Source organism: Rhinolophus sinicus, linkage group LG11 (genome assembly GCF_036562045.2).
Source record: "Rhinolophus sinicus isolate RSC01 linkage group LG11, ASM3656204v1, whole genome shotgun sequence".
Lineage (NCBI taxonomy): Eukaryota > Metazoa > Chordata > Mammalia > Chiroptera > Rhinolophidae > Rhinolophus > Rhinolophus sinicus.
The window spans coordinates 8,034,372-8,106,460 of NC_133760.1; the positions used below are offsets into that span (position 1 = coordinate 8,034,372).

The following is a 72,089-nucleotide window of genomic DNA, read 5'->3' on the forward strand; positions in this document are numbered from 1 at the left end:
GGGGCTCCTCTTCCTGGCACCAGTATACTGGGCTGGGGAGCCTGGCGTGGGGCTGGAGTCCCTTGCTCCTCCAGGGGGAACCTTCATGGTCAAGATATCCCTCTCGGTTCTCAACTGCCACATGGAGATTTGGGGCCTGTCCGGTCCACATTTCTGCCCCTCTTCCGTGTTTCCCCGAAAATAAGACCTAACCGGAAAATGAGCCCTAGCATGATTTTTAATAAGATATCCCCTGACAATAAGCCCTAATGCATATTTTGGAGCAAAACTTAATATAAGACCCAGTCTTATTTTGGGGGAAACACGGTACCAGGCTTGAGGTGGCTTCTTTATAGTCGTAGTTATAAAACTTCTGTTCAGCTGGACTTCAGATGGTTCCCCAGATTGATTGCTCTATAAGTTAGTTGCAATTTTAACGTGTTCATGGAAGGAGGAAGACATGACACTATCTTGGCTGTCTCTCTGGCCATGTTTCTTATAATAAAAACAGACTCCTCTGTTTGCTGTGCGTATGGGTTTCCTTATTGGCCTAATTTGTTACTTAATTGTTGTAGTTGTAAATTCATAATTCTTGTGACTTTATCTTTTTCCTTCTTCTGAATGGTTTTAGATAGCTGATTGGCTAAATCTCCTAATTCATTATATGTATTGTGGCCCAGCCTAAATCACACCATGCTATAAAAAGTGAAAAGTTCTTCATCTAGCCCATTTTAAAATGTTGAATTCATAGAGTCAATTTGGTGACTCCGAAGGCTAGCAGGTCCCATTCTCAAATATTGTTTAAAGGTCTTTTCAAACCTCTCAAAGGAATCAAGTACAGTTTCAACTGGCTGCTTTTTGCATTGCTGGATCCTAGCCCAATCGACAGTTTCAGGAAATATTTCAGGGATGGGATTATGTAAGCAGTTAGCAATTTCACAGCTTTTCTCTATCAACTTAACATGCTTTACAAAATCCTCTAAGGGGTTTTTCCACTCTGCCTTAGCTAACCATTCTGTTCCTTTGCTATCAGAGACCAGCACGTGCAATAATTGATATAAATTAATGGGTACAAAACCAGAATATCCTGATTCATAAGCCTTAATTGTTAAATCAAATTCTCTTGCAAATCCAACAGGATGTTAAAAGGGATCTGGGAAATCTTTGGTTAATTTTTTTAGTTCTGTTCTTGTCCAAGGGACGTAAGTATGTATGTGCTCCCTTTTTCCTATGACTGGCTTTTCTTTGAAAGGTGCTATTATAATTTCCTCCTCAATAGGCTCTTTAAGTTCTACAATTTTTTCAGATGGTTCCTGTAATTTGGAGGAAGTTGGAGGGAGAGGAGGAGGAAGAGGAGGGGGAAAGATTGGAAAAAGAGAGTTGTTAGGGGGAGGATAGAGTGGAGCAGGGGAGTGAGAAGGATAAGAGGTTTGGTGGTTGTTGGCTTTGGAAGCCTTTTTACCTTCCAAGACAGTCTCTAATATTTTCTTATTTATTTCCTGTATTGAGGCAAAATTTTCATTTTGATGGTTTGAGAGACCAACTAAAATATGCTTCCCATTCCTTCTGCCTAAGTTTATAGCCAGCTTTTTCTAGTTGAGTGTGCAGATATACTGACTTTGGTACCTCAAATGTTTCCCATTTGGGCTATTTGCTCCATTTACATAAATACTTGCAAGTAGAAGCTCTGTACATATTATACGTGAACGCTGCCAGAGTGTCAGTGGGAGCCTGCCCTTCTTGGGGTTTGTCAGCTTTCAAAGCTCAATTTTCCATATTTCTTTTTAGTTTCTTTATTAAGGTCTGTGCAGTCAGAGCAATTTCTAAGGATTTTTATGTAGTGGGTCAAGTGTGCTGCTCGTGAGCTTATTCCTTCAAGGTGTCATCCTTGAGCTTTCTCTGCTGTTATGTGGCTGGGTTTCTCCCTCCAGGGTCTACAAACTACCATGGGTGCTCAGAACACTTGGATGACCATGCCTTATGTGTTTCCCAGACAAGCCTTCCTTTAATTCAAATGGTCTTCAGGGGATTACCTATGGGGAAATTCACATCATGGAGAGACTCCCCGACACTTCAAATAGGTCCCCAGTTATTTATGATGACTGAATTCTCCCATTGTCATAGGCATTGTTCAGATGCACAATTTTAATTTTCAGACCCAATAATCAGGCAGCCTGCCCCTTCACTCCCCATTCCTCCCTGGCTTCCTTCCCAAGGAGACACTTTTGTTTTTTTTAATTGGGGAAGGGGAACAGGACTTTATTGGGGAACAGTGTGTACTTCCAGGACTTTTTTTTTCCAAGTCAAGTTGTTGTCCTTTCAATCTTAGTTGTGAGGGCGCAGCTCGGATCCAGGTCCAGTTGCCATTGCTAGTTGCAGGGGCGCAGCCCACATCCCTTGTGGGAGTCGAACCGGCAACCTTGTGGTTGAGAGGATGCGCTCCAACCAACTGAGCCACTGGGCCGGCCCCCAAGGAGACACTCTTAATTCTCATTCTAGGATTGCCTAACAACCCAAATAAAAGTCAAGACCTACAACCGAATCGGGAGGTCCAGATCCAGAGGGCTCACCCAGTATACCCAAAGAAAGACTTGGAATCAGAGGGACACATCGCAGCTGTGTTGGTACCCAGCGCCGAGTCCAGTCAAATATCAGGCGGTCCAGGTAGGCTCACAAAAGTTCCTGCCGACTACACCAAGTAAATGTCAATGAAAAGAAAGTGAATCCTTGAAACTATTGGAAAGATTTTTATTTGGGGGGCTTACTGAGAACTATTAGCCCAAGAGCAGAGCTTCAAGAAGTCTTGAAATAGTGCTCTCACTTTGGAAAAGTGGGGGATGCTTATACAAGCAGAGGAATAAGTAGGAAGTACTTCTGCTGCATTTGGACTTTCAGTGAGGGTACATGCAGTTCAAAAATTAGCAGTTTTACATCAAATGGAAGAAATGCATAGAAAAGATAAGGTCGAGTTGCATTGCCCCCCTGGAGTCAGGAAGTATTAATTATGGTCTGCAAACAATTAAGTTACTTCAAAACTCTTTGAGATGATTTTTATCAAGATGTAGAAAGAACAAGCACTGTTTCTATAATCATTGATCTTTAGTGTTGAAACCATAGCAGATAAATGTGACTACCCCTAGGACTTGTGTCTTAGTAAGAAAATGTCGGAATCTTTCTTGGTCTTTCTTGATTACTGTGTCAGACAAACTGAAGCACCCTTCGGTGTCTCAGCCTCAGGTCTGTTTAGTCAACTCATTACTGCACCATTTATAAATTAGATGAAATAAGACTCATTATGTTCAATCAAGTATGAAACTTAGAGGAAACTTGGGCTTTTTATTACCCCATGGAAATTTTTAACTAAAAAATACAACTATTTATGGTACTTATCAACACAAATTTTATTTTTATCATCAATTCCAAAGTGATACGCTATTAAAGTAAGAAAACTAAATAGACATATTTTGAAACAGGACATGGCAACAATTTCTAAATTCTTGGAATATATACAGGACCACTTTGTTAAAATAACACACCAGGGATAGAATATATTGTTAACAAAGAAGATAATAATCTTTCAATACCTATGAGGATGCAAGAAATCTCCATTTTTCACAAGATAAAAGTGATATTCTTATGACATGCTTATTTTCACCTTATCAAAACAGTCTTTGAATAAGTTTTATATTGCAGAATTATGTCTTTTCCCATGGCTGCATCCTCTTTATTGCCTCCTTAAAATATTTTTAAAGTTATGAAGTCTGGACTTTTAAGGCTCTGTTTGAGAATTTAATTAGGTGACTTTAAATTATAAAAAATAGGCAAGCAGAGATCAGTTTTATTGGTAGAAATGGAAAAAAGGTAGAATTTACCTCATTACAGTGAAAAAGGAGACTACTCACTTTTTCTTCTACTCACCTTATTCAACCTGAAAACACAGACAAGAATTAAGAATTCTATAGCCGGGTAATTGCTTTTCCCTCACAAATCACATTGGCTTGCTACTTCTCATTGTTTCTCCAATTTTTCAACAATAGATTTGTTTCTAAGTAGTCTCAGAATTTCTTTCCCTTTCACAAACTTGCACAAGTTTGTGCTGTTCTACCAGCTTATGGGGTTTCCCTCTATTGAAGACGTTCTGTTGCCTGCTTCCAGTTGATAACTTATTCAAATACCTCCTTATTCAGATGTGCCAAACATTTTGAGCCAACCTAAACCAACCAGGTCATGCAGCTCTTTGTTCATTCTGTCAATCATAGTAAACATAAAAAAAGTTTACTATATGGCTATCCTCCACAAGGGCACTATCAAGATACAGTAATAGCAATATCAGACCATAATCTACCACACAAACAGTTACACTAACTACACTTTTTTAAAATTAATAGACTTTTTTAAAAATAGCCATTTTAGGTTTACAAAAAAACTGAACAGAAAATAGAGTCCCACTCTGTGTTCTTTCAGGTGATTGTTCTGACCACCACCTCCCACGAGAGGTGTCACATTTAAGGCAAATGTTCCAGATGCAAGCTTCTCTTACTCTTACTGTTGACGTAAGGCAACCAGAAACCTTCTTTCTTGGGGCGGCCGGTTAGCTCAGTTGGTTAGAGCACGATGGTTCGATCCCTGCATGGGCCAGTGTGAGCTGCACCCTCCACCACTACATTGAAACAACTACTTGCCTTGGAGCTGATGAGTCCTGGAAAAATACACTTAAACTATATAATAAAAAAAAATAAAAAGAAGAAAGAAAGAAGGAAGGAAGGAAGGAAGGAAGGAAGGAAGGAAGGAAGGAAAGAAGGAAGGAAGGAGGAAGGAAAGAAAGAAGAAAGAATGAAAAAGAATCACACCTGGGGGAGAGAGAGAGAGAGAGAGAAAGGTTGGGGCCCTAGGGTGTTGAGGGTTCAATCTTTATTGGTGAATTTAAAACATAAGAGCAGGAATCTAAAGTGAGGCAAGAGAAAAAACAAGTGGCCCAAATTGTCAGTTAACACAATCGACCAAAGTCTCTGTGCAAAACAAAGTGAGGGTGTGCGTGGCTTTTTATCTAGTCTTGTGGCTGGTGTTGTGTTTATTCTAGACAGCCCTCTTTGAAGTGGATGCTTTAGGTCAGACACTCACATTACAAAAAGAAAAGCCAAATGCCAGGCCTTACAATGCACTGCCCCAGCCTCTGTTGCCAAGCTGCCTTACCAAAAGTTGATTTTCTTTGATATCTTTCTTCAATTTCTTCCATGTTTTCTCTGGGGGAAACATCTTTCTGCTCCAAGGAGAAACCAGAAAATTATGAAACAGGCAAGGGGATAATAGGATTTGAATAACTGCTAGAGAGTAGACAACAGGACAGGGATTCCTCAAAAGGAGTGGCCTAGACATCAAGACTCCCCTTCTCATTTCTGTGTCACCTTCCCCACCTCCACTCCACAGCCAGGGGCAGGGTCCTGACCTGGCATAGGCCCCAGGTAAGGATGCAGCTAAGTGACCTGCCCAGGGGGCAGACCAGGTGCACAGCAGGGAGCACAACTCTCCAGCTGGTGCCCGATGCCCAGTGAGGCTGTGGACCAAATGAAGGCCAATAAGGAGGACCCAGAGCCGTGCAAGGGGCTGCCCAGCCACGAACTCAGCCGCATTCCAAGTGGTGGGGCGCCCAACAGTGTCACTAGCCACTGAACAGTGACACCAACATGGCCATTGGAACAGAAACTTTTGGGCCTATTAGATTTAACCAAAGCTTAAAATAAATACCCATGAGTACACACTGGTATGAATAAACAGTTGGGGAAGAAGAGACAAATTTCCAATGGAAAAGAATTCCATATGACTTTCGTAGATGTGGTTCCCTCAGAGACAGCATAACTTTCCACTCCCTAAGTATTGGCTGCACATGATGACTCAGTTCCAAAAGGTACAGTATGGAAATGGGTGGGTCGGGGGAGGAGTAACTTCAAACTAGAGAATCCTGAAAGCACTACCGTAGCCAGGTGATCCACATCATAGTCATCAGTGGTAAATCATATTGATAGTATGTATCTTTGATACAATGAGATAGAATTGCACTTTACCTCTGTGGTTCCTCCCCAAACCAGTAACCCTAGTCTAATCATGAAAACCACACCACACAAATTCCAATAGAGGGGCATTCTACAAAACACCAGTACTACATAGAGCCATTAAGGTCATCAACATGTTGCAAAGACAGTAAAGAGTTTCCATCTTTCACCCAGTTTCCCCTAGTGTTGACATCTTACATAAATCTAATACAATTGTTGAAACCAGGAAACTAACATTGACGTGATACTAGTAACTAATCTACAGACCTTATTTTAATTTTGCCAATTGCCCCCTAATGTCCACTTTTTGCTCAGGATCCAATTCCAGAATCCCAAGTGCATTTGATCAATGTGACTCCTTTGTGCCCTTCCATCTGGTGGAATAGTGTTCTGTTTTCTTTCTTTCTTTAAACGTTGGAGTAACTTTTCTCTTTTTATTTTATACGTTAGGTGCAATTTAGATGAGGGTCTTCAGGAGGGGTGGGGGGGTAAGTGCATCCCTGGTGGTCCACCTGTCCCGGTGTCATGGAGGTCAAAGGAAAAGCCAGAGTTGGTTTCACTATGGATCTCAGAGCCAGGGCCAGGCTGAAGTTGGAGGGGAGGAGTGTGGTGAGGATTGGGGGGTTGGACGGGGGGGACATGGGCATTGGTGCCGTCCTTCCTCCGGAGGGGAGGCCTCCAACCTCCTCGCACCTGAAGGGGACCCCTGCCCAGGACCTGAGGAGAAAAGCCTCAGGATCTGGACGGAGAGGCCCGGCCCTTCCAAACATTTCCTCCGGCTCTCATGTTTCTAGGTGGGGGCAGTGAAAGCTAGGGGGAGACGCCCCGGAGCCAGCTGAAGTTCACGCAAACCCTCACCTCTGCCTGGACCGGGACACGCGCACGTGGGTCCCACGGGTCGCCCCTCCCCCAGTGGAGACTCTCATCTTCCCAACGCTGACCCGAGTCTAAGTCCACTTCACTACAGCTCACGCCCTCTTTCCAAAGAGCTCCTGGGCTTTCTGTCACAGTCCTTTGCTGCCTCTTACTTAATGAGACATCCATGAACGCGCCTTAAGCGGGGGGTGCTACCTGACAGAATGAAACACACGCACACATGGACAGACGTACACGCGCAGTCACACAGACGCTCTAGTGTGTTCAGCGCTGTCTACTACTCCTCTCTGCCCCAAAACGGATCCTCAAATGAGAATATTTGTTTTGAAGAGAAGACCGGAGACAGAGACTAGAGAGGGGGTAGGGCTTGAAGTGAACCTGCACGGGTTTAGAAGACTCCCGAGCACGGGCGTGACAACACTGCCACCTTGTGACTGAGTGCTGCCCTGCGACCCGATCGACTGGATACAGGGTTGTTGAGCGGGGGGGGGGGGGGGGGGGGGGGAAGCAAGTGAGCGATGAAAGGGAAGTGGCCGTGGTGAAAACGTCCCCCTCTTAGGAGCTGGGGGAGACATGACCGATCCCGAAAACACCGGGGGACAGTACGTTGAAAGGTGAATCGTCCAGACTTGCAAAAGACCGTGATCATCCGTGTAGGCGTGTCAGGCAAGCGCCGTTCCGACTCTTCGTGGTCGTTCACCAAGTACTTGCGAGGCGTTCTCCGTGTTTTCGGTGCTAGTGCACTAGATGAATAATTCGGGGTTTTTCTGTCGTCCACGTTTTAAATTCGGAATGGGAGAGGTTTTAACGTTTTGACCCCCATGGTTTGAATGTTGCGGAAATATCTCCCCCCTCCCTCCCTTCACAAGGATGATTGGAACATGGCTGTCTTCGGTGTCGGTTTCGGCCGGCACGGTCATTTCACGATCCTGCACTACCCTGCCAGACACGAGGACTGGGGACCATGCGTGTGTGTAGACGTTACCTGTCTGGCTTCAACCGGCAAAGGTGGAGCGTGGGGTAGGCCGTCCGGCGATGCGCGGCGAACATCCCGATCTGAGAGGCGTTCGCAGACAAAAGTTTCAAAGGCGGGGGGTCGCTTCCGCTGCCTGGGCATCTGCCTCCCGCTGCGCCCTAGGCATGAGACGCGGGTTCCGCGTCGCCTCGGGACGAGGCCGGACTCCCTGCCAGTCTGTCGGTCGGTCGGCCGCGCGCGTCCCGGCCGCTGCGGAGATCCCGATCCGTCCTACCTTCCAGCTGTGGCGCTGGGAGTCGGGCGCTAGCTGCCTCGGCGGCGGGGCGCTCTTCCTCTGGCCTCCGGGAGAGGTCGACCGAGAGGAGCGGGCCGAGGTGGGTGGGGCCTGTCCTGTTTTCTTATAGTCGGTATTTATCTATTTAGGACCCACTAATTATAGGACCAAACTAGTGACCAAAGTTGTTTGCATCTCCTCTGTGATCCAGTGTCCATGCTCTGACCCTCTGCCTTCATCTACTCTATGCACCAAGCCAGTATTTCTCCTGCCTGGAGGACTCAGCCATAGCAACCTGAGACTATGCCTCACCAGTAAAAACTGCAAGGTAGTTGTAAATTGGATTCCAGTGTCTGGATGCCTGAGAATTACGAAGTTGTTCTTTTCAGGTTAAGATGTTGTAATTAACAAAGTATTGACAGCCTTGTGAAAGGGAACAAACAGAGTTCTTCAGTTAATCAGTGAGGGGAGAAACAACTAGAAAGCTATGAGTATCAAGATGGATCAAACTGCAAACAAACTAAGTCTAATTACCGGTGGCTAAATAGCGAGCTCTGCACTGAGTCAAACTGCAAACTAGCTAAGTCTAACTGCATTATTGATTTCCTGAATTTCACCCTTACATTTATATGTATATAAATATATAAAATTTATAGAAAAATACAAACAGTATGTTGTAAACACAGTAATCATTGGGGAGGGGAAGAGGTATAATGAATATGTCAACTCTTACTGTATAATCTCTAGTTCTCAACAGATGGAACAGTTTTCAATAAAATGTATGTATGCTGTATGTATTGTTATTTTAAGCACTAGCTGAAGATTGAGAAAGATAGACCAAGAGAGAAAGAGTGACAGGAGAGAAGAGTCACAGAGACAGGATAGAGACAGAGCAAAGGACTTCAGCAACAGAAAATGCAGCTGGAGAGAGGTTGGGGGAAGGGCAGAGATCTTGTGTTTGGCATTGGCAGTGGCTGGCCTGCCTCTAGAGCTGGCCTGGAACAAAGCTCTCTAGTTCCTCTCTTGTCTGGGGACAGTCCATACTGGCAATAGGATTTCTCACTCCAGGAGGCTTTTCCCCTGACCACCGGAGCTGTGCAGAGCTGACTGGACAGCTTTCCCACTTCCTACCTACAACCTGGAGCTGGGACTCCACACTGTCCCTCCAGCCAGACTCCGAAAACAGAGGCAAACTATGTTCTTCCATCCTAAGCGCTGGTGAAACTGTCCCTGGCATGAAGACTTACTTGACTTGAGTGGAACGTAAGTCAATTAGACAAAGAGATGTAGGTCCCAGTCCTCCGTGGGAATGTGCCTTGCAAAGCCCTGCAGTGAGGCGTCCTGAGGCTGAGGAGTGATAGGTGCCTGAGGCATTTGAAATTCTTACAACACACACTAGCTCAGGCTGCAATCTACAGACTAGACTGGCGAGAGTCTTTCCCAACAATTTCTCAGCGTGAAGGCAGTGGGCAAGACTCCCTGGCCAAGAAGGGCAGATGAGGCCACTCAGAGACAGATGATTCTATCTGTGGGCACATCACCCTCCTACCAGGCTTCAAAGCCCTCAGACCCAAAATGCACGTCACACCCTTGTTTAGGAAACCAGCAAAGCAGTTCAAATAACGAAGCAGTCCAGGTCTGACTAGCTTAGCCCACAATTTACAAGCAAAAAGTCAAAGAACCATTTTTTAAAATCAGCACACAATTAACACGGTGCTTGTATTCAGAATTGCTTTCTGTTGAATTGTATCATGATGAGATAGGACACGCAGAGCTGTGGTCTCCAAAGCCATCAGGGCACCCTGCTCCCCACCCCACCCCGAATCCCAGGGCCAGGCTGACCCAGGATCCTCTCTGAGCTGCTGCAGGAATCATCAGCTCTAGTCACTCTGCGTCTCTCTTCAACTGGGAAGACAGAGAGAAGGACTTTGAGAGACTGGGGTTGAGGGAGACCTAGACACAGAGCAGGTGATGAGAATCTGGGACGAGGTGGAGAGAAGGAGGACAGAGCAGCAACCCTACTGGGAGGACCAGACATGGCAACTCCTTCCCCTGCTGTGTCCACACTCCCTCCTCCAGCCTGAGCACAGCAGGGGCTCCCCTCTGGGGCTTTCCTTCAGGACAGTGTTACTGAATCCAAGGTAACAAACAGGACAGTGTTACTGAATCCAAGGTAACAAACATCAGAGTTTGGAGTAAAGAAAGGTTTATTGGTCGAGAAGGCGCAAAGTGAGGAGATGGGAGACCTAGTGTGTCTCAAATCCGTCGCGCTTCCTGGCCTAGGTTAAGGGTTTTCAAGCAGTTAGGGGAACAGGTATGCAGACATGCTGGTGGGCAAGTTTTAACTGGAACTTGGCCATTTATTGTAAGGAGCGTCAACACCGGATCTTCCTGGACATCAGGCCCTTTACTTGTGAAAGAGTTCCAGTGTTCAGCTTCCGATTACATCCTGGTCCTTTGGTTCCAGGTGCAGCTGGAGGTAAAGTTCTCTCCTCTGCACAAGTTTCGGCTGCATGACATGCAGTTTTGGTTGGTTGCCTCTGAAAAGCAGCTCAGCATCTTGTGAAACAGAACAGGACCTTTTTGAGCTGGTTCTGTGGTTACAAGAGGAGAAGGTGAGCAGTCAGAGGACATGCCCAGAGCCTTTTGCATCAAAGTCGTCTGTTTTCTGCAGGAAACCAGCAGATTCCAGGAAGCGCCACTGGAAGCAGGCTCAGCAGATGCAGTTGTATCCACAGGGGCGACTGGACAAAGGGCCTGACGGCCTCTTCGACACAGCAGCTCTCCGGGGCTCGTAGATATGGTTCTGACAAGGGAAACTTTCTGAGATGTTCTAAATTAAATTACTGCAGGCAGGAGAGTGACAGGAAGAGACAAGAGCGGTTACCCAGTTAATAGATGTGGGCCAGCTACCAAAACCTGGCTCACATTCCCGAACGTATGTTGGGGCTTTGAATCCACCTGCAGATGTCTGTTAGCCACTCCTTACACACTGTATCTATCATAGCACTGCCCCCTCTTCACATTTTCCCTGCCCCCCTTATCTGTAGCCAGTGTAAATTCTTTCAAAACAACTTACATCTTCCTCCCCCAAAACATACCTAAAAGCTCCTAAAAGCACCTCTCAACCCCAGGACAGTGGACATGTTTGTACTTTCTCCTTTCTCCTGCTGGTGGTCGTTTAGACTTCATGTCCCCAGGACCTGGTCCTTTTCTGGCGCACATATGGCTCAATAAACCCTTTCTTTTAGGAAAGCTGTCAGCTGTAAATGGTTTCTGTTTACCAATTCCCGCACCTGGGAGCTGGCTGGCAGGCACAGCCAGGGCCCAGAGACCGAGGGGGATCCTGGGAGGTGGAGCAGTGTGGGTCCCAGGGAGCAACAGAGTCGGTTCCCAGTCTGGGGGATGGATGAGCCCATCCCACTAACGTAGGGCAGGGGCATGAGGACTAGTTTTACAAAAGGAACTAGGAGGTTGGATTCCAAGTGTGTTGCCTGTGTGCCCCCAGACACAGAACTCAGGCAGACGTTAGTCACACAGAACAGACCATCCAAAGCTTATTGAACAAAGAGATTCCATTGCAATGGCCATTCCCATAATTAAGCCTATTACAAAATAGCCACATGCTGTACCTTACACAAGTTAATGGTAAACCTGCCCCTACTCTTTCACCTCACAAAAGTTCCCATGCCGAGAAGTTTTCCATAAATAAGAAACACATACAAACCGTAGCCTGGCCTGGAAGGCATCTCTCTTTCACTAGCGATTAGAGACCCCCAGTCCATCTGTGGGGTGGTGTTTCCTTTCTTTTCTCACTTACTCTGCTAAATAAACTTACTTTTACTTTAAACTCTGTAGCAGCTCATGCCTGAATTCTTTTCTGCATGAAGCCAGGCACCCTCTTTTCCTGTACCACCACCACCCCGCGAATTGCCTTCTCCCCCCTCCTTATCCTCACCTGAAACTCCCTCTGAGTCCGAGCGCAGGTGGACGAGGATGGAAACCAGCCCTGTGGGAAAGCTGTGGGCTTGGCTATGGCGCCAACGTGTAGTCACGTTTCCTGCCCGGGCGTGCTCTGCGGCTAGTTTGGGTTCTGGCTAAAGCTCGGTGTTGGTGTGGGGCTGATTCTTTGGGGATCTCGTTCACCAGGGTCAGTGTTTCAGAGTTGGTCTTGGGCTCTCTGGGTCCCAGGAAGATGAAGGATGCAAGGTCGCTCATAGATGAGCCAACACTGGAGTCCAGGGAAGGAACTGAGCGTCCTGGTTGGTGGAAGGTGGTGCTGGGACTGAGGTGCTCCAGGGGCCATGAGGGCAGGGGGAGGGTCTGGGGTGGAGGAGGAGGTGTGGAGAGTGCTAGGGGCGGGTGGGGTACACTGAGCTGGGGCTAGAATTGGGGCTGGGGTCCTCCTTACCAAGACTCAGCTTCTGGTTTCCAAGCTTTGCAGCAGCCCTAAGGGGAACAGGTAGAAAAGTGTCAGAGAATTTGAAATGAGTGCTCTTTTATTGTCGCTTGAAGACCTTCAGTTGATTCTGGGGGAGTCTCTGGTTGACCTCGGTCAGAGCAGAGAATTCCCACACCCTAGTAAACCCTGTTATCTATGCTTACAACACGTGGTACCACTGCTGTTTCTGTCCACAAGCACATAACATGACAAGTGTGTCTAATTTGTGAGACACTAGACCAGTGAATGTTTGATAAATAAAAACTAATTTTTCATAGCTATTACTTTCCAACATTTTAAATTCCATCCCGATATGCCCTACCTCAGTGAGGAGTCTAAATTGCAACCAGGATAAATGCACTCTGAATGATTAGGTTAGAAAAGGGATTTATTGAAGGGATATAAGGGAGCCCAACTATCCATTAGAAGGATGGAGAGATGGCACACAGATTAGTAATATTCACTCTTTTTGAAACCAAGTTATTGATCAGAAAAAAAGAAGATACTTCTGTCGCCAAGGTATGTGCCTGACATGGGTCCTTACTACAGGTGCCACCACCAGCAGCACTGCGTTTTCTGGCCCTGGGGTGCCATCCTAAAGCCACCAGACGGTGCCTGCAGCAGAATAGCGAGGGCCCTCCTGTCCCAGCCGGCAGAATGGGTGCATCTGGTTGGCTGAGCTTGGGTCACCCGAGCTGCAAGGGGTCTGGGAGAGAGGATTCTGGTGTGGGGACAGTCAGGAGAGCAGTTTCCAGGCTTTCGACCTCACGTGGTAGCTGCTGGCTTGGGTAGCAGATGGCCATCAGCTGTGACTAGTTGGCCATCAGCTGTATCCAGTTAGCCATTGGCCACAGATATAACTGCCATGGCTGGGCTAGCTGCCCAAAATCGCAACTAGCAAGTGGGGTTGGTTGGTTGACAGAGAAGCGGAGGGCGGATTGCATCCAGCAAGTGCGGTTAGCAAGCAGACGGTGGAGTGCGGATTATGTGGATCCTACTTCCTGTGTCTCGCAGGCCGCCAGCGAGATGGGGGTGCAGGAGACCCCTCTTTGGGGTACTGGCGATGTTTGCTTGTGTGTCTCGACCAGTCGCCATCGAGAATATAGTGGTATGAGTCCCCTATCTATGGTTCCTTTTTGTCCTCACCATGTCCTGTGTTCTTGTGCGGGGAGCGGGAGCTGAGTCCCTACATGACATCTGGCATCTCAGTTACAACACTGGTGAGGTCTTTGGTCCCACATCTCATAAGCTCAGGTACCCAGAGACCTAGGAGTGTGTTCCGATGTTTCCTATGGGGTCTCGTGCTCCGCAGAACAGGAGGTCGGGACAGGTTCTCATGGAGCAGCTCCCAGAGCCCCGTGATTAAATTCCCAGGGCTCTGCTTCCTGCTGAAGATGGCAGCCTTGTCTGTGGGCAGCAGAGACAGCCTGTTGTTTCAGTGGCTCCGGGGAGAAGACAGGTTTTGTACTGGAGAAGGGAGAGCAGAGCTGGGATGTGTCAGTGAGAAAAACAGTGTGTGTGTTAGGTCTGTTCTCCATCCAGCACCCAGAGGGTCCTTCACATGTGTCACTGCCCTCTTCAAATATCCCCAGGTGTCTTCCCATCAATCCCAAATCCTCGTCATGGCTTACATGACCCCACGTGACTGAACCCCGGAAGCTTTTCATCACCGGCTGCTGCCATTCGTCACAGCCCGCTCCTCTCCACCTCGCTGTCCTCTTCACGTCTTGAGCACGTCAGTCCTGCTTCCTTCAGGGTTTCTCACTCACCTCCTCCTTTTTTCTACCCTGTCCTTCTTCCAGAGATTTCCTCACCTCTCTGCCCATTTGCTTCCAACCTCTGCTCTGATGTCACGTCCGCAGAGGCCTGTGCTGACCACTGTGTCTGCAACAGCCCCATTCCACAGCCATCCTCATCCCTCCTGTCACCCTGATATATGTTTGTCTGTTGTATTTGTGTCCGTGTCATACTGTGTATGTATTGGCTTGTTTTTGCTCTGCTTATGCCCAAGAGCTAATGTTCCATCATAACAGGGACTTTGTTTTGTTTACAGTTGTGTCTTCAGCAGCAGGGACAGTACCCAGCACAGAGGAGACCTGCAATAATTTTCTGCTGAAATAAATGGGAGCAAGTGAATGAATGTGACTGAACTTAATGCCATGGCTGCGGCCACTGGGGGCCTTGGGTCTGTCCTAAGCTAGTTCCTCACACAGAAATTTTATCATGAGGGTCCGAAAATCACTGAAACTTCCTTCAAGGGTCTCCCATGGCAGAGGAGAAACCAGGAGGAGCTGGAGGAGGAAGAGGCTTCCTTGGAGAGCGGTATACAAAAAATACTAGTAGAACATTAGTGAAAATATGTAGGGTTCTTTCCAGGGTTCCAGTGTGTGCAGCCCCCCTCAGGGCTGTTTTCTCTGGTGCCCGAAACCACAGCAACGCACATGAGGCAGCAAGACACGGGCTTTCCCAGGCCCAGCCCCTCCCGTGCCTGCCCTTCCAAATCGTGGCTTTATCTCTCTCCTCTTCTGGGCTCCTCCTCACTTCCCAGAGACAGTTTGCGTTTTGTTTCTTTCTGTGACACATTTTCTTCAAAACAACATTAAGTACATGATCTGTGAGTTGTGATTGCCAAGAGATGATTTGACAAGGAATAATTAAAAGCAAAGAAAGTCTTACAGCCTTAAGTTTCTGCAGTTAAGTAAGCATGAATGTTGTTGACATATGAAAACAAAAAAAGCACCAATTGAAAAAAGTGAAAGTCTTATGTAATTAAGTATATCAAATATGTAACAGGTAAAGTATTGTAATTGTACTGACAAGGTTGTATAGAAAATCTATCCAGAGATAATGTCTATTTTATAGATCTATGTCAAGAAAAATTAAACTAGAAGCGTGGATATTTCCATTAAGAAGGAAAGTAACACCTAAGCAACATATTGTTTGTCAGAAATATTGAGATTACAGAAGAACACCTTTTCCAGAAAATGCTAGCATTATTTTCTATAAAAGAGGAGACATTGTTCATTGTAATAATAATTTTTTATTGTTTTTTAATTTATCTGAAGTGCACAAATATTAAATGCACTGCCTGAAGAATTTATGTGTATGTAACTACCATTCAGATCAGGGGAGAGAAAATGTGCATCTCAGGAAGGCGCCTTCATTCCTAGTCAGACTCCATCCAGATTTAACAATATTCTGAGTGTCATATATTTGTTTTGCCTGTTTTGAACTTACTTACACAAATGGGACCATTTAGTATGTTCTCTTCAGTGTCTGCCTTCATCTTTGCAGTATGTCTGTTAGATTCAGTTGTTTTTGTGTAAAGCAGCAGATCGTGTTTATTGCTGTGTAATAGTCCACTATGTGAATATACCACTATTTATTAGTCCGTCTACTGCTAATGGATATTTGAGATGTTTGCAATTTGGGGCTGGAATGAATAAGGCTTCTCTGAACATTCTTGCACATGTCTTTTGATGAGCCCACGTGTGCATCTCCTCAGAGTGGATTTACCAGTTCTCAGGGCAGCCATAGGTTTACTTTCATAGGTAAAACATGTTTCCAAAGTGATTGTACTAATTTACACTCCCAGGGAGTCCCCGTTGCTACACTTCCTTGCTGACATGTGGTGCTGCCAGCTTTTAATTTTGTGCCATTCTGACAGGTGAATGGTTGTATCTGATTGCATTTCTCTGATGACTTCCGAAGTTGTGCATGGTTTCATCTGTCTATTAACTATTTGGATATCTTCTTATTTGAAGTGTCTATTCTTTTTCTCTTTTTAAAAATTGATTGTTGGTCTATTTTTTATTGGTTCTATACTCTGGATGTGGTATTTCTGTCTCTATCTCACTTTGCCTCCTCTCTCTAACCCACTTTGTGTCTTGCCTTTTCACATTCTTAATGTTGATTTGTTTTGATGAGCAGAAGTTCTTAATTTTCATAAAATACAAATTATCAATTGATTAGTTATTTCTCAGAGGTTAGTGCTTTCTGTGTCCTTTTAAAGGAATCTGTGTTTAATCCCAAATCTTATGGTTTCTTCTGGAAGATTTATTGTCTTACCGTTCATATTAGCTCTACAATCCATTTTAAATTCATTTCTGTATTTGGCGTGAGATAGTTCATTTTCTCAACATGGATTTTCAATAACTTGGCAGTACGTATTGATAGACTATTCTCTAATTGCAGTGGTGCTGTTTTTGAAAACTAGGTGACCATGTGTGTATGAGTCTTTCTGGGCTCTATCTTGTCCCATTGATTATTTGTCCTTAAACCAATATCACATTGTTTTATTACTATTGTCTTACACACAATCTTTATTCTCCTCAATAAAAATTATTTTGTTATTCTAGGTCCTTTGACAAGATCCAGCATGTACATTTGCAGCAAAAATAAAGAAAACCTGTTGGATGTTTGATACACACACACACACACACACACACAGTCCGACAATTAAGTTTGCGAAACTTGCCACCGTGCGCTTACATTGGCAGGACTGTACAAACAACTCACAAGTTTTCATAACGTTGGTATATCAGTGTCTCACAGCTGTGCTTGTGTCCATGTGTGGCAGTGTCTTGCTGAGTGCCATTCATTGTAGTTTTTGCGTGCCATCGCAAGAATGTCTGAACTTGAATTAGAGCAACGAACAAACACTAAATTCCTTGTTAAACATGGCAAGAGTGGAAATGAAGTCAGGGACATGTTAGTCCAAGTTTATGGGGATAATGCCATGAAGAAAACAGCAGTGTACAAAGGGATTAAACATTTTTCTGAGAGTAGAGAATGTATCACTGATGAAGAGAGGTCTGGGTCGCCAGTAACAAGCAGAACTAAAGAAAATAGAGCAAAAATTTGTCAAGTTGTGCATCAAAATCATCAGCTGACTGTGAGAAGCATAGCAGACCAAGTAACATCGATAGAGAAACAGTTAAGAAAATCTTAACTGAAAATCTTGGCATGAGAAAGGTGTGTGCAAAAATGGTCCCGAAGGAGCTCACCGATAAACAAAAGCAAAGGAGAGTCAAAGTTTGCCAAGACCTTTGGAGAGGCAAGACGATGTTCTGGGCCGTGTTATTACTGGTGATGAAACATGGGTGTACCAATATGGCCCTGAAACAAAGTATCAAAGTACACAATGGAAGTCAGCCAAGTCTTCATATCCAAAAAAGTTCCAAATAAAGAGTCAAAACGATGTTGCTAAACTTTTTTTATATCAGAGGGATTATTCTTTATGAATTTGTACCAACTGGACAAACAGTTAACCAAGTTTACTATTTGGAAGTGCTGAAAAGTCTGCATGAAAAAGTTAGACGAAATCGACCTGAACTTTTCGCCAACAATTCATGGCTCTTGCATCACGACAATGCACCAGCTCAAACGGCATTGTTTATGAAGGAGTGTTTAGCCCATAAACAAATAACTGTATTGAAACACCCTCCCTACTCACCTGACCTGGTCCACAATGACTTCTTTCTTTACCCGAAGATAAAGGAAATATTGAAAGGAAGACATTTTGATGACATTCAGGACATCAAGGGTAATACGATGCCGCTCCAATGGCCATTCCAGAAAAAGAGTTCCAAAACTGCTTTGAAGGGTGGACTAGGTGCTGGCATCAGTGCATAACTTCCCAAGGGGAGTACTTGGAAGGTGACCATAGTGATATTCAGCAATGATACATCTGATAAGGGGTTAATATCCAAAATTTGTAAAATACTCATTCAACTCAACACCAAAAACAACAAACAACCCAATTAAATAATGGGCAGAGGACATGCAGGGACATTTCACTAAAGAGGACATACAGATGGCATACAGACATGAAAAAATGTTCAACCTCACTAATCATTAGAAAAATGCAAATGAAAACCACAATGAGATACCACCTCACTCTGGTCAGAATGGCTATCATCAATAAATCAACAAGTGCTGGCGAGGATGTGGGGAAAAAAGGGAACCTTTGTGCACTGTTGGTGGGATTGCAGATTCGTGCAGTCACTGTGGAAATCAGTATGGAGGTATCTCAAGAAATTGAAAACGGTTCGTGTCTCTTTATTTTAGCAGCTCTTCGTGGCCACATACCAATTTTGGTTATAGTGATATGTAGCTTCATGAGAAAGCACCACAAATGTAGTGGCAAAACAACCTTTTTATTATTTTCATGGATTCTGTAGGTCAGGAGTTTGGACAGGGCACAGTGGAAATGGTCTGTCTCTGCACCATTAACTCTGGGCCTCAGCTGGGAAGACGTGAAGCCTGGGTGACTCCATGGCTGAGGCTAGAATCATCTGGAGGCTCACTGTGCAGACGTCTGGCACCTGGGATAAGACGACTCAACTGTTCGGTCCAGCTGGGCCTTAGACATGGCCGCTCCCTGTGCCTTGGCTGCTTAACAACTGGTGGGGGTCTGAGTGGGAGCATCTCAAGCGGCAGTACCCAGAGGGCATGTTCCACGGGAGAAAGATGGATAGGATGTGACCTTCTTTGACCTAACCTGGGAAGTCACACAGCACCACTTCTGCCACATTTTGGGGGAGAGTGAATCATTAAGGCTGATGCAGAACCAAAGGGAAGAGAATTAGACCCCCTCTGTTGATGGGGGAGTGGCAAGGTGACACTGCAGATGAGAACGTGAGATTGTAAATATGTTGTGTTCACCTTTGGAAACCGCAATCTGATAAACAAGTAAGAAGGCACTTCTCCCCTTGCCCGGCCCTACCTGGGAGCTCCCATGATGTGTCCACCATCTGCATCTTCACTCAGATTTGCCTCTGTGTGTTTCACAGACATTATTGAGCACCAAAGATTCCCATAGGCTTTGATGACCAATATTGCAGGTAGAATTTCCTTAATGGAGGGTGGAACCCTGCTTCTCATATATTTATTATTTATCATTCTCCCTGGAACTAGCAGTGGTTATCCTCTGAGGTAAGTGGGAAATTACAGATCACTCGGAGGGCCCTTGAGCAGTAGGTAGTGGCTCTATGCTCATCAGAGTAAATTGGCTGAACACCACTGTGCTTTCCAAGTTGTGTGAAGTATTCATATCTCACCACCATCTCCATGGTGCACAATTTACATTCAGGAAAAACACCGTCCCAGGCACTAATTGACAGAAGACTTGCTTCAATTTGCCCAAGGCTTGGTCCAGTAGGCAGGGCTCCTAACTGATTCTAAAACTACTTCCCAGACTATTAATCAGGTCTAAACATGGCACACGGAATGGTCACCAGTAAGAAGCACAGTCACTGCATATTCTACAGGTGAGGAGATCGAGGCTCATTGCCGCATTGCAATATGGTTTACTTCACAGAGCCCAGAAGTGTTTGCCTCTTTTCTGTCTTCTAAGGAAGCTGCATATTGAAAAATAAAGCAAGGCAAAAAGAGTGATCAAATCATGCTTTATTTTAAATATCCATATTTAAAAAAATGACTAGCACAAAAATCCCCTGCACTATTGGGGGCTATTTAAAGGCTTTACAATAGTATGACAATCATGCACTGCAGGGGAGTTGGATGTAATGGGGCAAGTTACAGCTGTAGGATGGACTCGCCCCATCTGTCGGGTCTGTGATGGTCGTAGTCACCCCTGAGGAGAAGGAACCTAGTGAGGCCTTTGGGGTCGTGAGGTCTGATCCAGGGGCACCTCACTGCTTGGATCACCTGGGACAGGTTCAGCTGAAGTTCAGAAAAAATACACCTTGGAAGAGCCCGAGAGATTGGAACCAAATGAGTCCCTGGAACCCAGAGCTCTCCCAGGACCTGCCGACTTCAGCCATAGCTCAGCTGTGGCTAGTTGGCCGTCAGCTGTAACCAGTGAGCCATTGGCCACTAATATAACTGCCGTGGTAGTTAGCACGGCAGATTGAAGCCCAGGAAGTCTGGCTGTGCCCAGAAGGACTGGTGGTGCCCTGAGAAACCCTGGCTGTGCCCAGAGAGCCTGGCTGTGTCCAGGATATTCGGATTGCAGTTAGCAAGGGGTTAGTTGGTTGGCAGAGAAGAGGACGGTGGATTGCGCATCGTGTGGCTCCTGCTTCCTGTGTCTCCAACCCAGTTGCCAGCGACTCTGTAGTGGTATGACTCCCCATCTTTGGCTCCGTGGGTGTTCCTTTCTGGCCTCACCATATCCTGCGTTCTTAAGTGGGGAGCGGGACCAGAGACCTTGCATGACACCCTGCTTACCAGCTCGACTACCACTGCAGAAAGTTCTAGAGGACAGTGCTAGTCTAGATGCCTTCAAATGAAAATGCAAAGAGTCTCTCAGTGACTGAGTCATTAAAATTAACGCAATAAAGATTCGGGTTTCCCAACTTTGTGTTTCTTCTCCTATAATGCAACCCACTGTGTATAGAAACATCACCTGGACCTTTTCTCGTCAACATGTGGGAATTGTCAACACCCAGAACAAGTTCCTGGGAAATCTCTGATTATGCCCTTTTGAAACAAAATGGAAAATCTTAAAACATAGTCAGCAAAATAAATAAATAAATAATAAAATAAAAAATAACTGAATCATACACTTTCTTTTCAACTTCCAGTATCATTTTTCCTAGATTCTAGATACAATTAACCTTAGCAAGACAGTGTTCAATATTCCTTAAGCCTCATTTTAGGTTCTTTGAACTACCTGAGTGTTTGTAAATGTGAGAATTCACTTTCCAGTAATTGGAAAACTAAAATTTGACATACCAACAAATTTACTCAATATTGATGTAACTATACAAACTTTTATATGCAATATGTGGACTCTAATACTACAGAATTTGGCCTTTGTAAACTATCTTACATATCAACAAAGTTACTCTTTGCTTATCTATCCTAACTTATGAAGCGCTGCACCAACAGACCCCCTCCCATAGCTTTTTACTATGTAACAGATGATTCCTACCCTTAAATGACAAGGTGAAAAAACCCAAAGTTCCCACCCAGGAAAAAACTTTAACCTCAAATTATCATATTCTAAAGTTTCAGCAGATGTAACACCAGAAATAGTTATGGGCAACTCTAAGTCTCTTACCTAAGTAGTACTATAGGAAGTTACAGTGTTGACCAAAAAAACACACAGGTTTCTCATTAAACTTTGTTTTAATGGGTCCCAAAATTCTGTGACAGATTTTTGGTCAAGTTGTTTCCATTAAAAGTACTGATTTTAAAAACTAATAACTTAAAAACTGCCACACACACATAAAATGATCCAGAAAACATTCTCCTTTCCTTCTGAAGGTTTTATGATGCATTGTAATCATTAACCAGTCTTTTACTATTAAATTTAAATGGCCAATTGAGACAAACAGTTCTGAGACCGTTCTTCCACCACTGATCAAGACAGGGGTGGCAGGTATTGGGGATAATATTCATTTAGCCTTCTGAGCTTTCTGGGCAGACACGGTGACCTTGCCATCTCCTGCTGCCTTCTTTTTTTTTATATTGGGGGAATATTGGGGATCGGTGTCTTTCCAGGAACCATCAGCTCCATGTCAAGTCGTTGTTTTCAATCTAGTTGTGGGGTGCAGCTCAGCTCCAAGTCAAGTCATTGTTTTTCAATCCAGTTGTGGAAGGTGCAGCTCAGCTCACTGGCCCATGTGGGAATGGAACTGGTGACCCTGGTGTTATGAACACTGTGCTCTAACCACTGAGCTGGTCGGCCGCCCACCAATGGCTCAGCTCCAAACTCAACCCATTGTTTCTCATTGGTCCATGTGGAAATTGAACCAGCGACCCTGGTGTTATAAGTACTGCACTCTAACCACTGAGCAACCGGCTGCCCCTCCAGCTGCCTTCTTGTCCACTGCTTTGATGACACTCACAGCAACTGTCTGTGTCATGTCACGAACAGCAAAACGGCCCAGAGGAGGGTAGTCAGAGAAGCTCTCAGTCCGCATGGGCTTGCCAGGAACCGTTCAATGATGGCAGCATCACCAACTTTCAAAAACTTGGGGCCATCTTCTAGCTTTTTCCCTGAATGACCTTCATTCTTCTCCTTCAGCTCGGCAAATTTGCAAGCAACGTGAGCTGTGTGACATCCAAGCACAGATGCGTATTCAGCACTGATTTGGCCTGGATGGTTCAGGATAACCACCTGAGCCGTGAAGCCAGCTGCTTCCATTGGTGGGTCATTTTTGCTGTCACCAGCCACACTGCCACGACGAACATCTTGGACAGACACATTCTTCTTTTTTTTTTTTTTTATTAGTTTCAGGTGTACAAAACAATGTAATGGACATTTATCATTTATATCCCTCACACAGTGATAACCCCCGCCCCTCATCTACTACCCCTCTGACATCGCATACAGTCATTACATTTCCACTGTCTCTATTCCTAATGCTGTACTCCACTTCTATGTATATATAAAATTGTAGTTGACATTCATTATTGTCCAGTTTCAGCTTCAGGTGTACAGCGCAGTGATCAGGCATCTACATCATTCCTGAGGTGGTCTCCCTAATGGGACAAGTGTCCATCGGATACCCTACAAAATCTTTACAACATTATTGATTACATTCCCCAAACTGACTTTCGTATCCCTGTGGCAATCTTGTAGTTATCCATTGTGGTTTCTAATCCCCTTACCTCCCACCTTATTCCCACCCACCCCCTCCCATCTAGCAACCCTCAGTTTTTCCTCTATGTCTCTGAGACTATTTCTGATTAGTTCATTCATTTATTCTTTTCTTTAGATTCCACATATAAGTGAGATCATATGGTATTTGTCTTTCTCTGACTTATTTCACTTAACATAATGTTCTCTATGTCCATCCATACTGTTGCAAATCGTAAGATTTCTTTCTTCTTTGTGGCTGCGTAATACTCCATTGTATAAATGTACCACAGTTTCTTAATCCAGTCATCTACTGATGGGCATTTTGGTTGTTTCCATGTCTTGGCTATTCTGTATAATGCTGCAATAAATATCGGGATGCATAAACATTTTGAATTAGAGTTTTGGATATCTCTGGATAGATACCTAGGAGTGGGATTGCTGGGTCATAAGGTAGTTCCATTTTCAGTTTTTTGAGATACCTCCCTACTGTTTTCCATAGTGGCTGCACCAATCTGCAATCCCACCAACAGTGCACAAGGGTTCCCTTTTCTCTACATCCTTGCCAGCACTTGTTGTTTGTTGATTTATTGATGACAGCCATTTTGACTGGTGGGAGGTGGTATTTCATTGTGGTTTTTATTTGCATTGCTCTAATGATTAGTGAAGTTGAGCATATTTACATATGTCTGTTTGCCATCTGTATGTCCTCTTTAGAAAAATGTCTCTGCATGTCCTCTGTCCAATTTTTAATAGGGTTGTTTGTTTTTTTTGGAGTTGAGTTGAGTGAGTTTTTTATAAATGTTGGCTATTAAGCCTTTATCAGATATATCACTGGCAAATATGTTCTCCCATTCAGTAGGATCCCTTTTTGTTTTATTGATGGTTTCCTTTGCTGTGAAAAAACTGTTTAGTTTCATGTAATCACACATGTTTATTTTTTTTCTTACTTCCCTTGCCCGAATGGATATATCAGTAAAAATCTTACTCTGGGTAATGTCTGTAAAGTTTCTTCCTGTATTTTCTTCTAGGAGTTTTATGGTTTCAGATCTTACATTTAAGTCCTTAATTCATTTTGAATTTATTCTTCTATATGCTATAAGGAGGTGGTCCAGCTTCTTTTTTTGCATGTGTCTGTCCAGGTTTCCCAGCACAATTTATTGAGTAGACTGTCTTTACCCCACCATAAATTCTTGCTTCCATTGTTGTAGATTAAATGACCATATAGGCATGGATTTATTTCTGGACTCTCTCTATTCTGTTCCATTGATGTATGTGTCTGTTTTTATGCCAGTACCATGCTGTTTTGATCACTGTAGCCTTGTAGTAGATTTGATGTCATATATCATTATACCTCCCACTTTGTTCTTATTTCTCAAGATTGCCGAGCTACCCAGGGTCTTTTATGGATCCATAAAAATTTTAGGATTATATGTTCTATTTCTGTGAAAAATGTCCTTGGTAGTTTCATAGGAATTGCATTGAATCTGTATATTGCCTTAGGCAGTATTGACATTTTAATTATATTAATTCTTCCTATCCATGAGCATGGTATGTGTTTCCATCTATTTGTATCTCCATTAATTTCTCTCTTCAGTGTCTTATAATTTTCTGAGTACAGATCTTTTCTTTCTTTGGTTAAATTTATTCCTAGGTGTTTCATAGTCTTTGAAACAATTATAAGTGGGATTGTGTTCTTAATTTCTCCTTCTGATATTTTATTATTGGTATATACAAATGCAACTTATTTCTAAATATTAATTTTGTATCCTGCTACTTTACTAAATTCATTTATCAGTTCTAATAGTTTTGGTGGAGTCTTTAGGGTACTCTATATATAGTATTATGTCATCTGCATATAATGACAATTTTACTTCCTCCTTACTAATTTGGATGCCTTTTATTTCTTGTCTGATTACTGTGGCTAGAACTTCCAGAACTAAGTTGAATAGAAGCGGAAAAAGTGGGCAACCTTGCCTTGTTCCTGATCTTAAGGGGAATGGTTTTAGCTTCTTTCCATTGAGTATGATGTTAGCTGTAGGTTTATCATATATGGACTTTATTATGTTGAGGTGTGGTCCCTCTAGTTCCACTTTCTTAGGAGTTTTTATCATAAATGGCTGCTGGATTTTGTCAAATGCTTTTTCTGCGTCTGTTGATATGATCATATGATTTTTATTTTTCATTTTGTTAATATGGTGTATCACATTAATTGACTTGCAGAGGTTGAACAACTTTTGCATACCAGGAATGAATCCCACTTGATCATGGTGTATGATCTTTTTAATGTATTGCTGAATTCTGTTCACTAATATTTTGTTGAGGATTTTTGCATCTATGTTCATTAGGGATATCGGCCTGTAGTTTTCTTTTTTTGTAGTGTCTTTGTCTGATTTGGGGATCAGGGTGATAGTGGATACATAAAAAGTGCTTGGGAGCCTTCTCTCCTTCTGGATTTTTTGGAATAGCTTGAGGAGAATAGGTGATCATTCTTTTTTGAATGTTTTGTAAAATTCACATGTAAAGCCATCTGGTCCAGGGCTTTTGTTTGTTGGGAGCTTGTGGATTACTGATTCAATTTCCCTGGTGGTAATCAGTCTATTCAGGTTTTCTGTTTCTTCTTGAGTTAGTCTTGAAAGGTTGCATGTTCCTAGAAAATTGTCCATTTCTTCCAGATTGTCTAATTTGTTGGCATATAGTTGCTCATAGTAATTTCTTAATTTGTTTTGTATTTCTGTGATGTTTGTTGTAATTTCTCCTCTTTCATTTCTGATTTTATAAATGTGGGTCCTCCCTCTCTTTTTCTTTTTTTTATGAGTCTGGAAAAAGGTTTGTCGGTTTTGTTTATCTTCTCCAAAAACCAACTCTTGGATTCATTGATCTTTTGTATTGTTTTTCTGGTCTTTATTTCATTTATTTCCACTCTGATCTTTATTATCTCCTTCCTTGTACTCCCTTTGGGCTTATTTTGCTGTTCTTTTTCCAGATCCCATAAGTGTGAAGAAAAACTGTTGATTAGTGATTTTTCTTGTTTCTTTAGGTAGGCCTTCATTGCTATTAATTTCCCTCTTAGAACTGCTTTCGCTGCATCCCTTAGATTTTGGGTCATCGTGTTTTCATTTTCATTTGTCTTGAGATAGCCTTTGATTTCCTCCTTGATCTCATGGTTGACCCATTCATTATTTAGTAACATGTTATTCAGCCTCCATGAATTGGTGTGTCTTCCAGTTTTTTTCCTGTAGTTAATTTCTAATTTCATAGCACTGTGGTCAGAGAAGACAATTGGAATGATTTCAATTTTCTTATTTATCAAGACTTGTTTTGAGGCCTAACATGAGGTCTATTGGAAAATGTTCCATGTGTGCTTGAGAAGAACGTGTATTCTGCAGCTTTGGAGTGAAATGCTCTGAAAATATCGATTAAATCCAACTGGTCCAATGTGTCATTTAAAGCCGTTGTTTCCACATTGATTTTCTGTCTGGAAGACCTGTCCCTTGTTGTCAGAGGTGTGTTGAAATCCCCTACTATGATAGTGTTACTGTTGATCTCTGTCTTTATGTCATTCAATATCTGTTTTATGTATTTAGATGCTCTTATGTTGGGTGCATAGATGTTTCCTAGGATTATGTCCTCTTGTCGGATCGATCCCTTTATTATTATATAGTGCCCTTCTTTGTCTTTTAATATATTCTTCATTTTAAAGTCCAGTTTGTCAGATATAAGTATTGCAACTCCAATTTTTTTCTCATTTCCATTTGCATGAAATATCTTACTCCAACCCTTCACTTTCAGCCTGTGTGTGTTTTTTGATCTGGTGTGAGTCTCTTGTATACAGCATATACAAGGGTCTTGCTTTCTTATCCACTCAGCCACCCTATGTCTTTTGATTGGAGCATTTAATCCATTTACATTTAAAGTGATTATTGATAGGTACATAGTTATTGCCATTTTTTTATTTGTAGTTAGTTGTTTTCATCTTTCTTCTGTTTACAGAAGCCCTTTTAATATTTCCTGCAATGCTGGCTTGGTGGTAATAAATTCCTTTAGCTTATTCTTTTCTGGGAAGCTCTTTATCTCTCCTTCAATTTTAAATGATAGCCTTGCTGGATAAAGCAATCTAGGTTGTAGGGCTTTGTTTTTCATCACTTTGAGTACCTCCTGCCACTCCCTCCTGGCCTGTAATGTTTCTGTAGAAAAGTCATTTGATAGTCTGATAGGAGTTCCCTTGTATGCAACCCGCTGTCTTTCTCTTCCTGCTTTTAGGATTCTCTCTTTGTCTTTAACCTTTGCCATTTTAACTATAATGTGTCTTGGTGTGGACCTGTTTGGGTTTATCCTGGTTGGAACTCTCTACACTTCCTGGGCTTATATGTCAGTTTCCTTTACCAGGTTAGGGAAGTTTTCGGACATTATTACTTCAAATATGTTCTCGATCCCATGCTCCCTCTCTTCACCATCTGGTATTCCTGTGATGTGCATGTTGTTGTACTTGATGTTATCCCAGATGTCTCTTAAACCATTTTCATTGTTTTTTATTCTTTTTTCTTTCTGTTGTTCTGTTTGGATGATCTCTGCTAACTTGTCTTCTAAGTCACTGATTCGATCCTCTGCTTCATCTAACCTGCTGGTAATTCCTTCAAGTGTGTTCTTTATTTCAGTTATTGTATTTTTTATTTCTAACTGGTTGTTCATTATGATTTCTCTATCCTTCTTTACAACGTCACTGAGCTCCTTAAACATTCTATCATCAGTGTTCTGAACTCTGTCTCTGGTAGGTTGGTTACCTCTTTTCATTTGGTTCCAATTCTGTAGGTTTCTTTTGTTCTTTTATTTGGGACATGTTTCCCTGTTTGCCCATTCTGGCTGACTCTCTGTGTTTGCTTCAATGTATTAGGTAGTTCCCCTAGGGTTCTTCGTTTTTGCTGGGTGATCTTATGTAATATGTGTCCTTTATATTTGACTTGCACCACTTCCCTATTCTCCTGTGCGTGTGCTCCAAAGGTGACTCTTGTGTTTTGTATATTGTCCTGTTAAAGTTGATCTTTAATTGCTTTTAGCTTGTCAGTAGGTGGGATTGACTCCTAGGCTGACTAGTTGTGAGACTTAGCTCTGCCCACAGTGGATGATCTGCTGTATGAGGGTTGACTGCTCAAATGAGTCTTGGACCCTATGGGCTCTTGTGCCCGTAGAGAATTCCCTCTGGGTGTGTCACTTGTAGGTCGAACCCACTAATACTCTGGTTTGGTCTGGAGTTGGACTCTGATTGTGTTCAATCTTGTGCCTCTTGAGCTGGGCCCCGGTGTAGGGCAATTTCAGAACAACGCAAATCACCAAGCACAACAAGAACAACAAAGAAAAAACCAAATACACTCACATTTAAAAACAACTGATAACCCACACTCAACTCAGGCAAAAATATCAAAAATAGAAAAACAAAACAAAACAAAAAAAGCAGTGCCGGGGCCGGCCTGGTGGTTCAGGCGGTTAGAGCTCCATGCTCCTAACTCCGAAGGCTGCTGGTTCGATTCCCACATGGGCCAGTGGGTTCTCAACCACAAGGTTGCCAGTTCAATTCCTCGAGTCCCACAAAGGATGGTGGGCAGTGCCCCCTGCAACTAAGATTGAACACGGCACCTTGAGCTGAGCTGCTGCTAAGCTCCCTGATGGCTCAGTTGGTTGGAGCACGGGCTCTCAACCACAAGGTTGCGGGTTTGACTCCCGCAAGAGATGGTGGGCTGTGCCCCCTGTAACTAGCAACGGCAACTGGACCTGGAGCTGAGCTGCACCCTCCACAACTAAGACTGAAAGGACAAGAACTTGAAGCTGAACGGCACCCTCCACAACTAAGATTGAAAGGACAACAACATCCTGGAAGTACACACTGTTCCCCAATAAAGTCCTGTTCCCCTTCCCCCTCCCCCCCCCCAAAAAAAAAAAAAGCAGCGCCAGTCTTGGCTTAAGCCCATCAAGTACTCTCTAGGTTGTCCTCTGCTTTACCAAAGAGTCCTCTGCATCTTGTGCAGGCAGACGCCCAGAGTGACCCTGGGTTTACAGTTCTAGATGAGTGGGGCTATGGGGCTGGATGGTAGTTTTTACAAAGTCAGTGCAGTTTATGCTCTTGCCTCCACATATGCGCACTGAGAGTAGCACAGCCAGCCCTGTGCCCAGGTCGCCTGACTCTTAGGGCACTTCTTCCGTGTGTATGTATGTATGCGTGTGTGTGTGTGTGTGTGTGTGTGTGTGTGTGTGTGTGTGGAGGGCGGGAGATTTCTGAGCTGCTGAAAGCCCAGAGCTGAGTCTGCTGCCTACTGCTGATCCCTGGGAGTGTCTCAGCAGTTTTAATTGCCCCGCCCTAGGCCCAGAAAAGGTGGGGACTGGGAATAGAGGAGTCTTCTCTCTCCCAGCCCAGCAGTGCCACACTCTTCCCAGTCTTTTCCCTGGTCAGAGCTGCAAGCTGGGTCTTCCCAGATCCTGAGTGCTAGTTCTCCTCTGTAATCTGACACTACTCCTCAGTTCAGGGGTCAGCTTGAGTCTCTGGAAGGGTGGGGATAGGATTGGGAGAGTGGGGGGAGGGGCCCAGGTATGGTGTTTACCTCCTTTGTCCACCTAGAGCCCAGCTGGAGGTCTCAGCTGAGGTTACTGTCTCAAGTGCTGGATATGCTGCTCTCTCGGCAGGAGCGGTCAGCTGTGGGATGCAGGGAAAGAGCCCACCTCCTGGCTCTTGTAGTCTCTGTTCTGTCCTGGGACCCCCTGCGTCTCTGCAGCCACGGATGCAGGCCGCATCTCCACTCCACTCCCTTCCGTCTTCCCCTGCTTACTCAGTTTTCCCACCTTCAAGTAATCCTCGTAGGAGTCTCTTAGGTGTTCTGTGTGATGAGCAGAGAGTCCTCTGATGAGTTATAGAAGTTCAATTTGTGGTAAGTTCCAGAGGAAAACTCAAGAAGACCACCTCACTGCCTCCATTCCTTTGATGTCACTTAACAGACACATTTTTGACACTGAAGCCCACATTGTCCCCAGGAAGAGCTTCACTCAAAGCTTCATGGCCAATTTCAATAGACTTTATTTCAGTTGTAAGGTTGACTGGAGAAAAGGTGGCCACCATACCGGGCTGGAGAACACCAGTCTCCACTCGGCCCACAGGGACAGTACCAATTCCACCAATTTTGTTGTCATCCTGGGGGGGCAGACACAAAGGCTTGACAGTTGGACAAGTTAGTTACAGGATGTAGTCCAGAGCTTCAAGCAGCACCGTTCCACTGGCACTGCCACTGACCTTCAAACCTTGAACCAAGGTGTGTTAGCACTTGGCTCCAGGATGTTGTCACCATTCCAACCAGAAATTGACACAAATATTACTGTGTCAGGGGTGTAGCCAATTTTCTTAATGTAAGTGCCGACTTCCTTAACGATTTCTCGTATCTCTTCTGACTGTAAAGTGGCACAGTGGAATCCATTTTGTTAACACCAACAATTAATTGTTTCACACCCAGTGTGTAAGTCAGAAGGGCAGGCTCACGGGTCTGCCTGTTCTTGGGCAGATCTGCTTCCCACTCACCAGCACCAGCAGCAACAATCAGTACAGCATGGTCATGATTTTGATAAAGTCTCTGTGTCCTGGGTCATCAGTGATGGTCACATGATACTGCTGGTCTCAAATTTCCACAGGGAGATATCAGTGGTGATCCCACGCTCACATTCAGCTTTCAGTTTATCCAAGACCCAGGCATACTCCAATGTTGCGTCCAGCACAACACAGTCAGTGAGGGTGCAAGAAGGGGCGGTGTGGGGACAGAGCCCCAGAAAGCAGTTTCCAGGCTCTCGGCCTCACATAGAAAGGTGCTGGCTCGGGTGGTAGATGGCCATCAGCTGTGGCTGGTTGGCTGTCAGCTGTAACCATTGAGCCATTGGTCACTAATATAACTGCTGCGGCTACGGAGGAGAGTAGAGGAGCAGAGTTGAGGAGAGTGGAGGAGAGTCGTCGGTTGGTTGGCAGCAAAGCGGACAGCAGGTCGCATGTCCAGTGAACCCAGCCTCCAGTGAGACCATAGTGGTATGACTTCCCTACCTATGGCTCCATGGGTGTTCCTTTTGGGCCTGGCCACATCCTGCGTTCTTATGAGGGGAGCGGGACCAGAGACCCCGCAGGCCACCCCGCATGACACCTGTGGTCTTGTGCAGGGAGCGGGGGCAGAGACCCCGCCTGATGCCCCGCACGACAGGCGGCTTTGGATTAAGTTTCTAAGAAAGAAACATACAGAGACTTAGTGCAGTTAAATCTCAGAAGGCTAGGGGTCTCACAGTTCTGAAAGACTGGAGCCCAGAATAAAGCCGACTGGAGGTTTTTATTGATAAGTATACAAGGGAGTAGCAGTGTTTTTGGCACAGTCTGTGAGACTCACTTATCACGTTATAGAAACAACCCAAACCAATTATGTTGATCTTCAAACAGCCGAAGCAGAAAGTCCTTGAGGTGAGGTGTGCAACTCTTTTAAGGGACATATATCACATGTTGAAATTGTTTCACAGAGCTGAGCAGAGAGCTTAATCTTATCACTCTCAAGACCTTTCTCACAATTAGGTGAGAGGGAAAAGTCAGAACCAGCAGCCGCTTTTCCCAGGCAGGGGGAAGGGGAGACAAGGCCCCTTCCCAAATCTTTCTAAGGCAGCTCATTAGGGGTCTCCATGGGGTTCCCCCTGGCTTAAGTTGCCCCCCCACCCGTGGGGGATCTTACTCGTCTTTGGCCACAAACCCTCTTTTGGAGACTAAATAGAGAGAAATATACAGTCCCAGAGATGCACAGTCTCACAGACTCTTCTTTCCTTAAGGAAAGACATGGGGAGACAGTCTGCTAGGCTGCTGTGTAACAAACACTCGAAGGAGGCCTTTCCCATCTCAGTAGCCTCCTTCTCAAATGTTTCGATGGTTCTTTTGTCGATCCCACCACATTTGTAGATCAGATGCCCAGTAGTGGTAGACTCGCCGGAATCCACGTGTCCAATGACAGCGATGTTAATGTATGTTTTTTCCTTTCCCATTTTGGGTTAGATTTAGAGGTGGTTTTCACTACAACTCTGTTCTGGTGGCAAACCCATTGCAAAAAAGTGAATCACGCACTTTAAACCAGTAAAACTTATGGCGTATACATACATTAATTATATCTCAATAAAGTTGTTGAATGGTAGTCAGTATAAAACTTATTAATAAGGCAAAATCGCTTTTATATAAGTTTGTCTTTCTTTACCTGTGGCAGCAAATAGCAGTACAGTGCATGCAGGAGTACTTTTGGAAACATCACAAGGCATAAATAAAAATATACATAAGTAAACTGTCAAGAACTGGGAAGAAACTGGATCCTACCAGTTTCATGGTTTCTCTCAGAAGACACAAGTCTTCTGGGTCAGAGACAAAGGGCAGTTTCCTCCTCACAGCAATAGAGAGTAACCAGAGTATCAGCATTTGCACCTGTCCCCTGAGCCCCAATTCCCACAGGGCGAGGGAAAGGATCAGGTGAGGCCTGCAAACAGTGGGTTGCATTACAGGAGACAAACCCCAAAGTTAGGAAATCTGAATTTTTCATAATGGGCCATAAGCCTGCCTGGCCTTTGTCCTGAAGGAAGATCTTGTCACTATTACACAGGACGCTAAACAAATCTATCCTGTGCTCCTGAGAGAGACACTCCCTCCATCTTCCAAGGCCGTTGGCTGCACTAACATCCTTGAAAAGAACCTGGAAGGAAAAACACTCACTGCCTAACTGCAAGACATGCAAAAATGCAAGAGACCCGTGGAAACTGTCACCAACACCAACAAACCATGTTATAATAAAGAAACAATAACCAAGATAATGCTAGGGAGCGGCTATGTGATCCAGGGACATTACTTCCTGGCTGCAGTGATGACTGTGACAGTCTTGAGTGTGAGGGTGACACCTCAGTGTCACAGGAATGTGGATTTTCACAGCTTAAAATCATTGGGTGACACTCCACCACTGCCTCCATGATGAAACCCAAACTCCCTGGCATGTCCAGCAAGGTCCGTCATGATCTGCCCTGCTTCCCCGCCCCACCTCCTCCTACAGCACCACTGACCTCCATCATCCACCCCAACAGAGTCCCCCCCGCCATTCCCCAAACAGGCTTCCAAGCTGTGACTCCTGCAGGCCTCTGCTTCCAGGCCTCCTCCGGCCCTTCATCTGAAAAACTCTCACTTCTTCAGGGCTCAGCTCAGGCAGCTCCTCCTCCCACCTTCCCATCCTGGGTCCTGTTTCACCCAGTGATAAAGAGTAAGGACCCACGGGATGTAGAGCACAGCAGAGGGAATATAGTCAATGGTATTGTAACAGCTACGTGCGGTGTCAGGTGGGTAGTAGACGTGTTGGGGTTCTCACTTTGTGAGGGGTGTAAACGTCTAATCATTACATTGCACACCTGAAACTAAAAAAGTAAAATAAAGAATAAGGGCCCATTCTCTGTGTCCCCTTAGCCCTCCTGCTTACCTCTGTCACTGTGCTTATTATGTAGGATGCTTTTTATCCTGGTTATTGGCCCAACCTGGATTCTTTCTACATTTTCAAAAGAACGCATATATAGGGTAAAACTTACAGCACACTTTTTTTTTTAATTAAAAATAAAAATCGCTGTCCCTTTCTTTGAGCTTCATCTCCTTTTACAGCCCTCAGAGTCCAATGCTGTTACCAGTTTCTGGCTCTAGCACCTTCATAGTTGTTAAATAGTACGTATGCTCAGAATTCTCTTCCATTATTTTAGAGTCTGACTCCACCACTTACAAGCTGTGGGATTTTGTCAAATGACTTCACCTCTCAGATCTTCTGTGTCCTCTTCAAATACAGTGAAATAACATTTCCCCATGTTGGGATTATAAGTATCCAATAAAGCAAAACATTTGTGTAGATACCGTGGACACAGGGGACTCCACGCAGATTCCTTATGATCCAATTGAGTCCATTTCTGGAAACATGTTGGATTGAAATGTTTCAGAACATAGGAATTTGGATTTTACTGTTGTAATTGACAAAAATAATGGTTCATTTTTATTAAGTCAATTCATTTCTATTAGCTTAATTAACAACCCCAAGTAATCACCCCAAATATCCCCAAAATTACTCTTTAAAAGTCTAACAGGCCATCAAGAGTTGCCACATGATATGAAGGATTGAAAACAACTACTGTACTTAGAAGTTAACATTTAGCTCTATACGGACCATGGGCTCCTAAAGTAAGACAACAGTGTGTGATAGTGGGAACACATTGCTTTTTCCTTTCACAAAGAAACAAATGTATATTATAATGTAAAATATATACAATTAAATGCATTAAAGTTACTACAGATATTTTCTAAATTGGATCTAAATTGGATCCGAGTGTGCAGTGGTGCTACCAGATACGAACAGATGCACCCCTGGGATCCTTGCAGGTTAACCACTCAGGGAAGCGCAGGGAAGGTGGGACAGAATGCACCACACGTATAGACAAGCCCAAGTCTCAGCACAGTCAGAGGAACAGCTGACACAGGACCCATCACCCTCCTACCAGGACTCCTGCCCAACTCAAAACTCTCACACGCTTGTACATGACAACAGTGATTCACGTTATCTCTTTTGGCTCAACAATGTCAAGTGTGTCTATCAAATCTATTCATAGCATAAATTTACATAATGAGGAAAACCAGTACCCTGCAAAATCAGAGAGAAATTCATTTAACTTCATAAATGGACTGGTTATTTGAGGTTTCTAGATGGAAGGTAAAAGTGACGACTACAGGCAATAACAATAGTCCATGTGTACAAAGCCCTTCCGATTGTCAGACTCTATAGACATCGTTTCTCCTCAGAACAGTTCCTTCACCCCCAAAAAACAAACAAACAAACACCCTGATGAAGTCCTTTTGTGGTCACACCTCCCCCTGCATCCCCACTTAAGCCCTGGCAATCACTGTCTATTCTCCATCTTTATAGTTTCTCTTTTCCCAGAATGTTACATAAATGGAATTACTCCACACATAATCTTTTGAGACTAGTTTCTTTCACCAGGGAAAATGCCTTTGTGATCCAAGCTGTTGGATGTTATCAGTATTTCCTTCCTTGAATTGCTGGGGAGTGTTCCATCGTACGGATATTTCACAACTTCTCTAGCAATTCATCTATTGATGGACATTTGGGTTGTTTGCCATTTGGGGCTATTACAAATAAAACTGTGATGACTATTCATGTAAATATTTTGTGGGAACATCAGTTTTTGTTTCCCTGGAATAAGTGCCCAGGAGTGTGAGTGCTGAGTCAACGATAAGTGAATCTTTAATTTTTTTAATTAAAGTTTATTGGGGTAGGAAAACCTCAATATGGTTAGAAAAGTTACTATAAGAAACTGCCGAACTGTTTTCCTGAGTGCTGGACCATTTTGCATTTCCAGCAGTAACGTGTGAGAGGTCCGGTTTCTCGGCATCCTTGTCAGCACTTAGTATTGTCAATATTTTGTTAATTGTAACCATCCTGATAGATGGGAGGAGGCATTTCACTGTGGTCTTAACTTGCAGTTCCCTGATGGCTAACGAACTTGAGCATCTTTCGTGTGCTCATCTGCCATCTGTAATCCTCTGCAAAGTGCTGCTCACCTTTCCCCGTCTGTGCTCATTCTTTGTGTTCTTACTGTTTACTTTTGAGAGCTTTTCATGTCCTTGTACATCCTGATACCTACTTTTCATAGTCTTGCGTACTCAGGATACAAGTCCTATGGCAGATAGGTGATGTGCAAATATTTTCCCCAAAATGTTTTAAATTTTGACAAGTGCAATTTATCAATATTTTCCATTATGGATTGTGTTTCTGATGTCATGTCTCCAGGCCACTAATATTTCTCTATGGTTTTCTTCTAGAAGACTTGTAATTTTTGATTTTCCACTTGAATCCATTTGGAGTTAAATTTTGTGTTAATATAAGATGTGAGGTATAATTATAGATTCTCACCCCTCCAGTATATGAATGCCTAATGCTTCTACTTCCATTTGTTGAAAAGACTCTAATTCTCCAATTCCCTTGGCATCTTTGTGCATATTTGTGTGGGTCTATTTCTAGCCTATATTCCATTCTACTGATCTAGCTGTCTATCCATTTGCCAACACTACATTGTCTTGATTACTGTGGCTTTATAGTAATTCTTTAAATTGGGTAGCATGAGTCCCCCAACTTTTTTTTTTTCCAAAATTGTTTTGGCTATTTTAGTATGCTTTGCCTTTCTATAAAAATTTTAGAATTAGCTTGTCTGAATCTACAAAAATTCCTGCTGAGATCTTGATGGCAATTATGTTAAATCTGCAGATCAATTTAGGGAAAAATGACACCTTAACTATATTTATACTGCATTTTAAGTCACCATGTAAATAAGTCTCCTTATTTATTTATTTTTTCCTTGATTTCTTTCATCCATTAATTGTAGTTTCCTGCATGTATGTCCTGTATATGTTTTATTGACTCATCCCTAAGTATTTCAATGGGGGCAGGGGGGTAAATGGGATTCTTCTTTTAAATTTCAATTTCTAATTGTTAAAGCCAGTGTAAAGAAACACTTGATTGTTTGCATGTTGCGTTTGCATCCTACAATCTTTCCAAAGTCAATGATTAGTTCCAGGAGCTATTTTTATTTTTTATGTTTGGTAGGTTTAAGGAGATGCTTCAAGTCCCTGGTACTTTCACGTCTCCACATGGGACACACAGCAAGAATTAAGTGCAGCGAACGTCAGTCGTGGTGGAACACGCTTATCCTCTGGGCCAGGAGAGCACGGGAGGCTGATGAAGAACCGCCATGTTGTTCTCACTGCTTATCTGTCTTCCAGGGATGCCGTCCTAAGAACGTGCTCCTTGCCGTCTCCCAGGGATGAGGAGGCACGAGGCTTCCCACCTCCCCCCACGCCAGCTTTAAAACTGCTCAGCTGCAGCATGGCTTGTCTAGCCCTGGGGGAAAGATGTTGAAGAAAATTTGCCTTCATTGGTTGAGGTGAGCTTTTGTCTGTTAGCTTTTATCTGTTCCTGTGTGTGAGGTGATTTCTATGCTGTGATCAGGAGTTGAGTAAATTCCCCCTTTGGTCTCATCCTCCGGAGCAGGGGAGACATGAGATGAGGTTTTCTGTTTGGTCTCATTCTGTCGAGCAGGAGATATGAGATGATGTTTGTTGTTCTGACCGTGTTGTGAGGTGATGGTTAGCTTAGGGTTAAAGAAATTGTTGATCAGGGGTTGAGAGAGTTTCCTCTTTGCTCTGTCTGTTTCGCCCACACCAGCAGATGAAGTGAAGAAGTAGCTAAGTTATATCAGGACGACGTGACAGGCACGTTCCCAGGCTTTGGAAGGCCTTGGGCTGATGGTCTCATGCAAGAACAGCAGATATTGCTTATCCAGATGAATTGGCCCTTTGGCCGGGTGGGCAGCATTCATATCAGTAACTGCCGGACCCTCCCGGAACTGGTGATTCCCGGAGGGTGAGGCAGGAACAAGAAACTGGGGTCTAAGGTACATCTGAGAAAATATATAAGACAGATCTCAGTTGACAGAGTTAATAATTATTATTTCATCATTTGGTCATTTGTCATTGGTGATTTCTCATCATTCTAACATTTTGAAGACTTCCAGCAACGTGCAGCTTATAACACCAGCGGATGTCCTGACTTCCAGCCGTGGACCTGGTGAAGTCTGGCTGGTTCCGACCTCTCCAGTGTTGTTACCCACAGTTAGCCTTCTTGAGAACTTGTGAGCATCTAGAAAACTTGTATGCAGCTTGCAGCTTACACATCAGAAGATGCCTTGACTTCTAACAACAACCACAATGCCAACAGCAGCAGCATTCTTGGGAACTAACAAACAACAGTGTGGGAGACGCCTGGGTTTCTCTCAGCTACATACCTGGCAAGGTTTTGATGTATGAGTTTTCCAGTGTTGTTCTCCCCCAGTTTGGTGAGCTTTTGACATCTACTGTAATAGCTACTATCCTATAGAGGTTATTGCTGCTTTTGGATTCTCCTTACTGATGTTATTTGTGTATTTAGCCAAGTGATTTTTGATCAATAGTAAACACATGTTGGGCTCTCTAAAACTTATAAGTATGTGTACTCCTTTGATGTGACATTGTTATCAATGTATGTGGTTTAGTCTTAACCACCTTTACTTTCTGACATTAGCACATTCTATTAATTGCCTTTGTCTTTTGCTATTGTATATTGCTAAATACATTGATTAGATATTGCTAAATAAAAAAATTCACTAGCCCCATTCTAGCCTGTTTTCCTTCTCCTCCCTTTCCCTGCTCGTCATTACAACCCCAAACAAGGTGTCCTATCCTCCATTTTGAACTGTCTAAATCTGAAAAGAGCTTAGTGCTTTTTTACTCACCAAGATATCAGCCTTCTCCTTTATTGACAATAGGTTCCATAGGATTTTCTATGTAGATAATTTAATTATATAAAGATTAATTCTTGTAGTAATAACCTTTAAAATTTTACTACATAGTCAGTTGTACTGTTTATCTGGGGTTTCTATTTCAGTCAGGAATTCCTTGCTTGTAGGTTAAGAATTATGAATGAAGCAAAACTAATTAATTTAGGAAATAGGAATGTGCTTCTTCCAGCTCTGTTTTCCCAGCAGCTGTTCTGAGTAAATGGGTTGTGACTCTCCACACACGGGACTCCTGTTAGGGTTCATGGGTAGGAGGAAACATTATAGAAACCTGCTGAGACAGATACTAACCCACACAACCACACACCTGCCAATTTAAGAGAGGAGGGCTAATACACATGCATGCATGCGTTGACCCTCCATACTGAGCTATGGCACATACACTTAAACAGAAGAGAAAGGAGTCCCTCCCACTAACTATGAGCTTTTACAAGGTCTCAAAGTCTTTGCCTGAACTCTCTTTCACCTTCCCAATATTTTCACTGTGACATGGGGAGGACGCCAGCAGAGAACAGAGGGACACATCTAATAATACCTCACTCATTAGCTTGTCACAATGGCAGTAGTGGTGACAATAAAATAATAGTAAAAATCACAGAGGGAGCCTTTCTTTGGACAAGACACTCTACAGGGAGCTGCCTTTCAGTCTGTGTTATGAATCCCAGACGTTCACCCTACATCAATCTACTCCTTTTTCGTTCTCCCTGGCAGAGTTTCTGCAGCCCCTGATCTTCTTCTAGATCACACCGCACCTTCACAATTTCCTGTAAATAACTGAAGAATTATAAACTTTGCAGATCTGGAGGTGGATTGCATGGGGGCATAGAGAGAGCCCTGGAAACTTCCAGGGTGGACAAGTATAGGAAGTCTAAAAAAGGTCAGTGCTTAGTGGGGAACGTGCCAAGAAAACCGGTGTTTGGTGGATAGAAAGTGTCCAAAGAAAAACATGTCACAACTTTGAAAAGTTCCAACATAGTATTTACTAAGGTTTTGAGATATCTGGGAAGGTGGCAGCCAGTTGGAACTGGTTCAGGAACACTTTGCTAAATTAGTTCATGTGTTTTTTCCTTACATTTAACTATTATTCCTCATGCTCCTCCCTTTCCCACAGCACTGAGCTTCTGTTGTAACGTGTGAGGCTATATAAGTCTCAGTATAAAGTCCCACACCCAGCTCTTCTGCTGCTCTGCTGGGTAATGAAGAGCCATGCTGCCCAGAATCTTTGGTAAGGGGGGCTCCAGCCCCAAGTCCAGCTTAAGTGTTATTACACCCCTAATGTATCTCTGAACCTCAAACTTAATTCTTTCCTATTCAATTCTTCACTTCCCGCCATGTATCACCCATGTTATCTCTAATTATGTACAAATCTCTCTCTTAACCTTCACATTTTAGACTCTTAACTCCTGCCAGAACCCTCCTTGCATTTCTTCACCTGCCAAGTCCAGTCTCCTGGATCCCTTCTCAGAGTGTCTCAAAATTCACTCTGAGCTGTTTCCAGCAATGAAAGCAGCTCAGAAACATCATCTTGCGTAATATGATGAGATATTGTCCTCTCAACGTTATTCTCATTTCCCTTCTGCTTCTTCACTGCAGTTTTCATTTTTAACTCCTGGGCTCAGACTCAGGAGTCACAGGTGAGAACAGGTGTAGTGAGGAGGGAGGAGGTGGCACTATGGATGGGAGAGGGAGCTCCCAAAGGTCCTAGACTGGTCCTTAGAGTCCAATCCAGCTCCGACTTCCCCAGATCCTGGACTGTGGGTGTGCCAGCTGGCACCCCATATAGGAACTCCTACAACCCCTGGGAGGGGTGTTGTGGTGAGGGGGTATCTTACCCTTTAACTGGGCCACCTGTGTGGCTCCTTCTGGCCCTGCTTCCAGCATTGTTTCCCCGGGTCCTCGAGCTCTCAGATCAGGCTGCTGGGAGGCTGAAGGTCCCAGGCATGGCGCCCACAGGATCTGTGCCCGAGTTAGGAGCCTATTTCTGTTCAGGCTCAGGGAGGAAGGAGCAGGGGATGAAGTTTGTCATCTCTGTTCCATCCAGATAAGTAATGCCTGCTGTGTTCATTCACACGTCCTTTTGGGTAACTCCATCTCTCTCCTCTTTTTTTCCTGTACTCCCATCCCCTCCTGTCTCTTCCCCACCCTCTCCTCTCGTCTTTCAAGTTGTCTGGAACTCGAGCCTATGCAGAGATGGCCCCAAACCCAAGACTGTAGAGCAAATATGGAACTAAGCTGTCCCCACATTGGCCTGCCCTTCTGAGGTCAACGTGAGGTCCACACTCCCAGCCCCATCCTTAACCCCCTTTCTCTCTCCTCCAGCTCGTGTTTACTTATTAGCCTTCCTCCTCCAGTGTTCAAAGGAAGTCACAGGTGAGTAGAGGATGGGGAAGAGTGAAGCGGGATGAGGCTACACTTGGGAAGAAAGATTATGGTTCACAGAAGGCTCCCGATTATTTTTTTTGGGGGGGGACATAGTGCCTGATCCTCCTTGGGCTCATACCAGCAATTCCTGTTCAGACACCCCCAGCAGCTCTGGACTGTGGCTGTGCCAGCCGGCATTCAGGTGTGGGGACCAGATCTACAACCCCTTGGAGCAGTGCTGTGATGATGACACCATCCTGCCCCTGGACCGGACCCGCCTCTGTGGCCCCAAGTGTACCTTCCATCCCTGCTTTGAGCTCTGCTGTCCCGAGTCCTTTGGACCCCAGAAGAAGTTTGTGGTGAAGTTGAAGGTTCTAGGTGTGAAATCTCGGTGCTCCTCCTCCCCCATCTCCAGGAACTGCCCCCAGTAAAGGTTCCTGTTAGGTCAGCTACGGGTGTGGTCAAAGCGGCCAGGAACCAAGTCAGACCGCTCCTACTTTTACTTATGAGGGAGGAATGCCCAGAAAAGGCAGCAGACCGCTGGTGCGATAAACAACTCCGGATGCAGCCACTCATGCCGAATCTGCGCTGGGGGGGCCTGCTCATCTGCCCGCGCTCTGTCCTGGGCGTGACATCACCGGCCCCGTCTGCAGACCAGTGAACCTCGCCCGGCATCGCAGAATAAAGCACTCACTTTCCTCAACCCGCCTCACTCTCTTAGCCTCATTATCTCACTGCAAGCCTTACAGTTCCAACTGCTCATGGCTTAAGGAAAAACTCTTAAGAAGATTCCATATCGATGTTGATGGGAAAACTGACCTTAAATTGGTTCCCTGCCACATGAAACTGAGCTAAAATGGTGGCCCGAGTGGAGAGGTCCCCAGCCTAAACCCCAGCCCACTTCCGCATAACCCCCTCCAAGCCACACCTTGAGCCAATCGCCAGAGGACACCTACCCCTTCCCCGACTCAAGGAAGTCCTCAACCCATAAAAACCTGCTCAAAACCTTGCTAGGGGCTCAGTCTTTTGGGAAGGATCCCGCCGGTGTAATAATGCTGTGTTCTCCCTGATCTCCGCGTGCCGCTTGAGTTTCTTGGTCCTTGCCATTTTTCAGCAACAATGTAACTTTACTAAGAATTGTCACCCTAATATACTTTAATTTAAAGGAGGAAAAAAGAGGATCCCCTGTCCTATCGTTATACCTATGGCCATTTCTAGAATCTTTCCATTCTTCTCTTTGTCTGGGTCTCGTATACTGCCTTAAATGCTTCTTTCTCTGCAGCTGAAGGAAACCTTTCTAGGAAGATCCCTGTAAAAATGTAGTATTTTCTGTATTATGATCTATGTCAGTGTCTTTCTCAACTTATGTCATTATCTTTCTCTCAACCTGTGCTAACGTGGTTGTCAAGTCCCGTGTGATGAGGGTTGTGAGGAGCGAGGAGGGCGGCGCAGGGTTAAGAGAAGACAGTAGCCATGAATAGAGTGAAGTGGGGTCAAGGGACCTCCAGGACTGGGCACCTGAATCGGGCCTATGCATAGATTTTATTAGTTAGGTGGGGAAATAAAGGAGATGAAGCTTGTCAATCTCAAGATCGGTGAATTCCATATATTACAATAGGAAACTCATTGAAGACAATCACCCTTGCCTGAAGGCAGCTGAACCATAAGTCTCAGGATGTATGTACTTCCCCAAGGGACAAAACCTATATGCATATGAATAGATGGAGAGCACACCATTGAATCTCTTCCCCTGCAGGTTGTGGAAAGGAATGAAGCCACAGAGGCAGAGGCTCTCCTTAGCCAGGGGAAGGTGGGGAGATGTGCCCACCTCTATGAACCCCGTGGATTCTCCTGTTGGTCCCCACTCGACTGCGCCTGGCTTGAGTTGTCTCCCCCCACCCCCACCCCGTGGGGAGTCTTACTCGTCATTGGCTGACCAGCCATCTTTCTGGGGCCAAACAGTGAGACATGAGGTGCAAGTACAAAGGTGAAACAAAGTCCTGGAATGGATCCGTCTCACAGACTCTCCTTGCTTTAGGGGCAGGTACGAGGAAACAGACGGGTGGGCTGCTGCATGGTAACAGTGGGGAAAGAGCCAGGAGAGGAAGATCCTGTGCTCACTCTTGTGCTCCCATCTTGGGGCGCTCAGAGACTCCCCTCTACTTCCACCTCCTGGGCCTCAGTTTCCTCAGAGATAAACCAGGGAGGAGAATGCCCATCTCACTGAGCTTCTGGGAGGCATAATGAGGAAGATGCTCAAGATGTAAGTTACAGGTTGAGCAGATGACACAAAATTGTCTTCTTGAAAAGTATACAGCCCTCCTCAGACATGTATTTTGAAATGAAGACAAATAAATAACAAGATAATGTAAATAAACCAGAGACCTGTGAAGATTTAAAGACTACTTCTAGACTATCTGACGATTTAATGTTGCATATATTTATATGACCTAAACTTCTCTTTTTATTTTCTTATTGTTTTAATCTCTTCCTACTTTTACTTATGAGGGAGGAATTCCTGCTCTCGGGTTCTAGGGAGAGTTAACACAAGACACCCAACTCTGAACAGACGAAATTGAAGCAGTTTATTATTTACATACACTCACGTCCTGGGGGAGGAGAACACTTCATGAAATTCAGGGTCACACAGAGGTTGCCCTTGAGAGCACTGTGAAGATGGGCTTTGTAGTATCAAGAGGGTGGGGTGACCCCTGATTCCTGTGGGTAGATATGATTGGCTTATTTGATATTAAAGGGAATTGAAGCCATTTCCTCAGGAATAAGCAAGAACTGTAGCTGGTCCCCTTTATCTGGAGTGTTTGGCTAGGTGACCTTATCCATAGGAGCAGAGTGAGTGGGAACTTATGGTTAAGCCATTTGAAGCCCTTCCAATTTCCCCAGGTGTAAAGGCAGAATGTCGCATCCAGCGCAACACAGGCAGTGAGGGTGCGAGAAGGGGTGGTTTGGTTAAGTTTTTAAGAAAGAAACAAACAGAGACTTAATGCAGTTAAATCTCTCCGAAGGCCAGGGGTCTCTCAGTCTCAGAGGACTAGAACCCAGAATAAGGCTGACTGGAAGTTTTTATTGATAAGTATACAAGGGAGTAGCAGTGTTTTTGGCATGGTCTGTGAGACTCACATACCACGTTATAGAAACAACCCAAACCAATTGTGTTGATCTTCAAACAGCCGAAGCAGAAAGTCCTTGAGGTGACTTATGCAACTCTTTTAAGGGACATATATCACATGTTGAAATTGTTTCACAGAGCTGAGCAGAGAGAGTTTAATCTTATCACTCTCAAGACTTTTCTCACAATTAGGTGAGAGGGAAAGTCAGAGCCAGCAGCCGCTTTTCCCAGGCAGGGGGAAGGGGAGGCAAGGCTCCTTCCCATATTCTTCCAAGGCAGCTCATTGGGGGTCCCCACTCGGTTCCGCCTGGCTTAGGTTGTATCTCCCGTGAGATATCTTACCCGTCTTTGGCTGCAAACCATCTTTTGGGGACCAGACAGAGAGACATAAGGTGTAAACACAAGGATGGAACAGAGTCCCAGAAAGACCCAGTCTCACAGACTCTTGTTTCCTTAAGGAAAGATACGGGGGGACAGTTGGCTAGGCTGTTGTGTGACTACATCTCCCCCTTTTTTGTTTTTGAAGTATGAGAGACACAGACCATGCAGTTTCTTCATTTATAGCCCGTCGGAGGGCTATTTGTCCACATCTGAGGACTACACAAAATGGACAAAGAATAATAAGCAGAATAGCAATAGCCCCAGCAAACCCTCCACCCAGATTCTTTATCCATTTAACAGGGTTTTAATTGGAAAGTCCTTCTGCAGCCGCAGAAAGTATCTCTTCTCCAGGGAGGAGCCAAAGCTTGGCGCTGGACATCTGATCAACTTCTTGTTGTAATTGTATAATGTCCACAGTGAGATTAGGCATATGTCCCAGGAGATGGGCTCGAACCTCAGACCAAGGGGTATGAGATTGATTATAAGAAAATGGGGTTACACAGTAAGTGGATACATTCCAATCACATTTTAAGGTAATCATAGTGCGAAGAGTTTTTACTTGATCACCAAGAAATACAATAGTGGTTTCTAAATCTGTTAATCTAACATTAATTTCTTGATCTATTTTGATTTGTTGATTCCAAGATTTACTAGCATTTTCATGCCATTTTTGTACAAATTCTGTAGTTTGAACAGTTTGATGTAGAGCAACACCAGAAATAGCAGCGACAGTGGTTATAGCAATTATGCCCATAATAGCAGTAATCAGCAATCCTACAAATCTTTTAGTTCTATGTAATATCTTATGAAGCAACTGAAGAACAATATGAACAGTGGGAGAGCCCTCCCATACTCGAGGGGCTTGGACAGGAATCCACAGACCTCATCTTTTTCTCAAGATTATTATCTGATATTGGGAGGAATTATAAATTGAAGAATCTATGCAAATGAACAAACGACACTGATGGCATTCAACTATTTTTAAGGTTGAATCAATTGTGAACTTTCCCATCAGAAAAACAAAAGGAGTTTTAAGACATACTTGTAAATTAAACATCTGTGTTTTTTCAAACTTAAAGGTATATTGATTACCAACATCTTTAGTATAATTTCCATTCCAAATCTGATTTTGACCTAAACCTAAAGCTACTTTCCATAGGGTCTTTTGTATAGGACCCCCAATAGGAGTAATCATTTTTAACTGAGGTGGTGCTAAAACTTTATCTTTCCAAAAAATAGAAATATTATATGGTGATTTAATGATCTTTGGGAAATTGAGCTCTGACATTTGATCTCTTAGGGATTGAGGTTCAGAGCATTTTACTCTAGAACATACATGAATAGCAATCCCATAAGGTCCCCAATCAACTACAGTACCAAGGGAATTGCTAAATAACACTCGATCTAAGCTTCCTCTACATTCTTCCCAATGAATGCGGAGTGTGTGTCAACCCATTTATCTTGAGGACACGGATGAAGAGGAGGAAAAAGATGAGTGCTTAGCTCTTGAGTCTGAAATCCTTGACCTGAAAGCATAAACAATTTTTTATAAGTGTCATTTCCTTCTCCCTTGGGAATCACCCAAGCTTGATCAGAGAGAGGAAGACATGGAGGAATAGGGCCAATACAGATAGGTGTATGTTCAAAACCTAAGGCAGTGTGACCAGAGAGTATAAACTCTCGGCCTTCTTCATCAGGGAACTCTGGGCCTCTTTGATCCTCAGGTCCTGGAAACCAGGAGCTATCATTAATGTAAATTAAAGGAGGATCATCGTTCCAAGTCACAGGTGCTAACAATGGAGGATCAGGAACATAAGCCAAATAGGTAAAATTATCAGCATAAACACTCATTGGAAGGCAACTCACAATGAAAAGAATAGCCATCTTGGAAACCAATATGTTGGTATCTGTTTAGGGGAATATTTCTTTAATTAAATTTTTATTAACCTCTCGGGACAACTTTTCAAGTTGTCTCCAAGTAGGGAGTGTGGTAGTACTCAGGTCAGGAGCCTTAGTTGAGGATGAAGCAGCAGCACCGGTGCAGGACAGCTACAGGGATCGCGCGGTTTCATATCAGGTGATGGAAGTGGAGTCACCACAAGCGGCTGCCGACAGGGCTGGTGTGGCATCTCGGGAGCTGGTGGCTAATAATGGTGTCTGTCGTGCGGGAGACCCTGCTCACATTTGTCATGCAGGGAAGCCTGCGGGGTCTCTGGTCCTGCTCCCCACATAACGCAGGATATGGTGAGGCCAAAAAGGAACACCCACGGAGCCATAGGTAGGGGAGTCATACCACTATATTCTCTCTGGCGGCACTATACTCTCACTGGAGGCTGGATCCACACTGTCCACAAACTGCCATCCACGCTTGCCAGCCCAGCCGCCATCTTCTTGCTAGCCCCCATTTTTCTCTTTCTGCTAGCATAGCCACAGCAGTTATATTAGTGGCCAATGGCTCACTGGTTACAGCTGACAGCCAACTAGCCACAGTTGATGGCCATGCAATCACAGTTGATGGCCATTTACTACCTGAGCCAGCACCTGTCTATGTGAGGCCGAGAGCCTGGAAACTACTTTCTGGGGCTCTGCCCCCACAGCGTCCCATGAAACGATGAAGCTAGCGGTACTGGTCCCTCTGTGGACTCACACTGGTGATCGGGGTGATTTTGTCCAGCGAGTGATTATCACTCTGGACTGGGCTGCGAGGTCCACAGTATGGCTTGATGCACCGACCAGGCACCCACAAAGGACATTCTTTTGGTCCTGGAGAGACACAAGCAAAACCTCGTCCCCATGTTAACAAAGTCCCCAACTGCCATTGATTAGTTTGAATATCCTTCCACCAAATGGGCACATCCTCCAAAGCCTTAGGACTATGGAGATTGTTAAAATGTCTTTCTGCAGCTGTGTGCCCAAGGTGTGGCTCTGTATTACTGCTAGAGCCAGAAGAATTCAAAAAATTTAAAGTAAACATGGCTTTGGCCAGTTGTACTTGTGGAGGATTGTCTCCCCCCTTTTGTTTTTGAAGTTGTTCTTTGAGAGTACAATTAGCACGTTCTACAATAGCTTGTCCTTGGGGATTATAAGGAATCCCTGTGGTATGATTAATTTTCCACTGTTCACAAAATTTTGTGAACTTTTTACTAGTGTAAGCTGGGCCATTGTCTGTTTTAATGGCTTGAGGGAGGCCCATAATGGAGAAGCAGATAAGTAAATGTCTGCAAGAGTGGCTAGCATTTTCTCCGCTTTGAGCGGTGGCTGAGATGAAACCAGAGGAGGTATCAACAGTGGCATGAACAAAAGATAAACGTCCAAACAAGGGACATGAGTTACATCCATTTGCCAAATAGCATTAGGAACTAGTCCTCGGGGATTAACCCCTTCAGGGCACTCTTGAGAAGCACTAAGAACTTGGCAGGTTGGGCAAATTTGAACTATGTGTCTGGCCTGTTTATAAGTAATAGGAAAATGAGCCCGAAGGCCAGTAGTATTTGTATGGGTTAAAGAATGAAATTGCGTTGCCTCAGTAACTAGAACATTAGCAATTAAAGAATCAGCAACAGCATTGCCACGCGTCAGTGGTCCCGGTAGGGAGGTGTGGGCGCGTATATGAGCAATGAAAAATGGATGTTGTTGGTTTCTAACAACCTGTTGAAGCTGATTAAAAAGAAACTGGAGAGAAGGGTTTGAGTTATTAGACAGTAACGCCGTCTCAATGTTTTGTACTGTGTGAACAACATAAGCTGAATCAGAGACAATATTTAAAGGTTCAGTATAATCTTGTAAGGCAGTTAGCACAGCAACTAACTCTGCTCTCTGTGCAGAGGTACAATTAGTTTGAATGACTTGTTGATTTATTTCACTTACAATTGCTGCTCTGCTGTTCCTAGAACCATCAGTAAAAACTGTTACAGCTTTTGAAATTGGATCTGGACTTGACCTCTTAGGGAGAATCCAATTAGTCTTTGGAAGGAATTGAAACAACTTATTTTTTGGATAGTGATTATCCATAATTCCAAAATATCCACAAATAGCAACTTGCCAAATTTCAGAATGGGTATTTAAGTATGTAATTTGCTGTTTTTTAAACGGAACTACTATCTTGTTAGCTTTGATTCCATTTCAATGAAGAACTCTAGTGCAAGCTCGTAAAACAAGCTCTGAAATTAATTCCAAATAGGTTGGGAGTGATTTGACAAAATTATTAGGTAGAAACAGCCGCTGTACTAAGTCATTTTGTTGAATTATCACCGCTGTAGGTGAGTGGGGAGTGGGGAAAATTAAAATTTGTAAAGGCTGAGATGGATCTATGCGCTGAATCTGAGCTTCTTGAATTTTCTTTTCAACTAATTTTAGTTCTTTGTTGGCCTGAGAAGTTAGGGTATGGAGACTATCTAATTGAGAAGGACCCCGTAAGAGACCAAATAAATTACTGAGAGCATAGGTGGGGATTCCTAGAGTGGGACGAAGCCAATTAATATCTCCTAATAATTTTTGTAAATCATTTAATGTAGAGATTTCATCTCTTCTGATTTGTACCTTTTGAGGCCTAATCATCTGTCTGTCCACAATAGCTCCAAGCTATTTTACAGGAGTCATGGTTTGAATCTTATCAGGAGCAATACAGAGACCTGCCAACTCAAGTTGTTTCTGAAGCAACTTAAAACAATCTGCTAAAATCTCTGCAGCAGATGCAGCACAGAGAATGTCATCCATATAATGAATGATGTAACAACCTAGAAATTTTTTTTTGGCTGGTGAAACAGCTCTGGCTACAAAAAACTGACAAATTGTGGGACTATCAAGCATTCCCTGAGGAAGTACTTTCCATTGATATCTTTTTCTAGGCTCTCTATTATTTAGAGAGGGCACTGAGAATGCAAATCTAGGGCAGTCTTGAGGATGTAAAAGGATAGTATAAAAACAATCTTGCAAATCTATTACTACTAAAGGCTAATTTTTGGGAATCATGGATGGTTGGGGGAGTCCAGGCTGTAACAGACCCATAGACTCAATCAAAGCATTAATTGTATGTAAATCAGTTAGTATTCTCTATTTTCCTGATCTCTTTTTTATGACAAAAACAGGAGAATTCCAAGGGCTAGTTGAAGGTTCTATATGATCTTGTTTTAATTGAATTTGTACCAATTCAGTTAAAGCCTCTAATTTTTCTTTTGAAAGGGGCTACTGTTCAATCCAGTGAGGCTTATCACCATTCCACTTAAGAGCCAAGGGAGTTTTTAGGTCCGTGACAGTGGCCCCTAACAAAAAGACTTATGATTTTGTGAATTAAATCCCAATCCTTCACGTCCAGTCTGGAATGCAGGCTGAATAGGCTGAGTAATTCCCTGATGAAACTTTCCTAAACCTTGTCCTGGTTGGAAACCCATCTAATTCATTTTTTGGCTCTGAGAGCTATATTGTCCTGGGGGTATCCAGATTTCTGCTCCCCATTGAGAAAGCAGATCTCAACCCTACAAACTGATTGGAATGTCAGCGATGTAAGGCTGTAAAAATCCTTTTTGTCCGTCTGGCCCGAGGCAAGGAAGAATGCAGGTGCTCTGAAGCAGTCCTGAAGCCTCGCCTATCCCCACAACATTAGTGTTAGATGGTTGTACTTGCCAATTAGCCGGCCAATCTTGAGGATTTATTATAGAGATGTCCGCACCAGTGTCCATCAATCCTAAGAATTTTTTATTATGAATCTTAACTTGACAGACTGGGCAGATGCCAGAAATCTTTTCTGCCAGAAAAGCACCTGCTGATCCGGTACTTCCAAATCCTCCAGTTCTTTTTTGGGTTCCCCTCTTTTTAGGGGTATATAAGGGATTAAAAGAAGCTGTGCAACTCGCTCTCCCTTTTTTGCAGACCAAGGGACTGAGGAGGACATAACAATTTGAATTTCTCCCTTGAAATCTGGATCTATTATTCCAGTGTGGACTATAACTCTTTTTGATGTTAAGCTTGAGCGACCAAGGAGAAGTCCAACTGTATTTTGAGGGACGGGTCCAATTATGCCTGTGGACACATGAAGGGGGGTTTCCCCTGGAAGCAGCAGTATATCTTGAGCTGTACAAACATCAACTGCAGGCAGCACTTCCCTCAGTGGCAGGGGTTAATTGTTGAACAGATAGTTTTGAGGAGGAGGCACCGTCTGGTAATTTTGAGTTGCCGCCTGACTCAAAAACGCCCCGGTTATTGTCTGGGCCTGGAGCTGACCCCGCTTCCCGTTTCCCTGAAGCGGGGTCCCATCTTTATGATATTTAGATTGGCATTCAGAGGCCCAATGGTTTCCTTTTTTACACTGAGGACAAACCCCGGGTTGTTTAGGACCCTGGGGAGGAGAAGGACTTTGTAGCCCAGAGCCACTTTTTTTCTTAACTCTGTAATTCTTTTTAGTATGTCCTGGCTTGCCACAATTATGGCAGGTGCCAGAAAACTTGTCTCTTTCCTGAATTGCTCCTGTAATGTTATTAGCTAACATAGCAGCTTTATGGTTTTCTGTCCCCACTTCTTGACACAGCCTAAGATATCCCATAGCATTAGTTTTTTCTTTTTGTGTGCCAATGGCACGTTTACAATCTTTGTTTGCGTTTTCAAAAGCCATAATTTGAAAAATGATATCTGCAGCAGCAGGATTAGTGATTTGTTTATTAATGGCTTCTTGCAAACGGGCAAGGAAATCTGAACAAGGTTTCTGTGGACGTTGTAAAATCTTTTGAAAAGAGGAGGGAGTTTTACCCTCTATCTCAATCTTTTTTCATGCTGCTGGACAAATTTGTTTTAGTTGTCCAATAGCCAATTCTTCCATATCTAACTGATCACGGGTCTCAGTCCAAAGTCTCTTCCCTAATAGCTGGTCAGCAGAAATAAATATGTACATTACGAGCCTGATTTTGTCTCTCCTGTGTTTCTGCACCATCAATCCACCAAATTTTAAATCGGATCGGAGGAACTGAGGAGTCAGACAGGTCTTAGCTAAAGCATGCCAATCAGCGGGAATCATCCGATTGCCATCAGCAATACCTTTAACAAGGCCGATGGTATACGGAGAAGTGACTCCAAACTGCAAAACTGCTTGTTTTAATTCTTTTAGCAATGTAAAGGGGAAAGGCTCATAAACCGCCTCATGGACACCTTCAGGATGGTCTGCATTAGGGGCTTCAGCCTGTCTAAAGATCACTGGAAAATTGAGGGCATCTATGTCTCCCTCGAGTTTAGCTTGATGTATGCCACGCTCTATAGCTGACAATGAAGAGCGCGTACACTTCTTAGTTGTCTGAGGGATACTTTTACTGAAAAAGGGATTATTGTTTTGTCTAGCAGGTTTGGAAAGCCTCCGTGTTTGTTTTAAACAGGAAAGTGGCGGAGGCGGCCAATAAGATGGAGGAGGGGGACAATCGTCCTCAAAACATTCCTCCGGATCTGGATATAGAATTTTAGGAATGGCAGTGGATGCCGTCTCGGACCCCTCGTCATCATCTCGACCCTCTTTTGTCTTTTTAAACTGATCTATGTCATCTTTTTCTCTCTCCTCCTCTGAGTCTGTTTGGAGCGGTTCCAAAACTGAGTGGATTAGCTTGAACGTTTCCCAGATTGAACCGGGGATAGACACTCCGTTGGAATGTACTTCACGGAGACTTTGTCCTACCTCTTCCCACTTAACTATATCAAGTGTCCCAAGGTTTGGAAACGAGGAACAATGAGTCTCAATTACTTTGAGGAGTTCCTCTAATCTTTTTTCTGAGGTTCTGTGCTTTCCCTTCTCAAGAAGCTGCTGAAGCAGGCAGATATAAGGTCTGTACTTGCTTTCCGCGTTACCCATGTTATTAATTAAGCAGAAAAGGAAAGAGAAGGACTTTCACTCCAATTCCACTCTGATGCTTTGCCGGCCGTGCCTCCCTCAGACCTTAGAACACGTCTTGGCTAAGGCGTGGTTGTATAACCCCTGACCCTGGTTGGCGAGATGCCAAATCGCCGTTATGCCGTATGACGCGTTATGGAACCGCGGTTATGAGCCCAAACAAACTCCGTAGTCCTAAAGGACCATGGAGCTATAAGCATTCACTCACACAATCACACTCTTTCACACGAAAGTGTTAGTTGTTTCTTTTGAATTCCTTCATTACCCTGGATAAATTCTCCAAGTCCATAGATTACCTCTTTACCCCAGGTAGCTGCCACGGCGGATTCTCGGAGTCCCTTCACCGTGTCTGCAGATCCTTACAACTTTTAGTCATCCTTCCCTTCTTGGGTCCCACGTTGGGCGCCAGATGTCGCGTCCAGCGCAACACGGGCAGTGAGGGTGCGAGAAGGGGCGGTTTGGGTTAAGTCTTTAAGAAAGAAACAAACAGAGACTTAATGCAGTTAAATCTCTCCGAAGGCCAGGGGTCTCGCAGTCTCAGAGGACTGGAGCCCAGAATAAGGCCGACTGGAGGTTTTTATTGATAAGTATACAAGGGAGTAGCAGCGTTTTTGGCACGGTCTGTGAGACTCACTTATCATGTTACAGAAACAACCCAAACTGTTTGTTGATCTTCAAACAGCCAAAGCAGAAAGTCCTTGAGGTGATGTGTGCAACTCTTTTAAGGGACATATATCACATGTTGAAATTGTTTCACAGAGCTGAGCAGAGAGAGTTTAATCTTATCACTCTCAAGACTTTTCTCACAATTAGGTGAGAGGGAAAAGTCAGAGCCAGCAGCTGCTTTTCCCAGGCAGGGGGAAGGAGAGGCAAGGCTCCTTCCCATATTCTTCTAAGGCAGCTCATTGGGGGTCCCCACTCGGTTCCGCCTGGCTTAGGTTATATCTCCCGTGAGATGTCTTACCCATCTTTGGCTGCAAACCATCTTTTGGGGACCAGACAAAGAGACATAAGGTGTAAACACAAGGATGGAACAGAGTCCCAGAAAGGCAGTCTCACAGACTCTTCTTTCCTTAAGGAAAGACACGGGAGGTGGGGGGGGGGGGGACAGGTGGCTAGTCTGTTGTGTGACTACAGCAGAACATAATATTAGGTCTTAATTTTAGGCCTTACAGACCCCTGGGGCTGGCCCCACTTCTCGTTTTCCTGAAGCAGGGTCCCATCTTTTGGACCCTGGGGAGGAGAAGGACTGTGCAGCTGGGAGCCGCTTTTGTCCTTAACTCTGTAATTCTTTTTAGTATGTCCTGGCTTGCCACAATTATAGCAAGCATCATAAAACTTGTCTTTTTCCTGAATTGCCCCTGTAATGGCATTAGCTAACATAGCAGCTTTATGGTCTGCAATCCCTACCTCTTGACACAGCCTAAGATATCCCATAGCATCAGTTTTTTCTTTTTGTGTGCCAATGGCACGTTTACAATCTTTGTTTGTGTTCTCAAAAGCCATAATTTGTAAAATGATATCTGCAGCAGCAGGATTGGTGACCTGTTTATGAATTGCCTCTTGCAAACGGGCAAGAAAATCTGAATAAGGTTCTTGTGGACGTTGTAAGATTTTTTGAAAAGAGGAGGGAGTTTTACCCTCTATCTCAATCTTTTCCCATGCTGCTAGACAAATTTGTTTTAATTGTCCGACAGCCAATTTTTCCATATCTAGCTGATCATGTGTTTCAGCCCAAAGTCTCTTTCCTAACAGCTGGTCAGCAGAAATATCTACATTACGAGCCTGATTTTGTCTCTCCTGTGTTTCTGCACCATCAATCCACCAAGTTTTAAATCGGAGGAACTGAGAAGGAGTTAGACAGGTCTTAGCTAAAGCATGCCAATCAGTGGGAATCATCCGATCGCCATCAGCAATACCTTTAACAAGGCCGATGGTATACGGAGAAGTGACTCCAAACTGCAAAACTGCTTGTTTCAATTCTTTTAGCAATTTAAAGGGGAAAGGCTCATAAATCACCTCATGGACCCCTTCAGGATGGTCTGCATTAGGGGCTTCAGTCTGTTGAAAGATAACGGGAAAATTGAGTGCATCTATGTCTCCCTCAAGTTTCGCTTGATGTATGCCACGCTCTATAGCTGACAATGAAGAGCGCGTATTCTTTTTAATTGTTTGAGGAACATTTTTACTGAGAAAGGAATTATTATTTTGTTTAGGATATTCGGAAGGCTGCCACTTTTGTTCTAAGCTAGGGGGCGGTGGAGGTGGCCAATGAGGTGGAGGAGGGGGGCAATCGTTCCTAAAACATTCCTTCAAATCTGGATACAGACTTTTAGGAATGATAGTGGACGCTGTCCCGGACCCCTGGTCATCATCTTGACCCTCCTTTGTCTTTTTAAGCTGATCTTGATCCTCTTTTTTTCTCTCTCTTTTTTTGAATCTGTTTGAGCGGTTCCAAAACTGAACAAACCAGCTCAAAGGTTTCCCAAATTGAACAGGGAAAGGACGTTCCGTTAGCATGTAAATCACGGAGGTCCTGGCCAACTGTCTCCCATTTATGTAAGTCAAGCGTCCCTAGGCTTGGAAACCAGGAACAATGAATCTCAATTACTTTAAGGAGTTCTTCTAATTTCTTTTCTGAGGTTTTGTGTTTTCCCTTTTTAATAAGCTGCTTAAGCAGGCAAATATAAGGCCTGTACTTGCTTTCCGTATTACCCATGTTAGTAAAGGAACAGGAAAGGAAAGAGAAGGACTTTCATTGGATCCCCACTCTGATGCTCGGCCAGCCGAGTCTCTCTTGAGACCTTAGAACACGTCTTGGCTAAGGGGTGGTCGTATAACCCCTGACCCTGGCTGGGGAGACCCCAGATCGCCGTTATGCCATATGACGTGTTTCGGAACTGCAGTTACGAGCCCAAGCAAACTCCGTAGTCAAAAAGACCGTGGAGTTGTAAGTATTCACTCACACAATCACACTCTTTCACACGAAAGCGTTAGTTGTTTCTTTTAAATTCCTTTGTTACCCTGGTTAAATTCTCCAAGTCCATAAACTACGTCCTTACCCCCAGGTAGCTGCCGCAGCGGATGGTTGGAGTCCTTCAGCTGTGTCTGCAAAACCCTAAGACTCTAAGTCTTCCTTCCCTTCTCGCGCTCCACGTTGGGCGCCAGATGTCGCGTCCTGCGCAACACGGGCAGAGAGGGTACGAGAAGGAGCGGCTTTGGGTTAAATTTTTAAAAAAGAAACATACAGAGACTTAGTGCAGTTAAATCTCAGAAGGCCAGGGGTCTCACAGTTCTGAAAGACTGGAGCCCAGAATAAAGCCGACTGGAGGTTTTTATTGATAAGTATACAAGGGAGTAGCAGTGTTCTTTTGGCACGGTCTGTGAGACTCACTTATCACGTTATAGAAACAACCCAAACCAATTATGTTGATCTTCAAATAGCCGAGGCAGAAAGTCCTTCAGGTGGGCCGGCCCGGTGGCTCAGGCGGTTAGAGCTCCATGCTCCTAACTCCAAAGGCTGCCGGTTCGATTCCCACATGGCCCAGTGGGCTCTCAACCACAAGGTTGCCAGTTCAACTCCTCGACTCCCACAAGGGATGGTGGGCAGCGCCCCCTGCAACTAAAATTGAACATGGCACCTTGAGCTGAGCTGCCGCTGAGCTCCTGGATGGCTCAGTTGGTTGGAATGCTGGTTTGACTCCCGCAATGGGTGGTGGGCTGTGCCCCCTGAAACTAGAAAACAGAAAACAGCAACTGGACCTGGAGCTGAGCTGCGCCCTCCACAACTAAGACTGAAAAGACAACAACTTGACTTGGAAGAAAGGCCTGGAAGTACACACTGTTCCCCAATAAAGTCCTGTTCCCTTTCCCCAATAAAATCTTTTTAAAAAAAAGAAAATAAATTTCAAAAGGCTGTACGTTTGTTTTGTTTTTTTTAAAAAAAGAAAGAATAAAAGTCCTTGAGGTGACGTATGCAACTCTTTTAAGGGACATATATCCCATGTTGAAATTGTTTCACAGAGCTGAGCAGAGAGAGCTTAATCTTATCACTCTCAAGACTTTTCTCCCAATTAGGTGAGAGGGAAAAGTCAGAGCCAGCAGCGGCTTTTCCCAGGCAGGTGGAAGGAGAGGCAAGACCCCTTCCCAAACCTTTTTAAGGCAGCTCATGGGGGTCTCCATGGGGTTCCACCTGGCTTGAGTTGTTCCCCCCTCATGGAGAATCTTACTTGTCATTGGCTGCAAACCCTCTTTTGGAGACTAAATAGAGAGAAATATACAGTCCTAAAGATGCACAGTCTCAGACTTTTCTTTCCTTAAGGAAAGACATGGGGAGACAGCCTGCTAGGTTGCTGTGTGACAACAAGCAAGCTTACATTCTTCATTCCCAATATTCCAGTCAGGCCTTTACTCTCCTCCCTTTTATGTTTTGGTTGCCACAAATTATCCATATTGATGCTGGTCGAATAGCCTCCTTCAGTATTTCTTGTAGTGCAGGTCTTGTGTTAGAAAATTCCCTCAGCTTCTGTGTGTCTGGAAAGGTTTTATTCCTCCTTCTTAACTAAAAGATATCTTTGCTGGATATATTATTCTTGGCTCATAATTTCTCTCTTTCAATAGTTTGAATATTTGGTTCCACTCCCTCCTGTCTTGTAGAGTTTCTGCTGAAAAATCTGTTGATATTCTAATGGGCTTTCCATTGTAAGTTACCGTTTTTTTCCCTGGCTGCCTTGAGGATTCTTTCTTTGTCGTTGATTTTAGACAGCTTCAATACAATGTGCCTTGGAGAAGGCCTGTTGGGGTTGAGGTAATTAGGTGTTCTATTTGTTTCTTGGATTCGAGGGTCCAGTTCTGTCCACAAGTTTGGGAAGTTCTCATCGACGATTTGTTTGAATATACTCTGTTCCCGTCTCTCTTTCTTCTCCTTCTGGTATGCCCATTATTCTTATATTGCTCTTTCTGATGGAGTCAGAAAGTTCGTGTAGAGTTCTTTCATTTCTTTTAAGTCTCAAGTCTCTTTCTTCTTCCATCCGTGTCATTTCCAGGTTTCTATCTTCGATGCCACTGATTCTTTCCTCCATCTGGTCAACTCTACTACCTAAGCTGGTTATTTCATTCTTAATTTCTTCTATTGAGTTCTTAATCGCCAGAAATTCTATTTGGCTCTTTTTCAAAATTTCAATCCTTTTGGTAAAATGTTCGCTTTGTTCTTTGGTTGTGTTTCTGAGTTCATTAAACTGCCTGTCTGTGTTTTCTTGCATCTCGTTGAGTTTTTCAGAACTGCAATCTTGAATTCTCTGTCATTTAAGTCACATATTTCCATGTCTTTAAGTTCATTTTCTGGAGACTTTTCACTTTCTTTCTGAGCTGTCTTGTTGCCTTTCATGGCAATTAATGATTTATTGTTTCTCTTCCTAGACATCTACAGGAGTGGCTTCTGCAACAGGTTGATAGAAAGACGTCTTTCTTTTGTTTTCCAATAGATGTTGGTTGAATGTTTTCTTTTCTCTCCAACTGCAGCTTTTTATTCTCTCTCACACTGTAGTGTTATATTTTCTCTGCACTATTCCGGCTTCTCACAGAATGGAGGGATTCCCTGGAAGGCGGGCTTCTCCTCTGTGAACAGTTAGCCTGGGTCATAGGATGACGCCTCTGTAGGGGGATGTGGGGAGCTCCTGAAGTTGCAAAGCTCTTCCTGAAATAGATTCAGAGCAGGTATGTTTCAGCAGTTCTGTTTACTCCTGCAGGGATCCACCCAGATAGGTGGGGTCAGGGGCGGGGTGAGTTGTGAGAGGTGGCCCAGAGCAATGGCGGCGACCACCACCACAGCCGGTCCTGCTTCCACAGCTCCCTCCCCTTTGCTGGAACTAGTTGGGCTGAGAATCTGTGTCTGTGGACCACAGTTCTCAGAACAGCAAATATTCTTTTCTTTTGATCTGACACTGCTACTGTTCCGCTTCTAGCACCGGGCAGGAGGGGGCGGGGCGAGCTCTGGGAGGGTAGGGAGGGGGCGGCTAGGCTCAGTGCCTAAGGCTTCCATTCTCTGCAGCAGTGAGGGTTTAAACCACCGTTTTCAGTCTTCTTCCCTCAGTCTTCGCTCCAAGGTCTCCGCCGTGAGTGTCGGGTTCAGCCATGTTATATGCTGTCTCCTCAACCCTGTGGGCCATAAGCGGAGCCCTAGCAGTCCGAGTTCTTCCCTCTCCCGCAGGTGCGGTAGTTCTGGGATGCAGCGAGCTCGGAGCACTGATCTAGGACTGTGTCCTGCGCCCATGTGGCTCCATCTCCACACTTCTCCCTTCCCTTCTCCCTTGCTCGTGCAATTTGCCCACATTTGGATGATTTTAGTAGCGCACCTCTTACTCTTGCCTATCTGCTGAGCAGGGAGTCCTTTGTGGAGTTATAGTTGTTCAATTTGTTGTAAATTCCAGGGGGGATTTCAAGAGGCTCACCTCATGCTGCCGTTTTTATGACATTCATTACCAGTCTATTTTCAAAATAAAGTTTTCCCCAATTTTCTTTGCTTGTGTTAAAATACAGATAACGTAAAACTTTCTAACTATCTTAACCAATTTTAAGTGTACAGTTTAGTACTATTAAGTGCACCCATATTGTTGTGCAACCATCACAAGAAAAAGGATACAAAACATCTGATCATTTCAATGAATGCAGAGAAAGCATTTGACAAAACTCAACATTCTTTCATGATAAGAAAAAGAACTCTCGACAAATCAGATATAGATGGAATGTATCTCAACATCATAAAGGCCATATATGACAAGCCCACAGATAACGTCATACTCAAAAGTGAAACATTGAAAACTATTCCTTTAGGATGTCCACTTTCCCCACTTCCGTTCAACACAGCACTGGAAACTCCTAGCCAGAACAATTAGTTAAGAAAAAGAAACAAAAGGCATCCAAATTGGAAAGGGGTAAGAAAAGTTGCCTCTGTAGATAGTATAATCTTATGTATAGAAAATCCTTTTCTCCATGTCTACCAATAAAACTTATCTGTACATGTCTACTTTTTTGCACTTAAAGAATCTTGTTAAACGCTAGAGCTGAGTTTTAAAAGGCCAGTCTTCACAATTTTCAAATAGGGGACAATGAAGGAGATGCAGCCGCAGAGGGAGATATCATTCTGCAGTATAAATCTGTTAAAGGAGTCTTTTGAGAAGGTAAAAATAATCAAGACATAGGAATAAAAATAATCATGACATAGGAATGTTGTTATCCTATGAACAATGGTATTTCTATAAATACTCATAGGTGGTAACTGATTATCTTCTTTGTCGATATATTCTATCCCTAATGTGTTATTTTAATAAAGTGGTCCTGAACGTATTCCAAGAATTTAGAAATGGTTGCCACGTCCTGTTTCAGAGAGAAGGTTGTAATTCCATTTAAATTTCTTATTTTAATATCATATCACTTTGGAATTATTGTTGAAAATAAAATTATGTTAAATACCATAAATATTACTTTCTTAGTTAAAATTTTTCACATGGTGAAATAAAAAGCCCAAGTTCTGATTGTTTTCACATTGAACAAACATACTGAGTCTTCCTTTATTTCAATTTATAAATAGGGCCATGAGTCAGTTGACTAAAGTGACCTGGGTGCTGAGGACAGATGTCTGCGGTCCTGGGCCAGCTACCCAAGGAAATTTGATGGAGAGAAATGAGTGAAATTGTCCTTGAAATTTTCTCAATTTAGCTTGAAATAACACTAATTGAGGAAACATTTTGCTGAGCAAATCTGAAAGAAATTGTGAAAGAAAAATATCATACATACAGAGTTTTTTCCTATTGTCTTTTATATTCTATTGCCCAAGAATTTGAGTCTATTTTTTATGAAGGTTAATATAGATTAATGTGGAATTCTTAATTCGTCATCACCACCACCATTTGGAGTGAAGGAGGGCTAGTTCTCTTTTCCAGAAATAGGTCTGTCCAGGTTCATGTTTCAAATAGAGTGCTTTTTCCTTCATGAAAGTGAGACTCAAGTGGTCACAGAGTGTTTCCCACACTGCTAGTGAACTAGGAGAGTTTCTGGAGAGGTGCAACACTGTCTAGGCAAACGCCTGAGGTTGCCTTTCCTTAGACACACAGTGCCTCCTTCTGGTGAGAAGGTGAAAGAACACCAGGAAGGACAAGTGGGAGGGAGGGGCAGGGACCTGTTGGCCAGTCTTTGAAAAACCTGAAGTTGGTTCTGACTGTTTGGTTCTTTCTTTCCTTTATAAAAAGTAGAGAAATTTTACAGAAATACACAAATAAGCTAAGTGAAGGTGTGAGGAAAGCTTTCAGTGCCAGCAGGAAGATTTGAGTGCTGAGACCTACCTTCCCACATTCTTATAAAACCAAGTATTACAAAATGAATATATAACAAAATAGACATACAGGGATAAATATCCTTGGCCTGTAAATGACTCACCTGGGAGTTGACTAACTTTTAAAATCTATATCCAAACTATGATCCAAACTAAGGGCTAAGACTCAGGAGAAAGGAAGTATGCCTCAGAGGAGGGCCTCCTTAAAAGTCACCAGCTTGCCTGTGCATGTGCTAAGATTCTTCCATTGTTTGATTAGGTTTTCTCTCTCTTTTCTCCAGTGTTATAACGTGAGTGAATTGAAAAAAAAAAAAGGAGTGGGGAATAAGATTCTAGACCCCTAATCAAGATGCAAACTTTCTTAACGTTAAAACAATGACTATCCTGAAGCTGATTGTCACTCAAGGATTGGTGTGAATTTATGAAGATAAGAAAGACACATCCAGCCAAAGGCTGCCAGTAACACACATGTGATTGAACAAGTTAAGTTTATTTCTCACTGCAGTGATGGAGACTGAATACCATGAGGAACTGTGGGGCATCTAAGAAAAATGGTGTTAGAAAGGACTTATAAATTCTTTGAGAGTATAAACATAAAGCTTGCGTTAGATTATTTTGGGGAGAGTTTAATGAAGTGGGGATTTGCTCTGGGTTGGATGCTATCAGGAAGCTGGAAATAGCTTCTTAGTAAGTGTTACCTGAAAGGAAGCAAGATTAGAATGAGGTTAAAGCTTTAATGGGTGGGTGGCCCGGTACCTCAGGTGGTTGGTGCCCCATGCTCCTAACGCGGAGGTCGCCATGGGCCAGTGAGCTGCGCCCTCTACAGCTAAGATTGTGAACAACAGCTCTCTCTGGAGCTGGGCTGCCATGAGTTGCCCTGAGCTGCCTTGAAGGTCCCCCTCACATCAGCATGGACCAGAGAGCTGTGTCTTACACAACTAGACTGAGAAACAACGGCTTAAACTGGAGTTGGGGCGGGGGGAAGGGGAACAGGTGGAAGAAGAGGGAAAAAGGAAAAAAAGCTTTAATTGATAAGGAAGCAACAGTCACTAATCTTAGCTAGGACAATGGGATGTTTGGTCATTTTTGTGGTTTAAAGAATGTTTATGTTTTTGTTCAGACATGATTCCAGAGTGGCCTGAATTTTCTTTCCATCACAGTTACAGAACACCTGAAGTTGATGTTCTTTGAAATTGTTTATGTTCAACAGCAGAACACCAAGTCCTGGTTGGGAGAACCTGGTCACCTCCTGGATGTCAGGGGGTGCTTTTCTCTTTCTCACTTTCAAAATTATTTCCAAATTAGTAAGCGTAGGTTTTTCCCCAAAGAGTATTAGAAAGAAAGGACATAAGTCTCTCAAAATCAGTGGAACGCCCATTTGATTTTAGGAGACTGTTAAGTGCTTATCTAAACCCAAGATAAGGGGCATAGAAATACCAGGAAACATTTAAACATCAAATATATATTTCTAGCAATTTCCTTACAAACCCAACTGGCATATATAAACTTTTAGATTAAAAATCAAAGGTGTCCGTGATTTTATTGGCTGCCAAGCATCACCAATAATGCTGCCTAAACATTATCAAATGATATTAGTCATTCATTGTTTTCTGCTGAAATGAAAGTAACTTTGCTGGAGCAGATGACTGCTTTCCTGGGTGGGAAATCATCCTTAGCTTCATTTGGCCAGGTGTACAATTATAGAATCTTTAAATCAAGTTTGACCAACCTGTTTCTATTGCCTATTAACACCTGGGAAATCTTAAATATACTGATTCTTTTTAAATAGCTCACTGATTATAAACCTAGATGTATTTTAAATGTTCACATCTTTGGATGTCTGACGATCTCATAAATTCAGCAAAAGAGTTCCTAACACAAGCAAAATCTACAAATTTAAAGAGAATTAGAAAATGCATACCCAGCTACAGTACCGATTGGGCACATATTAATATTGTATGCAAACTTGCTCTTGAGGATAGAGTGGCATATAGAAGCATCTGAATGACCAGCTTTTGAGCTGAGTTAAAGTTTGGGTCTTTTTAGCAAAAATTATTCTAAAAAAAATCTGTTCTAGAAAAACTGAATGGACCCAAACTGAAAATTATAAATAAAATAAAGGAGAACAATCTGATGTCTACAAGGAAAGACTGAAAGACATATTTGAGGGAAACTCAGGAAGAGACAAGCTCCCAATACTGTCTTCATGGGTGCAGCTTTTTCCCACTTTTTTTTGCCAGAGATCCAGTTCCATGGAAATCAGTTTACATGAAGTGATAAACAACAAACAGGGCTTGCGACAGTAGCACCACAGGATTTAGAGTTTTACGGGGAGAAGGATGGAAGGGAAGGAGGCAGTGGGGGGTGGGGGGACAAAGAAGAAAAAAGAAAGAAGGAGGGGAGAAAGGAAAAAGAAAAAGAGGGAGGGAGGGAGGAAGAAAGAATGAAGACAAACCCTTAACACTGAAATTTTCAAAATTTGAATCCCCCAAAGAAGATGAGGAAACCACAAATAAAGAAATAATTTGTAAAGAGCTAAATCTACAAATCCTGCTCATGGAGGTTTAAATGAGGGACATGAATCTTTTGTTATCCTTACGTCATCTGTACAGTAGATGGCACCCAAGTCAAATGCTCAATGATACTCGCAACTTGAAAATTCCTCCAACAGATTTTCCTATTTTACTTATCTTTTCAGCTGTTGTTTTCTACTCTATTTGCTTCTATCTCAGCATCATTTTTAGAGCAGCATGTATTTCCTTTAACCCCTTGCCTTCCTGTCAACCTGTTGAGTAGAGATCTTTGCAAAACAGGACTAGCATTTATTACATACTAGAAAGGTTCTTTCTGGAACTTCCTTCTGAACAAGAATATTTTCTTTCAGAAGCCCTGGCAGGCCTGGCACACTATTCTAAATTTTATATTTCAGTGACTTCTAATTGGTAAGATATTCAACAAGTTCTTGCCTCTGGACCTTTCCCCCTTTGCTCTCAACATGTTAACAAGGATTTGCTGCTGGTTAGAAATTTAAGCTGAACCAGATAAGCCTTTTCCAAAGTTGCCCCAATATCCATTGCCAAAGGAGCAAAGTAAGTGTCTATCTTACAGTGAAATCTTTTCCACAAAATGATTTATTTTTGCCAACAATCCTTGCAGTAGTTTAATTCTTTTATTCAACAAGCTACCTAATATTTCCCACCAACTTGTTCAAGATCTCTGTCATGCAGGGAGGCCTGCGGGGTCTCTGCTCCCGCTCCCCATACAAGAACGCAGGATATGGTGAGGCCAAAAAGGAACACCCACGGAGCCATAGGTAGGGGAGTCATACCACTATATTCTCTCTGGCGGCACTATACTCTCAATGGAGGCTGGATTCACACTGTCCGCAAACCGCCATCCACACTTGCCAGCCCAGCCACCATCTTCTTGCTAGCCCCCATTCTTCCTCTTCTCTCTTCTCTCTCTTCTCTCTCCTAGCATAGCCACAGCAGTTATATTAGTGGCCAATGGCTCACTGGTTACAGCTGACGGCCAACTAGCCACAGCTGATGGCCATCCAATGACACTTGATGGCCATTTACTACCTGAGCCAGCACCTTTCTATGTGAGGCCGAGAGCCTGGAAACTACTTTCTGGGGCTCTGCCCCCACAATCTCTGTGCTGTTATGCCACACTATTACCTTCATATTTGTGTGTTCCTAACGTAGTCACAATACCATCCAGTTCACCAACTAATGCTAAATGTCACTATAATGTTCACCCTACATCTCAATTTCTATTCATATTGGCAGCCAATTTTTATTTGTTTTCATATAGCAAGGTCTCCAATATAACTAAACCAGGATTCCTGAGGCATATTCTGACAGAGCTCTGTTTGTTCTCTCTTGTTCTCTAAATACTCTGAGATGTCATTGCATTTCTTAGCCTCTCCCTCATTAAGAGTATATAAACGAGACCCTATAATTCTGCATTTATCTCTGGCTTATAATCACCAATAAGCTTCTAAAAAATGATATTACTTTGATTCCATTCTCTAAGATAGATGTAATTCTTAATTCCGTAACCAGACCTACCACAGTTTCACAAATATATTCCTTTCCAGATATGTTTCAGTCAGGGTCTCTCCAGGAAAAAAGAAATCACTTCACCAGATGTGACGGGCCAGCCGCCACGAGTCGATCAGTACCTGAATGGGGGAGTGGGAATGAAATAAAAGACACACACAAATGCTAATGCGGCCGGTCTTCAGTCATGCTGAAGCCCTGAGTTTATTATCTCTAACCAATATATACAATTTGAGTACGTGCAGTTAAACGAAGAAGATATGCATTATCTCAGTGAAAGTAAATCTTTCCAGCTTCAACCTTACTTTGACATAGAAGATACAAGGTCACTGAAACTCACAAAAGTAAATATTTCAAGGAGACAGAATCTACTAATTGTCTAGAAAGCCCTTAGTTTTCTGTGTCTGGGAACTGGCCGTTTTCACCACATTCCTCAGCAGCCGTTAGGCGCTTCTCAGATAAGGCAGAGGCAATGTTATGGGGGCAGAAACCGAGCCAGTCTGCAAGGTTCAGGGTTGCAAGAAACCATGGCTCCCCACATCTCCCCCTTTTTTATTTTATAAAAGCAAAGTCCATCCAGCCAGGATGGCGAGGTGACGGTGCCTGACTTAGGCATCCCAGGACGCCTGCCTCAACTTACCCGTCATTGGTACTCATATTTTATTAATACAAGCCCTGTCTTAGGTGTTGAAGCGGCTCCCAAGTATTTGCCCGTCGTTGACTAACCCGCCCCTCTAAATGCATGCGGGAGAAAGACTTAAGGCTTCGCCTTGAGCTCAAGCTGATGGATGTCAGCTCGTAAGTCTAACATCCTGCTGATGAAACATCTGATGAGGATGGGGAGTAGGCAGAGAACCAAGCAGACACAGATGCCCAATGTAAGAAATATTATAACAGAATGGGTAATATAAGGCATAGAGGGCAAAACACTCCTAAGAACATCAACAAACTCAGAGGCAGCCTGAGCTGCATCAAATTTTAAGGGTTTAGCTTCTCTCATACTTTGAATTTCATCATGAAGCCAGCTTTCTTTTATACACACAGAAACAAGATTACATAGAGCAGCTGAGGCCGCAAGTACAGATTAGTTATGTTTTCTCAAAGTTTGGCCCTGACTGTCTTTATCTCTTTGGTAATTTCTCATCCCTAGAACAGCAGGTGTCTGTTTGTTCTTTATGCTTATCGGAGTTTCCCTTAGCGATCCTCCCAAACTCTGCTTGAAGTTACATTTTCTTAACCCTTAATGCTCCAGCTCCCTACATATCCCCCTTTTTTATTTTTTATTTTTGAGATCGTGTCTGGCTTAGGTAGTCAGTACAGACATTTTTACTTACCCGTCATTGGATATCAATCATCAAAGCGATCGACTCCTGTCTTAGGTTGTAAAAACGCTTACTGATCATTACCCGTCATTGGCTACCGATCTCCTTTGAGGAAAGCCAGAGACAGCAGTGGCTTTTCCCAGGCAGGGGGAAGGGGAGGCAAGGCTCCTTTTTGGATCTTTTAAGGCAGCTCATTGGGGGTCCCCACTCGGTTTTGACTGGCTTAGGTTGTATCTCCCGTGAGATATCTTACCCGTCTTTGGCTGCAAACCATCTTTTGGGGACCAGACAGAGAGACACAAGGTGTAAAATATAGAGATAAGCAAAGTTTCTAAAAAGGCACAGTCTTACAGGCTCTTCTTTCCTTAAGGAAAGACATGGGGGGACAGTCGGCTAGGCTGTTGTGTGACTACATCTCCCCCTTTTTTGTTTTTAAAGTATGAGAAACACAGAACATGTAGTTGTTTCATTTACAGCCCGTCGGAGGGCTATTTGTCCACATGTGAGGACTATGTAAAATAAACAGAACAATAAACAGAATAGCAATATCTCCAGCAAACCCTCTACCCAAAGTCTTTATCCATTTAACAGGGTTTAAAGTGGAAAGTCCTTTTGCAGCTGTGGAAAGTGAGCTTTTTCACAGCCTAGGGGCGTGGATGGGTATCTATAGATGTCTCCTCTTCTGTGGGCTGTCGCTCATGGTATGGTTTAACACCGACCAGGAATTCACAAAGGTTTTTCTTTCGGACCTGGAGAAATACAAGCAAAGCCTCTTCCCCGTGTTATCTCGCGGGGAGAAGTAAGATCAGCTTTCCCACGTAATATTTTAAACAAAGGTTGTAATTTACCGGTTGTCAACCGCAACTGAGGTCTAATCCAATTAATGTCTCCCAGTAACTTTTGGAAATCATTTAATGTTTTTAAACAATGTCGCCGGATTTGTATTTTTTGAGGCACAATGGCCTGAGGCATTAAACAATATCCTAGATAAGAGTAAGGAGGCACTTGCTGAATTTTTTCTGGGGCTATAACCAGCCCATAATTGTGGAGCTTTTTTTGTAAATGAGCAAAAGCAGCAAGCAACTTTGGTTCACAAGAGTGGGCAAGAAGTATGTCATCCATGTAGTGGATGATGTAAATATCTGAAAATGTCCTTTAGGTAGGTTCTATAGCAGCTGATACAAATTTTTGACATAATGTAGGGCTACTAGCCATACCCTGTGGTAGCACTAGCCAATGATATCTCTTAAAAGGTTTTTGTAAATTAACAGAAGGAACACTGAAAGCAAATCTAGGGCAGTCATCAGGATTTAAAGGTATAGTATAAAAACAATCTTTCAAGTCCAAAACAATTTTATATGTGTTTTGTGGTATGGCTGCAGGACAGGGCAAGCCTGGCTGTAAGGCTCCCATTAATTCCATGGTTTCATTAACTTTTTTTTTTTTTTTTTTTTTTTTTTTTTTTTTTAAATCTTGTAATAATCTCTATCTACCAGATTTTTTCTTAATAACAAAAATGGGAGAATTCCAGGGAGAATTGGAGGAAGCAATGTGTCCCTTTTAAAGTTGGTCCTGTACTAGCAGCTTGTAAACTCTTTTGTAGGGGGGACCTTTGATCTTTTACGCCTGGTAATTGTCTCATTGTCACAGGGGCTACAACAGGGGCCTCAGGCTGTGGATCCAGCCCTGCAACTACACTTGGAGGAGAGCTTAATTGTAACCTAGGCTTCTATTTTGATTGAGATTTTAATAAAGGCCCAGTCTGTTGAGCCTGGACTAATTGCATTTGAACAGAGAGGGAAGTGAGTGCGGCTTGTAATCTTTGCACCTCTGCTTTCAAGGGGGATCTTTACCCCGAGGATTCCATTGATTTTTAAAAGGAATCTGGGGACTCCGAGGACAATTTTTTCTATCTACAGCAACTTTAAGCTCAATCAGCTGTCCCTGAATCTTTTTTAGCTGATTTGCAAAAGAAAGTGTAGTGCCTGCAGGTTGTCTGCCTTCTTGAGCCATAGCCACCAAAGGAGGGTATTTGTTCCTATTATATTTGGCTGCTTCATCCTCTGAGTCTTCCTGATCCTGAGAGTCTAAATCTTCCCAGTCCTCGACCGGAGGTTCATAATAAATAGGCTCTGTATCTTTAAAAAGTTCTTCTGTGGGTTTGGCTTCCTCCCCCTTTTCTCTCTCTGCCAGAGAAGCGGCAGATGAAAGAATTTCTTCATTGCCAGCTTGTTTTACTTTCTCTAGCTTACAGCTCTTACGCCTGAGATCTAAACAATCTCTAATCAAGGTCCACAACCCGAATGTTTCTACAGGGATCTGCTGAGGTCCGTGGGCAGCATAATAATCTTGTAACTGCTCTCCCACTTTCTCCCAAGTTTCCAGACTGACAGTGCCTTCTTCTGGAAACCATGGACAAACTTCTTTTACAAATTCTAAAAACTTATCTAACTGTTCTCTGCTCACCCGACTGCCACGGGCGGCAAGCAATTTCTTAAGTCCTCTAACATACAGGTCCTTGCTGCTAGCGTGACCCATCCTTTACCCTAACTCGGCCCTTCTTTCAAACAAAGAAAACACTCTGATGCCCGTCTGGCCGTGCCCCTCGCGGAGCCAAATCTGTCTTGGCTAAGGCGCTCCGGTATAACCCCCCGGACAGGTGGACAGAAGTCCAGTCGCCGTTATGCCGTATGACAGAACCGGAACCGCAGATTAGGGCCCAATCAAGCTCCGTGACAAAAAGTCGTGGAACTATCACTCACTCACACATTCATTCGACCGAGGGGTATTGTGCCTTACTCACCACGCATCCACTGATAAGCTCTCTACGAGCTGGGCCCTTGCCACGTGGTGTTCCTCACTGTTACCCCCGTATTCAGGTCCCTGTTCGGGCGCCAAGTGTGACGGGCCAGCCGCCACGAGTCGATCAGTACCTGAATGGGGGAGTGGGAATGAAATAAAAGACACACACAAATGCTAATGCGGCCGGTCTTCAGTCATGCTGAAGCCCTGAGTTTATTATCTCTAACCAATATATACAGTTTGAGTACGTGCAGTTAAACGAAGAAGATATGCATTATCTCAGTGAAAGTAAATCTTTCCAGCTTCAACCTTACTTTGACATAGAAGATACAAGGTCACTGAAACTCACAAAAGTAAATATTTCAAGGAGACAGAATCTACTATTTGTCTAGAAAGCCCTTAGTTTTCTGTGTCTGGGAACTGGCCGTTTTCACCACATTCCTCAGCAGCCGTTAGGCGCCTCTCAGATAAGGCAGAGGCAATGTTATGGGGGCAGAAACCGAGCCAGTCTGCAAGGTTCAGGGTTGCAAGAAACCATGGCTCCCCACAACCAGAGGAAATGCAATACAAGGAATTGGCTACACATGCAATAGAGAAGCTAAGGGTTAAGCAGGGGATGCTGTGATAACCCAGACAAGCAACAGATGGTGCTATCAGAGCCCAGGGAAGGAGTCATTTATGAAAACTGCAATCAACAGGCCTGAAAGGTGGCGGTTGTCTGGTGCTAGGGAGATGGAGCTTCAACTGCTGCCAGATGTTCTGGCCAAGGCAGGGGGAGGGGGAAAAGAGATACTCTGGTTCTCTGTCCCCTCCTTCCAATTTCCTGCCCATGTCCCCGCTAAGCTTACTCAAGCCCAAAGCCAGCTGACATTAGATTCTAGGAAACACAGCCTGCAGGAGTCAGTCCTCCTAAGTATAGAGCAGAGAAGGGGAGACAGTATGGCTGAGCCCCCATTCCTCCCAAACCACCCTACCCCATCCCAGCTCATGGATCATGTGTCCCAGGATATGCATAACATTTCAAAGTACTTACTCAGGGGCCTATTAGGATTTGCATCTGAGTGGACTCACTCCAGTGGAATAAACCTCCTGCCATCAAGGGGCTGAATGTTCTACAGTCTATGTCACAAGGAAAGGAAAGGGGTGTCTTTGTTCTTAATGTCACCTGAGATGAAGGAGCTGTCCTAAAAGTTCAACTCTAATACAGTCATGCACCATACAACAACGTTTTGGTCAACGATGGACAACATGGTTAAAACAAACTGCGATGTTGAAAGAAAATCCTGGACCCAAGTGCAATGTTGAATTTTCTGCTAGCTCTGGGTTGTTTAAAAGATTCAAGGATCATTATTCAATAGATAATGTGGAAGTGAGTGGTGAGTCGGCCAGTGTTGATGTGAAGGCAGCTGAAATTTTTTTTGAAAACTCTAGATAAGCTGATTGTGGAGGAAAATTACTTGCCAGAGCAAATATTCAATATTGATGAAACCTCCCTATTCTGGAAATGAATGCCTATAAGAACCTTCCTCCATAAAGAGGCCAAGTCAATGCCAGGTTTCAAGGCTGCAGGCTACAAACCGAAATCCCTCTGATCTGTCACTATGAGAACCCCAGCGACTTCAAGAATATCAGTGAGCACACACTGCCAGTGTCCTACAAGAGCAATAAGAAGTCATGGAAGACCCAGTTTCTCTTCCAAGATGCCCTCCTGAATAACACACCTTTCAAGATTTTGCTTATAGTTGATGCTGCTTCCAGACATCCTCCTTTTATTGGTGATCTTCTTCCCAATATCCAAGTGGTGTTTCTCCCTCCAAACACCATCTCTTTGATCCAACCAATGGATCAAGGAGTGATAGCAGCCTTTAAGGTCTACTACCTGAGGAAGACTTTTGCTGAGGCTTTGCTGCAACTGAGGAAGACACTGAGAAGACACCGATGCAATTATGGAAGGATTAAAACATCTATGACTGCATCAAGAACCTTGCTGCAGCTGGGGATAATGTCACCAAGGAGCATATGAGTGGCATCTGGAAGTAGACAATTGAGAGGTTCATCCATGACATCAAAGGGTTTGCCACGGATGAGAAGTTTGCAAAAACCCACAAGGCTGTGGCTGAGACGGCAAACCGCTTTAACCCGGTGTGGATGAGGACACCATGGAGACACTCCAGAGGGTCCTGAGGGACTGACTACTGAGGAGGTGTCGGAACTGGGACAGGAACACACAGCTGAAGAAGAGGCGAGAGAAGAGGAAACTGCAGAAGAAAAAGGAGAACCCCCAAGAAAATTCAGTGAAGGGTTTATCAGAAGCTCCCTAAAAAGTTTGGAAACATGGACCCCAACAACGAAAGGTTTTCATTGAGAGGAGCGATCGCGGTGCATTACCTGTTGCATTATCTGCTTACCCGCAAATCTACCATTAAAAACAAAAACAAGCAAACCACCCCAGGCATATTTCTCAAAAGAACGACACCTCTTCAAGAAGAGCCTCAGGCAGGTCCTTCAGGAGGTCCTCCAGAAGAAGGGTCTGCAGTCACAGGAGGTGACAGCTCCATGCTGTTCATGCCCCAGGGACCTTCCCGTGGGCAAGCTATGGCCTGGCCCTGTGTAGGTCTGGGGTAAAGTGTGTGTTTATGTTTAGTTTTAACAAAAAAAATATAAAAGAAAACATTTTAAAAATTAAAAAAAAATCTTATAGGATAAGGATATACGTAAAGTGTTTTTGTGCAGCTGTACAATGTGTTTGTTTTAAGCTAAGTGTTATTTACAAGAGTCAAAAGTGTTTTTTTTTTGTGTTTTTTTTTTTTTAATTAGTTTCAGGTGCACAAGACAAAGCAAAACTTAGACGTTTATCATTTATATCCCTCACACTGTGTGAACCCCCCTCCCCCCATCCACTATCCCTCTGTACGTTCCCAAAACCTCTCACCTTCCCCTTATCCCCACCCCCCCGCCCCTCTAGCAACCCTCTGTTTTTCCTCCATGTTTCCAATACTGTTTCTGATTAGTTCATTCACTTATTCTTTTCTTTAGATTCCGCATATAAGTGAGATCATATGGTATTTGTCTTTCTCTTTCTGACTTATTTCACTTAACATAATGTTCTCTAGGTCCATCCATGTTGTTGCAAATGGTAAGATTTCTTTCTTCTTTATGGCTGCGTAATACTCCATTGTATAAATGTACCACAGTTTCTTAATCCAGTCATCTACTGATGGGCATTTCGGTT

General features: G+C 43.7%; 1 protein-coding gene, 1 long non-coding RNA gene and 1 pseudogene across 2 annotated transcripts; 1 reads left to right on the plus strand and 2 right to left on the minus strand.

Annotated features, from left to right (window-relative positions):
• Nucleotides 1-3,355: 3,355 nt before the first annotated feature.
• LOC141567431 (uncharacterized) lies at nt 3,356-8,435 on the minus strand. The gene is made up of 2 exons (XR_012490011.1): nt 7,891-8,435; nt 3,356-5,242 (listed from the first exon to the last, which is right to left on the minus strand). It is a non-coding gene; the product is annotated as an uncharacterized LOC141567431 (long non-coding RNA).
• A 13,369-nt stretch (nt 8,436-21,804) lies between these two features.
• LOC109459893 (elongation factor 1-alpha 1) lies at nt 21,805-32,184 on the minus strand (annotated as a pseudogene).
• Nucleotides 32,185-39,738: 7,554 nt separating this feature from the next.
• LOC109439556 (insulin growth factor-like family member 3) lies at nt 39,739-41,625 on the plus strand. Its single transcript, XM_019719868.2, has 3 exons — nt 39,739-39,832; nt 40,927-40,977; nt 41,125-41,625. Exons 1-3 carry the CDS (start codon nt 39,814-39,816, stop codon nt 41,397-41,399), a joined length of 345 nt encoding a protein of 114 aa, XP_019575427.2. The 5' UTR covers nt 39,739-39,813; the 3' UTR covers nt 41,400-41,625.
• The last annotated feature ends 30,464 nt before the right edge of the window (nt 41,626-72,089 follow it).

What these genes read in the sequence shown, in the direction of transcription:
- LOC109439556 (XM_019719868.2), top strand. An exon ending in GTGTTCAAAGGAAGTCACAG is followed by an intron (nt 40,978 to 41,124) that starts GTGAGTAGAGGA and finishes ATTCCTGTTCAG; the next exon opens with ACACCCCCAGCAGCTCTGGA.